Source organism: Triticum urartu, chromosome 4 (genome assembly GCF_003073215.2).
Source record: "Triticum urartu cultivar G1812 chromosome 4, Tu2.1, whole genome shotgun sequence".
Taxonomy (NCBI): domain Eukaryota; kingdom Viridiplantae; phylum Streptophyta; class Magnoliopsida; order Poales; family Poaceae; genus Triticum; species Triticum urartu.
In genome coordinates this window covers 384574236-384646324 of record NC_053025.1, presented here as the reverse complement: position 1 = coordinate 384646324, position 72089 = coordinate 384574236, and the positions used below count along the sequence as shown (strand labels likewise).

At 47.5% G+C, this 72089-nt stretch overlaps 2 protein-coding genes, 1 non-coding gene and 1 pseudogene across 3 annotated transcripts; all 4 read left to right on the top strand.

Moving 5' to 3' along the window:
* Positions 1–27994: 27994 nt before the first annotated feature.
* On the top strand, positions 27995–34389 carry LOC125551716 (Fanconi anemia group I protein-like). The gene is made up of 13 exons (XM_048715013.1): positions 27995–28865; positions 29062–29143; positions 29238–29429; positions 29555–29619; positions 29697–29856; positions 29935–30180; positions 30276–30392; positions 30521–30712; positions 30790–30871; positions 30964–31904; positions 32661–33171; positions 33250–33440; positions 33538–34389. The coding sequence occupies exons 1-13, from the start codon at positions 28108–28110 to the stop codon at positions 34135–34137; spliced, it is 4137 nt and encodes a 1378-aa protein (XP_048570970.1). The 5' UTR covers positions 27995–28107; the 3' UTR covers positions 34138–34389.
* A 255-nt stretch (positions 34390–34644) lies between these two features.
* LOC125551715 (60S ribosomal protein L18-3-like) lies at positions 34645–45634 on the top strand. Its single transcript, XM_048715012.1, has 5 exons — positions 34645–34801; positions 34890–34979; positions 35083–35211; positions 35310–35492; positions 45261–45634. Exons 1-5 carry the CDS (start codon positions 34799–34801, stop codon positions 45417–45419), a joined length of 564 nt encoding a protein of 187 aa, XP_048570969.1. The 5' UTR covers positions 34645–34798; the 3' UTR covers positions 45420–45634.
* Positions 44097–44175, top strand: LOC125555181 (annotated as a pseudogene).
* LOC125555068 lies at positions 44246–44338 on the top strand. The gene has a single exon (XR_007304519.1). It is a non-coding gene; the product is annotated as a small nucleolar RNA Z223 (small nucleolar RNA).
* Positions 45635–72089: the final 26455 nt, after the last annotated feature.

Sequence of the window (72089 nt, the reverse complement as noted above, 5' to 3'; positions counted from 1 at the left end):
CTACCAATCTATCCCCCTAGGAGCATGCGCGTAATACTTTGCTTTGATAACTTGTAGATTTTTGCAATAAGTATATGACTTCTTTATGACTAATGTTGATTCCATGGATCATACGCACTCTCACCCTTCCACCATTGCTAGCCTCTCTAATACCGCGCACCTTTCGCCGGTATCATACACCCACCATATACCTTCCTCAAAACAGCCACCATACCTACCTATCATGGCATTTCCGTAGCCATCCCAAGATATATTGCCATGCAACTTACCACTATTCCGTTTATTATGACATGCTCCATCATTGTCATATTGCTTCGCATGATCATGTAGTTGACATTGTATTTGTGGCAAAGCCACCATTCATAATTATTTCATACATGTCACTCTTGATTCATTGCATATCCCGGTACACTGCCGGAGGCATTCACATAGAGTCATATTTTGTTCTAAGTATTGAGTTGTAATTGTTGAGTTGTAAGTAAATAAAAAAGTGTGATGATCATCATTTTTAGAGCATTGTCCCAAGTGAGGAAAGGATGATAGAGACTATGATTCCCCCACAAGTCGGGATGAGACTCCGGACTAAAAAAAGAGGCCATAAAAAAAGGAGAAAAGGCCCAAGTAAAAAAATGAGAGAAAAATAGAGAAGGGACAATGCTACTATCCTTTTACCACACTTGTGCTTCAAAGTAGCACCAAGATCTTCATAGAAAGTGTCCTATGTTATCACTTTCATATACTAGTGGGAATTTTTCATTATAGAACTTGGCTTGTATATTCCAATGATGGGCTTCCTTAAAATGCCCTAGGTCTTCATGAGCAAGCGAGTTGGATGCACACCCACTTAGTTCTTTTTGTTGAGCTTTCATATACTTATAGCTCTAGTGCATCCGTTGCATGGCAATCCCTACTCACTCACATTGATATCTATTAATGGGCATCTCCATAGCCCGATGATACGCCTAGTTGATGTGAGACTATCTCCCCCCTTTTTTGTCTTCTCCACAACCACCATTCTATTCCACCTATAGTGCTATGTCCATGGCTCACGCTCATGTATTGCGCGAAGATTGAAAAAGTTTGAGAACACCAAAAGTATGAAACAATTGCTTGGCTTGTCATTGGGGTTGTGCATGATTTAAATACTCTGTGTGGTGAAGATGGAGCATAGCCAGACTATATGATTCTATAGGGATAACTTCCTTTGGCCATGTTATTTTGAAGAGACATAATTTCTTAGTTAGTATGCTTGAAGTATTATTATTTCTAGGTCAATATTGAACTTTTGTCTTGAATCTTTCGGATCTGAATATTCATACCACAATTAAGAAGAATTACATTGAAATAATGCCAAGTAGCATTCCACATCAAAAATTCTGTTTTTATCATTTACAACTCGAGGACGAACAGGAATTAAGCTTGGGGATGATTGATACGTCTCCAACGTATCTATAATTTTTTATTGTTCCATGCTATATTATATCTTGTTTTGGACATTATTGGGCTTTATTATACACTTTTATATTATTTTTGGGACTAACCTATTAACCGGAGGCCCAGCCCGGAATTGTTGTTTTTTGCCTATTTCAGAGTTTCGCAGAAAAAGAATATCAAACGGAGTCCAAATGGAATGAAACCTTCGGGAATGTGATTTTTGGAACAAACGTGATCCAGAGGACTTGGACCCTATGTCAAGACATCAACCAGGAAGGCACGAGGTAGGGGCGTGCCTACCCCCCCCCTAGGTGCGCCCTCCACCCTCGTGGGGCCCATGTTGCTCCACCGACGTACTCCTTCCTCCTATATATACCTACATACCCCCAAACTACCAGATATGGAGCCAAAACCCTAATTCCACCGCCGTAACTTTCTGTATCCACGAGATCCCATCTTGGGGCCTTTTCCGGAGCTCCGCCGGAGGGGGTATCGATCACGGAGGGCTTCTACATCAACACCATAGCCTCTCCGATGAAGTGTGAGTAGTTTACTTCAGACCTTCGGGTCCATAGTTATTAGCTAGATGGCTTCTTCTCTCTTTTTGGATCTCAATACAAAGTTCTCCCCCTCTCTTGTGGAGATCTATTCGATGTAATCTTCTTTTGCAGTGTGTTTGTTGAGACCGATGAATTGTGGGTTTATGATCAAGTTTATCTATGAACAATATTTGAATATTCTCTGAATTCTTTTATGCATGATTGGTTATCTTTGCAAGTCTCTTCGAATTATCAGTTTGGTTTGGCCTACTAGATTGATCTTTCTTGGAATGGGAGAAGTGCTTAGCTTTGGGTTCAATCTTGCGGTGTCCTTTCCCAGTGACACTAGGGGCAGCAAGGCACGTATTGTATTGTTTCCATCGAGGATAACAAGATGGGGTTTATATCATATTGCATGAGTTTATCCCTCTACATCATGTCATCTTGCTTAAAGCGTTACTCTATTCTCTTGAACTAAATACTCTAGATGCATGCTGGATAGCGGTCGATGTGTGGAGTAATAGTAGTAGGTGCAGGCAGGAGTCGGTCTACTTGTCTTGGACGTGATGCCTATATACATGATCATACCTACATATTCTCATAACTATGCTCAATTCTGTCAATTACTCAACAGTAATTTGTTCACCCACCGTAATACTTATGCTCTCGAGAGAAGCCACTAGTGAAACCTATGGCCCCCGGGTCTATTTTCCATCATATTAATCTTCCAATACTTAGTTATTTCCTTTGCCATTTATTTTACTTGCATCTTTATTTCTCTTTATCATAAAAATACTAAAAATATTATCTTATCATATCTATCAGCTCTCACTTTCGTAGGTGACCGTGAAGGGATTGACAACCCCTTTATCGCGTTGGTTGCGAGGAGTTTATTTGTTAGTGTAGGTGCGAGGGACTCGTGCGTGGCCTCCTACTGGATTGATACCTTGGTTCTCAAAAACTGAGGGAAATACTTACACTGCTCTGTTGCATCACCCTTTCCTCTTCAAGGGAAAACCAACGCAGTGCTCAAGAGGTAGCAGGGTGCCTCGCAAAGAACAGGAAAAACGCTCACGAGGGCACCTGTCCAGTCCCCTCGCTAGGCATGCGAGGGAGAGCACGGACCAAAACAAAGATCCAAGGAAGAACAGAGGAAAAGGAGATCGAACCAAGAGGACAAGAAAAATCAGAATGCAAACTTCCATTAAGAAAAAGGGGGAAAGCCAACTACAGAAAGCAAATGAAAAGCCGCGTCCGGCACCTAGTCTAGTCTTCTCACCAGCGCAGAGCTAAGTGCTGCCACTAGGACGTGGGAGGGAGCCCCCGAGGCCCGAGGACGGCACTCCTGAGACTCCGGGGCGTGTACAGCAACACACATTATTACGTGAGAGTGTCACGAGCGGAGACCTTCGCATGCACGGGGCCTTGCTTCATGGGTAGAACTTCCGGAGGTGCTGGATGTTCTAGGCGTTCCGGATGGGGATCCCGTCCTGCGTCTCCAGGCGCGCGGCGCTAGGCCTGGAGACACGGGCGATCCTAAACGAGCCCTCCCACATGGGCGAGAGGTTGTGCAGCCCTTCCCTTGAGTGCACCCGCCTCAGGACGAGATCACCCACCTTGAGCGTCCTGGAGCGGACGCTGCAATAGTGGTACCGTCGCAGCGCCTGCTGGTACCTTGCCGCTCGGAGCGAGGCTTCATGGTTGTGTTCCTCCCCCAGCACAAGTTCCATCCTCCGCATGGCGTCCTGCTGCGTCTCATCAAACGCCAGGACCTGTGCGGAGCAATGCTTGACCTTGTGAGGGAGAACCGCTTCTGCTCCGTAGACGAGGAAGAGCGAGGTCTCTCCTGTTGGCTTGGTATCGGTGGTGCGGATGGACCACAGTACAGACTGGAGCTCGTCGTGCCAGCCCTTGCCACAGGCCTCAAGCTTCTTCTTGAAGGTCCTGGTCTTAAGGCCTCTGAGGACCTCCGCGTTGGCGCGTTCGGCTTGGCCATTGCTCCTGGGGTGTGTCAATGAAGCGTAGCAGATCTGCGTTCCAAGGTTAGCACAGTATGCCTTGAAAAGATTGCTAGTGAACTACGAGCCGTTGTCGGTGATTATACGATTAGGGACCCCGAACCGACTCATGAGACCCTTGATGAACTTGACCGCAGATCCGGCCTAGATGGTGCGGACGGCTTCTACCTCCGCCCATTTGGTGAACTTGTCAATGGCGACATAGAGGTAGTGGTAGCCCCCAGGCGCTCGAGGGAATGGGCCTAAGATATCCACACCCTAGACTGCGAACGGCTACGAGAGCGGGATGGTCTGGAGGCCCTGAGCTGGCTGATGAATCTGCTTGGTGTGGAATTGGCAGGCCTCGCAGGACTTCACCAGCTCGGTTGCGTCACTGAGTGCCATAGGCCAGTAGAACCTGCTGCGGAACGCCTTGCCGACAAGGGTTCGTGATGACGAGTGGTGCCCACAGTCTCCGCCGTGTATGTCATCCAGCAGCTCGTTCCCCTGTTCCTTGGAGATGCATCATAAGGAAACATCATTTGGCCGCTTCCTGTATAACTCACCGTCATGGATGCAGTATGTCGTAGCCTGTCGGGCCACGCGCTCCGCGTCCTCCTCCTTCTCCAGTAGCGTCCCTTGCATCAGGTATTCCTTGAGCTCCTTGGTCCAGCTCCCTTCCTGAGGCTCGAGTGCCAGGAGTAGGCGCGCTCCCGAGGTCGGGCCGCAGGCCGGGGCTCCCGGGGCTGGTAGTTGGGGGAGCTCCTCTTGAGGCGGCACCGGCCGCGAAAGTGGAGGTGCTGCCGACGGCTTGAAGAGCCTCTCTTCAAAGACACCAGGCTCTTGGGGTTGTCGCTTGGACGCCCTTTTGGCGATGTCATCAGCCTCCTTGTTGGTTCGCGGGGCACGTGCTGCAACTCTAGACCCAGGAAATGCTTTTCCATTTTGCGTACCTCCATGAGGTATGCCTCCATGTGCTCATCCTTCGGCTCGTGTACCTTGTTGGAGAAGTTGACGAGGAGCTGCGAGTCGCCCCTGATGGTGAGGCGCTTCACCCCTAGGGCCACCGCGGCCTTGAGGCCAATGTGAGACCTTCGTACTCCATGATGTTGTTGGAGACCTTCTCGCCCTACTGGAAGCAGAGCTGCACGTCATAGTAGAGCTTGTCCTGAGTAGGAGAGATGAGCACTGCTCCAGCCCCTGCGCCCTGGCGTGCGAATGCGCCATCAAAATACATGATCCAGCCATCTGGTGCTTCACTTCCTGGCGAGAGGGACCGGTCCTCGCCTGCTTCAAACACCGGGGCTTCAGTCCATTCTGTCACGAAGTCGGTGAGCGTGGCCCCCTTGATGACCCTAGTTGTGCTGAACTCCAGCTGGAATGCTTGCAGCTCGATGTTCCATTCGGCGACTCTTCCAGCAGCGTTGGGGCTCCTGAGTACCCTCTCCAGCGGGTAGGCTGAGATGACCTTCATTGGGTGACCTTGGAAGTAGTGCTGCAGCTTACACGAGGCCACCAGAAGCATGAGCAGGAGCTTCTGAGGCATGGGGTACCGTGCCCTTGCATCCTGCAGTACCGTGCTGGCAAAATATACTGGGTGCTCGACGAGGGTGGGAACGTCGAGGGAGCTTGTGCCTGCCGGCAGTTGGGGCGTCTCCTGAGATGACGGGACCTCAAGAGCCTGATCGCCTGTTGGGACCTCTGCCGGCTCGCGAACGCCGCCTTGCTGGGCCTGGTCACTCGTCGGCATTGCTACAGCCCTTGCGGTGCCCTCTGGGTCTTATATCGCCTCGGCTGGTGGTGCGGCGCGGCACGGCAGCCCCTTGGCCTGACGCCCTTCCCGAACCACCACTAGGGCTGCGCTAGCGGAGTAGGGGGTGGAGTCAACAATCTGATCAATGCGCGGGAGCGGGAATGGGTCTTGGGGACAAGCCTTGTTAAGGTTGGTGAAGTGAACACACATGTGCTCCTTCCCGCCTTTCTTCGGTACGACGACGGGCTTCGCCATCCACTCGGGGTACCGAACCTCGCAAATGACACCCGCTGCCTCCAGCTTGCGGGTTTCCTCGATGATGAAGGACTGCTCCTCCATGGATTGTCGCCGCGCCTTCTGCTTCATAGGGCGCACATTGGGGCACACCCTCAAGTGATGCTCGATCACCCCTCTTGGGACCCATACTAGCTGCTTGGGTTCCCAGGCGAACACATCCTTGTTCGCGCGCAAGAACCTCACCAGTGCCTCCTCTTGATTTTGGTCGAGGTTGGTATTGGGGAACGTAGTAATTTCAAAATTTTCCTACGCACAAGCAAGATCATGGTGATGCATAGCAACGAGAGGGGAGAGTGTTGTCTACGTACCCTCGTAGACCGAAGCGGAAGCGTTGACGCAACGTAGAGGAAGTAGTCGTACGTCTTCCCGATCCGACCGATCCAAGCACCGTTACTCCGGCACCTCCGAGTTCTTGCACACGTTCAGCTCGATGACGATCCCCGGGCTCCGATCCAGCAAAGCGTCTGGGAGGAGTTCCGTCAGCACGACGGCGTGGTGACGATCTTGATGTTCTACCGTCGCAGGGCTTCGCCTAAGCACCGCTACAATATGACCGAGGTGGAATATGGTGGAGGGGGGCACCGCACACGGCTAAGGAACGATCACGAAGATCAACTTCTGTCTCTCTGGGGTGCCCCTGCCTCCGTATATAAAGGACTAAAGGGGGGTGCGGCCGGCCTAGGAGAGGCGCGCCAGGAGAGTCCTACTCCCTCTGGGAGTAGGATTCCCCCCCCCCCCAATCCTAGTTGGAATAGGATTCGCGGAGGGGGGAAAAGAGAGAGAGAGAGAGGCCGGCCCCCTCTCCTTGTCCTATTCGGACCAAGGGAGGGGAGGAGCGCGCGGCCCATGTTGGGCTGCCTCTTCTCTTTTCCACTAAGGCCCACTATGGCCCATATAGCTCCCGGGGGGTTCCGGTAACCTCCCGGTACTCCGGTAAAATCCCGATTTCACCCGGAACACTTCCGATATCCAAACATAGGCCTCCAATATATCAATCTTTATGTCTCGACCATTTCGAGACTCCTCGTCATGTCCGTGATCACATCCGGGACTCCGAACAAACTTCGGTACATCAAAATGCAAAAACTCATAATATAACTGTCATCGTAACCTTAAGCGTGCGGACCCTACGGGTTCGAGAACAATGTAGACATGACCAAGACATGTCTCCAGTCAATAACCAATAGCGGGACCTGGATGCCCATATTGGCTCCTACATATTCTACGAAGATCTTTATCGGTCAGACCGCATAACAACATACGTTGTTCCCTTTGTCATCGGTATGTTACTTGCCTGATATTCGATCGTCGGTATACCAATACCTAGTTCAATCTCGTTACCGGCAAGTCTCTTTACTCGTTCTGTAATACATCATCCCACAACTAACTCATTAGTTGCAATGCTTGCAAGGCTTAAGTGATATGCATTACCGAGAGGGCCCAGAGATACCTCTCCGACAATCGGAGTGACAAATCCCAATCTTGAAATACGCCAACCCAACATGTACCTTTGGAGACACCTGTAGAGCTCCTTTATAATCACCCAGTTATGTTGTGATGTTTGGTAGCGCACAAAGTGTTCCTCCGGCAAACGGGAGTTGCATAATCTCATAGTTATAGGAACATGTATAAGTCATGAAGAAAGCAATAGCAACATACTAAACGATCGGGTGCTAAGCTAATGGAATGGGTCATGTCAATCAGATCATTCAACTAATGATGTGATCCCGTTAATCAAATAACAACTCTTTGTCTATGGTTAGGAAACATAACCATCTTTGATTAACGAGCTAGTCAAGTAGAGGCATACTAGTGACACTCTGTTTGTCTATGTATTCACACATGTATTATGTTTCCAGTTAATACAATTCTAGCATGAATAATAAACATTTATCATGATATAAGGAAATAAATAATAACTTTATTATTGCCTCTAGGGCATATTTCCTTCAGTTGGCCTATGGTGAAGGTGGCTCCTGAGGACCCATCTTCCTCGACCGGCACCTGCTTGGTTTCGGCCCGATCTTGAGTGAACAACTGCTTCTTCTTTGCTAGTGCGGCCTCCTTAGCCCCTGGGGTGGCCTCGTTGGCCGGTCGTGCCACCGCGGCAGTTTTGAGGGCGCACTTGAGCGCCGCTAGAGCCTCCTTAGTATCTTCAACTACGGTGAGGACGTCCTTACTCCCGGGCATCTTCATGAGATTGTAGGCCGGATGGGTCGCCGCCATGAACTGAGCCAGAGCCGGGTATCCGAGGATGGCGTTGTACGGGAGGCTGATGCAGGCAATGTCGAAGTTGATCAGCTCGGTGCGGTAGTTATCACGGGTGCCGAAGGTCACAGGAAGGCGGATTTTCCCCAAGGGGCTGGTGGAGCCACCGCTGACCCCGGAGAAGGGCTTGCTGGGTCTGAGCCGTTGGAGTGGTACATGAAGAAGGCTGAAAGCCTCCATAGAGAGCACGTTGAGACCGGCACCACCGTCGATGAGGGTCTTGGTGATAGCTACGCTGCAGATGGTGGGCGTGCACATCATTGGGAGCATGCCCGAGCCGACAGTGGTGGCGGGGTGATCCCCCATGTCAAAGGTAAGGTCGGCCTTGGGCACGCCCAACCCGGGGGAGCTCCTTGCCGCGCAGAGGCGGCGCTAATCTGGCGAATGAACGGCTTGGTGTGACGGTCCGAGGGTAGTACTTGCGAGCCGCCGAGGAGGGCCGCGACGGCGAGGGGCGCCGGTGCCGCGAAGCGCGCGACGAAGAGACCGCGCAGCTCCTCCCAGGAGGTCACCGAAGATCCTGGCAAGCTGAGCAGCCAGGCGCGTGCCATGCCGGCCAGGGCCAAGGGGAACCAATTGGCCATGACCTGGTCGTCGCCTCCAGCTTTGAGGACGGCCTTCTCATACGCCTCCAGGAAGGCCGCCAGATCTGCCGCGCCATTGTAGCGGGGTGGCATCTCTGGCTTGAACTTGCGCGGCCACTGCACCTGCCGTAGGGTGTGGGTAAAGGCACGGACGCCCGCGGCGCACCCGCAGGCACCCGCCGACCTAACCAGAGGGGTGGCGTCTGCCATGGAGCTGGACGAAGCAAGCGGAGAGGCGGAGCTTCGGCGCACCCCCTACCTGGCGCGCCAAATGTCGGATTTCGGGTTCCGGCAAAACCCTTGAGGTTCGAACACTGGGGTGCGCACGAAGATCTCTCCTCCCTCTAGCTCATGCCCTCACCACAATTTCAAGGCTTGGCGCGTCGAACTCGCAGAACAAAGGGACACCGGATTTATACTGGTTCGGGCCACCGACGTGGTGTAATACCCTACTCCAGTGTGGTGTGGTGGATTGCCTCTTGGGCTGAGGGTGAAAAGTTACAAGGGAAGAACAGCCTCCTGAGGAGAGGTGCTCTTGTGCTTGGCGAGTTTGTGTGCTTGCCTTGGTGGAATGGATCCGGTCCAAGATGATATGCCTCCCTACGATGGTGGCTAGTCCTATATATAGAGGCCCGGGTCCTCTTCCCAAATATTAGGCGGGAAGGGATCCCACAACGGCCAATTTGAAGGGGGACAGCTAGTACAAGCTATCCTGACAAAAGACGGTCTTCGCCTGCCAAAGGATCTGGTGATGACACTGTCCTGGGCTCCACGGTGACCTCCATCCTGTCGTCTTGCTGGTCTTGGTCTCGTTGCACCGATATGGAAACCTTTGCTTGACGCCTCGGGACTCCACGCTTGCGCTTGCCTCTTTAGCACCAAAGAGGAAACGAGGACACTGCATGCGCTGGCGCTCGCCTGGTCCTGGTCGTCATGGCTTGCATCACAGGAACCTCGCGAGGAGCCCCTTGCCTTGATCTCTCCGACCCTCGTGAGTCAGCCTGGTGAGGCCGCCCCCGAGGAGGTCTTGCGTCGTCCACCTCGCGAGGGTCCTGAGTGTTTTGCCGATGAAGATGGGCCGTACGGGGCCGCTGACAGAGCCACGCCGTGGGCCGCAGGCAGGCAAGTCTGGGGACCCCCGTTCCCAGGACGCCGACAATATGCACCGTTGCTACAGTTCATCGTGTTGAGACACCACATGATGATCGGGTGTGATAGAATCTACGTTCACATACAACGAGTGCAAGATAGTTTTGCACATGCTGAATACTTGCGTTAAACTTGACGAGCCTAGCATGTATAGACATGGCTTCGGAACACTGGAGATTGAAAGGTCGAATGTGAATCATATAGTAGATATGATCAACATAGTGATGTTCACCATTGATGACTACCCCATCTCACATGATGATCGGACATGGGTTAGTTGATTTGGATCGCATATCACTTAGATGACTTGAGGGATGTCTATTTAAGTGGGGGTTCTTAAGTAATTTGATTAACTAAACTTAATTTATTATGAACTTAGTCCTAATAGGATTTGCATATCTATGTTGTAGATCAATGGCCCGTTCTACCGTTCCCCTGAATTTTAATGCGTTCCTAGAGAAAACTAAGTTGAAATATGATGGTATAAACTACACGGACTGGGTCTGTAACTTGAGGATTATCCTCATTGCTGCATAGAAGAATCATGTCCTTGATGCATCGCTAGGTGAAAGGCCTGATGCAGGAGCAGATGCTGATGTTTTGAACGTTTGGCAAGCTCGATGTTATGACTACTCAATAGTTCAGTGTGCCATGCTTTACGGCTTAGAACCAGGACTTCAAAGGCGTTTTGAACGTCATGGATCATATGAGATGTTCCAGGAGTTGAAGTTAATATTTCAAACAAATGCCCGGGTTGAGAGATATGAAGTCTCCAACAAGTTCTATAGTTGCAAGATGGAGGAGAATAGTTCTGTTGGTGAACACATACTCAAAATGTCTGGGTATCACAATCACTTAACTCGGCCGGGAGTTAATCTTCCAGTTGATAGTGTTATTGATAGAGTTCTTCAATCTCTGCCACCAAGCTACAAAGGCTTCATGATGATCTATAATATGCAAGGGATGGACAAGACAATTCCCGAGCTCTTCGCAATGCTCAAGGCTACGGAGGTAGAAATCAAGAAGGAGCATCAAGTGTTGATGGTTAAAAAGACCGCTAGTTTCAAGAAAAGGGCAAGGGAAAGAAGGGGAACTTCAAGAAGAATGGCAAGCAAGTTGCCACTCCCGAGAAGAAGCCCAAAGCTAGACCCAAGCCTGAAACTGAGTGCTTATACTGCAAAGGGACTGGTCATTGGAAGCGGAACTGCCCCAAGTATTTGGCGGATAAGAAGGATGGCAAAGTGAACAAAGGGTATATTTGATATACATGTTATTGATGTGTACCTTACTAATGCTCGTAGTAGTGCCTAGGTATTTGATATTGGTTCGGTTGCTCATATATGTAACTCGAAACAGGAGCTATGGATTAAATGAAGATTGGCTAAGGATGAGGTGACGATGTGCGTCGGGAATGGTTCCAAGGTCGATGTGATCGCCGTCGGCATGCTACCTCTACTTCTAATACTTCTACCTTCGGGATTAGTTTTAGACCTAAATAATTGTTATTTGGTGCCAGCGTTGAGCATGAACATTATATCTGGACTTGTTTAGTGTGAGATAGTTATTCATTTAAATCAGAGAATAATGGTTGCTCTATTTATATGAGTAATATCGTTTATGGTCATGCACCCTTGAAGAGTGGTCTATTTTTGTTGAATCTCGATTTTAGTGATACACATATTCATAATATTGATGCCAAAAGATGCAAAGTTGATAATGATAGTGCAACATATTTGTGGCACTGTCGTTTAGGTCATATTGGTGTAAAGCGCATGAAGAAACTCCATGCAGATGGGCTTTCGGAATCACTTGATTATGAATCATTTGATACTTGCGAACCATGCCTCGTGGGCAAGATGACTAAAACTCCGTTCTCCAGAACAATGGAGTGAGCCAATGACTTATTGGAAATAATACATATCGATGTATTGGGTCTAATGAGTGTTGAGGCACGCGGCGGGTATCGTTATTTTCTAACCTTCACAGATGATTTGAGCAGATATGGGTATATCTACTTAATGAAACACAAGTCTGAAACATTTGAAAAGTTCAAAGAATTTCAGAGTGAAGTGGAGAATCATCGTAATAAGAAAATAAAGTTTCTACGATTTGATCGCGAAGGTTTGAGTTACGAGTTTGGCCTTCATTTAAAACAATGTGGAATAGTTTCACAACTCACGCCACCTGGAACACTACAGCATAATGGTGTGTCCGAACGTCATAATCGTACTTTATTAGATATGCTGCGATCTATGATGTCTCTTACCGATTTACCACTATCGTTTTGGGGTTATGCATTAGAGACAGGTGCATTCACATTGAATAGGGCACCGTATAAATCCTTTGAGACGACACCATATGAACTGTGGTTTGGCCAGAAACCTAAGCTATCGTTTCTTAAAGTTTGGGGTTGCGACACTTATGTCAAAAGGCTTCAGCCTGATAAGCTCGAACCCAAATCAGAGAAGTGCGTCTTCATAGGATACCCTAAGGAAACAATTGGGTACACCTTCTACCACAAATCTGAAGGCAAGATCTTTGTTGCCAAGAATGGAACCTTTCTAGAGAAGGAGTTTCTCTCGAAAGAAGTGAGTGGGAGGAAAGTAGAACTTGATGAGGTAATCGTACCTTCTCTCGAATTGGCAAGTAGCACATCATAGAAATATGTTCCCGTGATGCCTACACCAACTAGAGAGTAAGAAAATGATAATGATCATGAAACTTCAGGCGAAGTTGCTACTAAACCTCGTAGGCCGACCAGAGCATGATCCGCACCAGAGTGGTATGGTAATCATGTTCTGGAAGTCATGTTATTAGACCAAGGCGAACCTATAAACTATGAAGAAGCTATGATGAGCCCAGATTCTGACAATTGGCTTGAGGCCATGAAATCTGAGATAGGATTCATGTATGAGAAGAAAGTATGGACTTTGGTGGACTTTCCCAATGATCGGCAAGCCATAGAGAATAAATGGATCTTCAAGAAGAAGACTGCCGTTGATGGTAATGTTACTGTCTACAAAGCTCGACTTGTCGCAAAAGGTTTTTGACAAGTTCAAGGGGTTGACTACGACGAGACTTTCTCACCCGTAGCGATGCTTAAGTCCGTCCGAATCATGTTAGCAATTGCTGCATTTTATGATTATGAAATATGGCTAATGGACGTCAAAACTGCATTCCTTATTGGATTTCTTAAAGAAGAGTTGTATATGATGCAACTAGAAGGTTTTGTCGATCCTAAAGGTGCTAACAAAGTGTGTAAGCTCCAGCGATCCATCTATGGACTGGTGCAAGCATCTCAGAGTTGGAATATACACTTTGATGAGGTGATCAAAGCATATGGTTTTATACAGACTTTTGGTGAAGTCTGTATTTACAAGAAAGTGAGTGCTATCTCTATAGCATTTCTAATATTATATGTAGATGACATATTGTTGATTGGAGATGATATAGAATTTCTAGATAGCATAAAAGGATATTTGAATAATAGTTTTTCAATGAAAGACCTCGGTGAAGCTGCTTATATATTGGGCATCAAGATCTATAGAGATAGATCAAGACACTTAATAGGACTTTCACAAAGCACATACCGTGACAAAGTTTTGAAGAAGTTCAAAATGGATCAGTCAAAGAAAGGGTTCTTGCCTGTGTTACAAGGTGTGAAGTTGAGTTAAACTCAAAGCCCGACAACTGTAGAAGATAAAGAGAAAATGAAAATCATTCCCTATGCCTCAGCCGTAGGTTCTATCATGTATGCAATGTTGTGTACCAAACCTGATGTGTGCCTTGCCATAAGTCTGGCAGGGAGGTACCAATGTAATCCAGGAGTGGATCACTGGACATCGGTCAAGAACATCCTAAAGTACCTGAAAAGGACCAAGGATATGTTTCTCATTTATGGAGGTGACAAAGAGCTCGTCGTAAATGGTTATGTCGATGCTAGCTTTGACACTGATCCCGATGACTCTAAGTCACAATCCGGATACGTATTTATATTGAATGGTCGAGCTGTCAGTTGGTGCAGTTCCAAGCAAAGCGTGGTGGCGGGATCTACGTGTGAAGCGGAGTACATAGCTGCTTCAGAAGCAGCAAATGAAGGAGTTCATATCCGATCTGGGTGTAATACCTAGTGCATCGGGTCCAATGAAAATCTTTTGTGACAATACTGGAGCAATTGCCTTGGCAAAGGAATCCAAATTTCACAAGATAACCAAACACATCAAGAGAGGCTTCAAATCCATTCGTAAAGAAGTCAAGGAGGGAGACATAGAAATTTGCAAGATACATACGGATCTGAATATAGCAAAACCGTTGATTAAGCCTCTTTTGCGAGCGAAACATGATCAGCACCAAGACTCCATGGGTGTTAGATTTATTACAATGTAATCTAGATTACTAACTCTAGTGAAAGTGGGAGACTGAAGGAAATATGCCCTAGATGCAATAATAAAATTGTTATTTTGTATTTCCTTATTCATGATAAAGGTTTATTATTAATGCTAGAATTGTATTGACCAGAAACCTTGATACATGTGTGAATACATAAACAAACACCATGTCCCTAGTGAGCCTCTACTAGACTAGCTCATTGATCAAAGATGGTTAAGATTTCCTAAGCATGGACATGAGTTTTCATTTTATAATGGGATCACATCATTAGGAGAATGATGTGATGGACAAGACCCATCGGTTAGCTTAGCATTATGATCGTTCAGTTTTATAGCTATTGCTTTCTTCATGTCAAATACATATTCCTTCGACTATGAGATTATGCGACTCCCGGATACCGGAGGAATGCCTTGTGTGCTATCAAACATCACAAGTAACTGGGTGATCATAAAGATGCTCTACTGGTATCTCCAAAGGTGTTTGTTGAGTTGGCATAGATCGAGATTAGGATTGGTCACTCCGAGTATCAGAGAGGTATCTCTGGGCCCTCTCAGTAATACACATCATAAGCTTGCAAGAAAACGACTAAGGAGTTGGTCATAAGGTGATGTATTACGGAACGAGTAAAGAGACTTGCCGGTAACGAGATTGAACTAGGTATGAAGATACCGACGATCGAATCTCGGGCAAGTAACATACCGATGGACAAAGGGAATTACGTATGTTGTCATAATGGTTCGACCGATAAGATCTTCGTAGAATATGTAGGAGCCAAGCATCCAGGTTCCGCTATTGGTTATTGGCCGGAGAGGTGTCTAAGTCATGTCTACATAGTTCTCAAACCCGTAGGGTCCGCATGCTTAACATTCGATGACGATATAGTATTATATGAGTTATGTGATTTGGTGAACGAATGTTGTTCAGAGTCCTGGATGAGATCACGGACATGAAAAGGAGTCTTGAAATGTTCTAGAGGTAAAGATTTATATATAGGACGATGGTATTTGGACACCAGAAGTGTTTCGGGGGGTATCGGGTACTTATCGGGTCACCGGAAGGGGTTCCGGGCACCCCCGGCAAAAGATATGGGCCTTATGGGCCAAGAGGGGAAACACACCAGCCACAAGGGGCTGGTGCGCCCCCCATATGGGCCAGACTAGGAGGAGAAGGAAAGAGGGGAAGGGAAAGGAAAGAGTGGAATAGGATTCCCCCTTCCTTCCCTCTCCCCCCCTCTTTCCTTCCCCCTCCGACAAATATGGCAGGGGGGCGCGGCTTGGGAGGAGCCCAAGTAGGATTCGGTCCCACACACTAGACAATTGCCTAGCCATGTGCGGCGCCCCCCTCCATCATTTACACCCTCGGTCATATTTTCGTACTGCTTAGGCAAAACCCTGCGAGGATCACTTCACCATCACCGTCACCATGCCGTCATGCTAACGGAACTCGTCTACTACCTTGATGTCTTGCTGGATCATGAAGGCGAGGGACGTCACCGAGATGAACGTGTGCAGAATGCGGAGGTGCGTTCAGTACTTGATTGGTCTAAGCACGAAGAAGTTCGACTACATCAACCGTGTTGAGAAACGCTTCTGCGTACGGTCTACGAGGGTACGTAGGCACACTTTCCCCTCATTGCTATGCATCTCCATGGATAGATCATTGCGTGTGCATAGAATTTTTTTGTTTCCATGCAACAATTCCCATCAGTGGCATCTGAGCCAGGTCTATGCGTAGATGATATGCACGAGTAGAATACAAAGAGTTGTGGGTGGTGATAGTCATACTGCTTACCACCAACGTCTTATTTTGATTCGGCGGTATTGTGGGATGAAGCGGCCCGAACCAACCTTACATATCCATGCACATGAGACCGGTTCCACCGACAGACATGCAACTAGTTTTGCATAAAGGTGGCTGGCGGGTGTCTGTTTCTCCTACTTTAGCAACATGGGACAATAACAGACCGCATTATGGGTTGTAAACGGGCTAGAGTTCGAATCATCCGTTCATGGGCCGACCATAACGGGCCATCGTTAATCGGCCCTATTTGATGATGTTATGAAAACGGCCCAACGGATTAACGGGCCACAAACGGGCCGACTTTAACCACAGGCTGAATTTGGCCCACAACCGGAATATGCGAGTAACGGACCATGAGTAATCGAATGTTGCAAATCAACCCAAGAATAAATGGGCCCTGAGAATGCTGAAAGATAACACGGGATGGAAACGGTCCAATGGAATAATGGGCCTTTAATGGGTATAAAGTGATACACTATTCATTACGGGCCAGTTTCACCACGGGCCGTTAATGGGCTAAGAGTTACAAAGGGCTTCATATGGACCGAAAGACGTCATGGGCCATACATGGGCCAGAAGTTACAACGGGCCGGAATCATATTGGACGGCCCAGATGACGCTACTTGGCCTAATTCGTATAGGCCATAATGGGTCGTGAGTTAGCGGGCTGTAAATGGGCTATATGCGAATAGGCCGTTAACACACTTTTCGTGGGCCGGTCCGCTACCTTTTGACTAAGACAAATGGGCCGGCCTTTTCACCAGAATGGGCCTCTGTTGGGCCGTGCCACGTGTCGACGTATCATAGGTGCCTCATGTCCAATGAGTGGATGACATCTGTCCCAACACTGAGCCAACACGTGGATCCTCCGGCCAATGAGAATTTTACAGGTGGAAATCCCCATTGGTTGGGGCTGTTAACGGGTTATAAGATTCAAACCGGAACCCAATAGCTTAACGGCGACCCATTACGGTGGATGCCACGTGTCGGTTACCCTTGACGAAAACACTTCTATGACGTGTCATTTATCGTCATGGAAGTGGACACTTCCGTAATGATAATTTTGGTATTGTCATGGAACACTTCTACAACAACACATGTATGACTATCTTAATTCTGTCATAAAATCGTCATGGATGTACATGCATGACAGAAAACGTGACCTACCGTGACAAACATGTATCATCACGGAAGTGTATTTTTTTGTAGTGAAAGGAAGGGAGGAGGGAGGGAGTGGGTAGCCATTGTACTATGTCGTTTACGTGCTCCAACTTGGATGCCTTTTCTGTCCCTCGTTCCCCGCTTGAGTAGTCATGACAGACTTGCTAGCTCTGGTCTTGGTGTGTGATGCGCCTCAAACATGTACTAATTTATGAAGTATTCATACTTTATTTAAGTTTCTGGCATAATATTTATTTGATTAGTGCGAGAGGCCAATTCTTGTTTTCTATTGTTTTGTGTTTTTAGGTCAAAAACACGGAGCCGGGATGACATGATTTTTGTTAATTATTTATTGAATAAAAGAGTCCCATAGCTAGAAGACGGGAGCCACGAGGGCCCCACACGTCCAGCCACTGCGACCATCCCCTGGCCACGTGAGGGGATCGCGTTGGAGGCCCCTATGTCAGTTGATTACCTTCTTTGCCGCAAGAAAGATACTATAATAAAAAAACTCCAAATTTTAGTCTGGTCAGAGTTATGGATCTCCATCTATAAAAGAAATGATGCTCGGGCAGAAAATAGTACTGAAAACAAGACAAATAAGAGAGATCTGGTCTAGGGGAGATTCCATCTTTTCTCAAAGGGCCAAGGAAGAAGAAGAAGAAGGAGGGCCCCTTCCCCTTCTCCTCCGGTAGTGCCAGAGCGCTGCCAGGGACATCTCTGTCATACCATCACCAACAACTATCTCTTCGTTCTCATGGTGATGTGTGAATAGTTCATCCTCGGGCTAAGGGTATGTACTAGTAGCCATGTGTTTGATCTCTCTCTCCCATGTTCCTGAAAGATTACGATCTTGATTGTATCATGAACTTGGTTGATATAGTTGGATCATATGATGCTCCCCCCCTCAATTTTTTGTGATGAATTGTGTCTTGCTCCTTGAATTTTATGATGCTTTCCCCTCTATAACTCATAGCCAGGAGTGAAACTGTTCAGACCGTGTGTGGTAAGGTCACCACTAGTGAGAAGTGGTGACACCACCTTATGCAGGTTACAACCAAACAACGTGTGATATGTGCGCCTAAGGCAATGCAGCCAACCAAAAGGTGGGTCAAATTTAGTTCCCTCAGAGCCTGGGAGTAAACCTCCAAGTGGGGATTTCCCCGCTCACATGGTATCCCCGTCAAAACCATGGAGAATATCATGTTGCTGTTTGGGTCGAATCTTGGAGGAAGGAGAAGGAGGATTGGAGGCATATGACAGAGGGTTTTCGCTAGACGGAGGCGACGGAGAATCAGGCGCACGCGTCGTGGGTTTCCTCCCCGACCCCTCTTGACGTGGAAAACTGCCCCATGGAAACGACGCAGATCGGGATCCATAATCCTGGTGAGCGAGCGACCAAATGCTCCCGTGGTTTTCCATGGTCCGACTTGCCCTGTGGGTTGTACGCCCCGGTTTTGGACGGGGATCCCTGAGGCAAATTTGACAATTTTGACCTCTGGACGAAATCAATTCACAGAATGAACTGCCCGTGAAACTATTTCACTCCCCTGACCCTTTTGTGTAGCGCCCGCCACGCAGGCGCCACACCCTACGGTGTAACACCCAGCTCGGGGGCGTTGCACGCCAGTCCACCGTGGCAGCCCCTGGGCCCGCACCCAGCAGTGCAGCGCCTCCGAGCTAGGCGCCACACATGTAATGTGCAGCGCCTAGTCGTCGGGCGCTGCACTGTGACTTAGATAGGGGCTGGGCCCCCCCCCCCCCCCCCCCCCCCCCCCCCCCCCCACCCCCCCCCTTTGCCCCCTCTCCCACTCTCTCCCCCTCTCAAATCCTCTCCCAAATCTTGCAAATTTGAAGAATTTGTCCGTGGATTTCGAAATCAAACCCTCCCTCAAGGTAATCTTCTCCGATCCCCTTGTTTTGATCCAAGTAATGTTATCTAATTGCTCATTTGTTGCTAGTTTGGGGAAACCCTAGTTTTGTTCGGATCTAGAGATTTGCATGGAGATGTGAGATCTTTGTTTGCCATTTTCCTATGATTAGGCTTTGTTAGTATGTTAGGGTTATTCTTATGGGTGTTCTTATGTTGGTGCTAGGGTTATGGTTAGGGTTAGGGTTATTGTTAGGGTTATGGTTAGGGTTGTTGTTTGATATATATTTTAGGGTTTGTATTCCGTGTTAATCCTTAAATTAGTACTCATGGAAGCAATGTTATGTTGTGTTGTTTGAATGCTTATAGGGATGGGAAGAACATGTGTGTTTGTTCATCATGGGGACAAAGACGCCTTCTTGAAAGGCAATATTGAACCGGACCCAGATGAGCTTGACATGGTGTTTGATAGTAGTCCTAGCTATGCAGAGCTCTTGCAACAAGTGAGGAAAGATTTGAATTGGATGGGCCCTAGTGATATCGTTGAGTTGGAGGGAAGGCATAATGTAGGTTTTGGAATGTACATCCGTTGGAAGACAATGCGTGTCAACTCGGAGCAACGTTGGGTTGCATACAAGGAAACGGTGGCCGAATCACTTGACAAGGCTCTTGAGTTATTTGCAACGAAGAAGGTTGATTCAAGTTTGCATTTGGACTTGAACCGGAAACCCTCCCCTTTGGTTGCTAGTAGCCCCCCACCCTTGAAGCGAGATGAAATTGTTGAACCTCTTTTGACCCAAGAAGTGAGGCCAACATTGAGCCCGTTTACAAACAACCAAGATGAAGCTTTGCAAGAGGACAATAATGAGTATGCGAACGATGACAATGAAGTTGATCTCCATGACAACAATGTGGGTGATCTCAACAAATATCATTTGCAAGAGACAAAGGACCATTCCATCCCTTTTTCCCATGCATATGCATCGGATTCAGATGACGAAGGTCCCGATGAACAAGTTGATGAGGAGGGGTTCACAGTGAAGGAGGCGGAGCTTTCGAGAAGGTATTCGGTCGGGATCACAAGACACCATTGTTCACGGATGTTAGTCTCGCGGATGAAGCCGTTGTGGATGGTGGCAAATCTATATCTCTTGGGGTTAGGCCAAGCTCTCACCGTGATTTGGGAGACGACAAGAACCGGATTGCTAAAGGGTCTAAGTTCGAAACCTTCTTGGAATTGAAGATGTGGATCGACAACTACTCGGTTACGCATTATCGTCCACACAAGGTGGTGCACTCGGACGTCAATGTGCGCTACACGGTTGCATGTGCATGTGAAGATGAAATATGTCTGTGGATTGTGCATGCAAAACCATGGAAAGGAGGTCCCACTTGGCACGTAGTGAGTTGTGTGCCAACTCACATGTGCCGAGGCAAAAGGGTGGATGGCAAGATTGTGTCCCAAGACCACAGACAACTCACGTCTAAGTTCATCGCTTACAGGCTCTCGAACTCAATATCCACACTTCCAACAATGAGCGTCCAACATGTCATTGACCTTGTGAAAGCCATCTTTCATTACAAGGTGAAGTGCGGCAAGGCATGGAAGGCGAAGCAAGCCGCATTTAAGATGTTGTATGGTACTTGGGAGGAAGCATACAACCGAATCCCTAGGTTGTTGTTAGCCATGGCCGCCACAAACCCGGGCATGGTTCATGTGGTCGAGCCTCATGGGCACCAAACAACGGTTCATGAAGGAAGGAAAGTCCGAGTATTTGGTCGTGCATTTTGGCTGTTCAAGCAATGCGTGAGGGCTTTCGAACACTGTAGGCCGGTCATCACCATTGATGGCACGTTCTTGACCGGACAATACAAGGACACCTTGTTGGTTGCGATAGCAAGTGATGCCAGTAATCGGGTGTTGCCATTGGCATTTGCTTTGGTTGAGGTGGAGAACAATGACAACTGGGAGTGGTTTTTGCGTCTTTTGAGGACGAAGGTGTTACCCGCTCAAAGGGAAATTTGTGTCATATCGGATCGGCATCCAAGAATTCTTAATGCGGTGGAGATTGACATTCCCAGGCATGCTCCGTTGCACCATCGATGGTGCATGAGGCACTTTTGTTCGAACTTCTATAGGGCATATGGCCTTAAGGAGTTGGCCGATGATCTTCAAGATTGTTGTCTCGCTTTCTCCGAGAAGCGGTTTGCCACTTTGTTGAACAAATTGCTCGCACACAAAAAACTTGATCCCTGGGGTCAAGACTTTATCAATAGGCACATTCAACACCGGAACAAGTGGGCACGTGATTTTGATGAAGATGGCCGGAGATACGGTCAAATGACAAGCAATATGGCCGAATGCTTAAATAGGGTGCTCAAAGGTGCACGTGGATTACCCGTGACGGCAATAGTTCAATACACATTTGACAAGATGAATGCATACTTTCTAAAGTACTCGATGGAAACTGATGCACAGATAGCGGGTGAGAACCCACGCAAGTACAAGTACAAGTTCCCACCCAAGGTTGATGAATGGTTAGAATTTCAATCACGGAAGGCGGACTCAGAAGAAGCTATATTATATGACAACGAAGAGTGGAAGTACGAAGTGAAAGAGCCAGGAGGAACCACAAACAATGGCCGGCAACATGGAGGTCGGGCTTTCAAGGTGTCGTTAACACAATGTGATTGCTCTTGCGGGAGGCCATTGTTGCTTCATCTCCCATGCTCACACTTGTATACCGCTGGTCGCGTTAGAAATGTGGACATCAATCACCCATGCACCGTGAGGGAGTTGGAGTTCTCAATCATGACGGTCAAGAAAACATGGGCTCCCTGCTTTCACCCATACTTTGACCAATCACAATGGCCGGAGTACCATGGAGTTCAACTATGGCCGGATCCGGAGTTGAAGGTTGTTAAACGGGATAGACGTAAGACAAAGCGTCTTAGAGGCGACATGGATGGATGGGGCCATGGTGGCCGCCGTGAAGCGGGAAACAACCAATTCCAAGAGCCTCGTGAGAGCTCCCGTTGTGGGGAATGCAAAGGTCATTCCACAACAAAAGAAAATGTACGAAACCAAGGAAAAGGTCTAAGAAAAATGATGCAAGCACTAGCCAACAAGGAGCTACACAAGGGAGCCAACCAAGTGGTATCCAACAAGTGCCAAGCCAACCAAGAGGTAGCCAACAAGTGCGAAGGCAACAACGTGGTAGCCAACAAGTGCCAAGGCAACCAAGTGGGAGCCAACAAGTGCCAAGGCAACTAAGTGGGAGCCAACCTAGTGGTAGCCAACAAGTGCCAAGGCAACCAAATGGGAGCCAACCTAGTGGTAGCCAACAAATGCCAAGCCAACCAAGTGGTAGCCAACAAGTGCCAAGCCAACCAAGTGTTAGCCAAAGAGGATCTGGGTGACAAAGAGGTCGGCAACTAGGACTTACAAGAGGCCGTGGTGGTGGTAGTCTAGGCCGTGGTGGTGGTAGAGCTCGTGGTGGTGGTGTTGCCTGTGGTGATGGTCTTGGCCGTGGTGATGGTCTTGGCCTTGGTGATGGACTTGGCCATGGTGATGGACAAGGGCAAGGTCGTTGCAGAGGAAAGTTTGGATACCTCGATGGACCATTTTCGTATGTTGCTCACTAACTATAATGTTTCATATGTTATTATTTTTCATATGTTCTTGTTTTACATGTGCTTCCATTTGTTCTTATTGTCTTTACTAACCATTATGTTTCACTCATTGTAGGTATGGCGGCTTCACAACCCAACAAATCAACAATGAAGGAGGATGGTGAAGATGAGATGGCGGGATGGTGGGAGAAGGCTGCGAAGAAGCTTAGAGAGGAGGATGTAGCCAAGCTAAAGAAGAAGAAGGAAGAGGAGCTTGAGGAGAAGAGGAAGGCAAAATAGAGAGCGTCAAATGCGATGCGCGCTAGGGAGCAAGCGTTGGTGAGGAAATGTGAGGAGGCACAGAAGAAGCATCAAAAGGATTTTGAAGAAGGAACCATGAAGCTTTGGGCAATTGCAGCTGAAAAAAAGAGAGGGGGAATCAGATATTCATGGAGAGGGTGGTTAAGGAGGCCCACCTCATAAGAAAAGGGAGGATGAAGAGGAAGAAGAGAGGAGGAGGAGGAGGAAGAAGAAGAAGAAGAAGGGAAAGGGGCCTTGCTCTATGCAATAGAGCTATGTCATCTTCAACTTGCTTGTGGACGATGATCGTGTTATCCTCTAAACTATGCTCTTCGATTTGGTTGTGAACTACTATGTGTCATTAACTACTATCTCTCCTCCTCGATTTGGTTGTGAACTACTATGTGTCGTGAAGTACTATGTATTATGAACTAGTATGTGTCGTGAAGTACTCTGTGCATATGTTTTCTTCACAGTTCTTCGCTTGCTATGTATCAATCCTACTTCACATCATCGGAATATGTGTGCATATGCCAAAAAATTCGCTAAGTACAAGTGCAACGCCTAGCTCCAGGGCGTTGCACTGCTCAGTGTGACGCCTAGTTCTGAGGCGTTGCACTCCTGGGATGAGCTAAACAGAGAGCAAACAAAACGTTTGCAAGTTACAGCTGCTGCAGCGCCTAGCCTGGAGGCGCCACACTGAGTAGTGCAACGCCCTTGTAAACACTTTGTTTGCTCTCTGTTTAGCTCATCCAAGGCGTGCAACGCCTCAGAGCTAGGCGTCACACTGTACAGTGCATCGCCTAGCTCTGAGGCATTACACTCCTAGGATGAGCTAAACAAAGAGCAAACAAAACGTTTGCAAGTTACAGCTGCTGCTGCGCCTAGCCTGGAGGCGCCACACTGAGCAGTGCAATGCCCTGGAGCTAGGCATTGCACTACTTAGTGTGGCACCTCCAGGCTAGGCGTTGCACGGTTGTAACTTGCAAACTGGGTCATTTTCAGGCACAGTTCAACATTTCCTAGAATAAGCAGTCAGGATCTTTAAGTTCAACATTTCAGTCACAGTTGAACATTATTAAGACAACAAGTTCAACATTGCTAAGATAAACAATGACTTCAAGTTCAACATAGAGCTACCACCACTCCAAGTTCAACATAACTAAGACATACAAGAGGATCAAGTCCAACATAGAGCTACCACCACTCCAAGTTCACCGACATAACAAGTTCCACATTACTACAAGCTACCACCACTTCAAGTTCAACATTACAAATAGAGGACGATGACTAGTTCCTTGAGCACTTTTTGGTTGCTCCCCCCTCTTGCTAGCTAACTTCTTCACCTTCCTAGGAAGAGGAACCCGCTCCCGCTCTGGCTCTGGTTCCTCCACGTCATCCACATCGTCATCCAAATAGACATCCAAAGCCGCCATCTGCGAGGTGCCGACCATCCTTTTGCCTCTTTGGGTGAAGTCTTCAGGTGTGTACTTGTTGATTCTCGTCCTAGGCTTTAACCTGTATGCAGACCTAACCTGGTACGTCCCCAAGGTCATATCATCAGCAACCTATGCATCAACAAAAGATATGGAAAGACAATGTGTGAGGATATAGTTAGCAATGCATCAACAATTGGATATCTATGCTCATGCCATACCTCTTGGGTGACCACACCCACATCCTCATCCTCCAAATGATCACCATGGCCCTTCCCCGAAGCGGGATCTGATGGTGTCGCCGACCTAGACCGTTCTGGTGATACATACTCGGGGTCACGACAACCGAAAAGGATTGATAGACGCCTTAACTTTTGGCCCTGGCACTGCAACATGTACAAGTGAATGAGACATCGAACGTAGCAACACATGTTAAGTGCTAGTTTGAAGGAGATGTGAACCTTGATGAATGCTCGAAGTGCACCTTCCCCATCGCTTTCGCCAGCCGGGGTTGTTTCAAGAATAGTCTCGGTCTCATCAGCTGCTTTCTTGATCTGGGCACGCTATGAACAGAAACGGTATTAACGTGTTAGGCAAGCGAAGATGTGAATAGTGTGAATGAAAAGCAAAGAGGGCAAATACCATAAAGTTCATCATTGGAGCTGAAGGGATCATTGAGTTGCCTTTCCTGACTAATGCGTTGTACTGGTGCTGCGCTACCTCATCAAAAACGGTGGGTTCTTCCAAAATCTCCTCAGCATACGCCGGCTTGCATACCTCCACACGGGTACTTGCAAGAAACCATGTGAGATAGTTGTTGAACGCGATCGGGCAGTGCTCACGAAGCGGGGCTCGTTTTCCAGCCCTAGCTTGCTCCACACTAAGCGCGAACTGTACGACATAGTTCCCGTGATGCTTGTCCCAATTCTTGATCTTCCGCTGCCTTTTCCTATCCAACCTGCAAGTTAGAAACAGAATATTAGCACCATCGAAACCGCCGAGAAGCTGCTAAGTGCTCAAGGTTAATTATATTTTACGCGTGTAGCAACTTGTCCGTGTCCTCCCACTCCGATGGGTGTGCCTAGAACAAACCAAACTTATGGCGCACTCGATGTGGGAGGTGAAGCTCAACCGCCCAATTGCATATGAGTGGGCACCGCATACGCCAGAGATCCCTATCCCTAGTGCACATCGGATTCAGTCTGAACTCTATAGGGTTACCAAAACTGTCTCCTGTTCCATACGGCTCCCATACCACCTGCAAAATGGGATAGAATGCAAAATTGATATCGACTTACAATAGAAGCATCATAATCACTTATGCAATGTCGATTCACCTGCTTAGGCGTGATCGCGTCAAGCTCACTCTAGTACAACTTGTACATGACCGAGGGATCATCCGTCGTCTCATTTAACACATCCCACTTGTAAGCCCAACTGGGGAGCCATAGTGGGTTGCTTTTGTTGTCCCAATCCTCGTACTTCACGGTCTTCGGGCGTCCAACCGGCAAACGCTCCCAGCTCCATATGGAAAGTGCGAGCAAACAACCACCAATACCTCCAAATGACCTACAACAGGCTTCGTCCAACTGCACATAAAAGAGAGCATGGTTAAATTAAGAGCAAGATCGCATTTATAATGTAGCAATGAAGTGAAAAAGAAACAACTTCATACCTGTCTATACAAGTAAGCCAGTGTTGCCGAACTCCAACTCCAATTGCTATCAAAGACGGTCAACACCTTCAGCCACATCCATGGAGCATTCTTGCCTGTGCCATCAGCATACATAGTCCTGGATATCACGTACCACATATAGACACGAGCATATGTCTTGACCGTGTCCTCATTAGCTTCCTAAGGGCAAGTACCAAAGTGCTCAGTAATCCATGTGAAAGGAGCACCGACTGCGACTCTTTCCTTCTTCTTGTCTTCTGTTGCTGGTTCCCGAGGCTCCGGAGGAACCATACCGATAAGGGCATTCATTTGCGCGCGCCACCCATCAGAATCAATGCTCATACATAGAGGATTCCCATTGATAGGAAGACCGGTGATCATAGCAATATCCTGAAGCGTTACGGTCATCTCCCTGGTCCGAAGATGGAAACTGTGTGTCTCCGGCCTCCAATGATCAATAAGCGCGGTGAGTGCTGGAGCATTGTTGGGTGGCGTCGACCGTCTGACCATCTGAATGAAAGGGAGAAGTCCTGTCTCCCTTACATACGGTGTGTATCGCTCATCATAGCGCATCCACCCAAGGGTGACCCCGTGAGAACGAAGCTTCAGAGGTGCAAGCTCCTACAAACAAACAAATCATAACATTACATATGGAGCATTTGTGTTTGAAATAAACACGAAATTCATAAAACCGGCCACTTTCATTATTACCCGCTGCTCCACCACCATAGCATACGACCGGTGTTGTTTGTTCCAGTGATTATCGAGAAGCCAAACCATCCTAACAATTTTAAAAGAAAATTTTCTTATCAACACGATTATCTTTTGAATACAAATAAACTAAAGTACGCCTAGTACATACAAAATTCAAAGCATATGTATCCAAAGCATTCTTGTCAACACAAATATAATTTCAACACAAATAAACTAAACTAGGCCTACTTCATGCAAGATTTAATACAAATCTCTTTTCCATATAAAATAACATGTCAACCTATGTATCCAAACCATTTTTTTTTAATAAAATATACTAAACTAGGGTTGCTAAATTAGGTATCTAATACATGCAAGATTCTAATACATGCAACATTCTAATCTAACAAGGGTTCCCCAAATCTAATACATGCAAGATTCAAATAAGGGTTCCCCAAATCTTCAAAATATCATACATTCTATGGATAGAAAGAAAGGGATCGGAGGAGAGTACCTTCTAGAATGGATTGGTGAAGGAATCCACGGACCAAATCGTTAGATCTGAAGAATTTGGAAGAGGGGATTGAGAGGGGGGAGGAGAGGGCCGCCGCCGCGGCTATGCTGTTTCTGTAACTGTAACTAGTGGTGCAATGGGGTGGGGGGAGGGGGAGGAGAGGGCCGCCGCGGTGAATAAGTCACAATGCAGTGCCCGAGCGCTAGGCGTTGCATATGTGCGGCGCCTAGCTCGGAGGCGCTGCACTGCTGGGTGCGGGTCCAGGGGCTGCCACGGTGGACTGGCGTGCAACGCCGTTGAATTGGACGTTGCACCGTAGGGTGTGGCGCCTGCATGACGGACGCTACACAAAAAGATGAGAAGAGTGAAATAGTTTCACGGGCAGTTCATTATGTGAATTACGGGTAGTTTATTATGTGAATTGATTTCGTCAACAGATCAAAACTGTGAAATTTGCCGATCAGGATAACGTCGAACCAAACAAGCCCTAAAGGTGCAGGAAGGCGAGCGTGCAGAAACACACACACAAAAGAAAAAAGAAAAACCTTCTCGTGTCACGGAAGGCGAGCGAAAACCCCACCCGCTTCCCGCCCGAACCCCCAAACTCCCCGCCGGCAGCCACGCCTTTGGACGGTGATGTCGGCGGCCGCCGTCGATGGCCCTCCCTCGTCGCAGCAACCCCCACGGTCCAGCGTGGAACCTGTCCTCCAACTCGCCTCCCGCGACCCCTCAGCCGCGGTTCCCCTCCTACCCGCTCTCCCGCCAGACGCCCTCGCCGACCTCCTCTGCTCCCTCTCCGCCGCCTCCCCCCCGAACCACCTCTCCCTCCTCCCAGCCCTGCTCTCCCTCTCCCCAAACCCCTCGGCCGCCTCCGCTGCCTTCTCCTCCCTCCTCAACGCGCCCAGCTGGCCGTCTCCGACCCTCCTCGCCGTCGCCTCCCTCCTGCGCGACCTCCCCGTGTCATTCCGATCCCGCGTTCCCGACTGCCTATCTAAGGTTCTCTCCCTCCTCCCCGGCGCCGATGTCCAGGACCTCCCCGCACTCGCCTATCAGCTCCTCCTCCTCGCCTCCAAACCGGTCCACCCCCGGCTCGTCCTCGCCGGCCTCCTCCGCTTCTTCGGCGGCCGCCACGGCGCCCGTGTGCGCGCCCTGCCGTCCATCGCACGGCAGGTCGAGGGCACCGTGCTGATGCACGTCGCCTTTGCGGTTAAGCAGGACCCTGCACTGGCAAGGGAGGTGGTAGCCGCCGTCAAGGCCAATGCCACGGGTGTGCTCAACGCATTCGCCGTGGCGGTACTGCTGTCCGTGGCACGCGTGCGGAGGTTCAACGACGGTGCTGTGGCCGTGCTCCGGGACGCTGCCACTACATCACGCCGGGATTATCGGATGTCGAGGTGAGGGCATTGTTGTCTAATTGGGATGTATTTAGCGTACACATTTGTTGTGAGATGTACTCCCTCCGTTCCAAAATAGATGACCCAACTTTAGTACAAAGTTAGTACAAAGTTGAGTCATCTATTTTGGAACGGAGGGAGTATTTAGCATCGATATTTGTTCTGATTGGCTGGTTTCGTGACCAATGTCTTATAGGCGCTGCAAGTGGTTGCCAGATGGCCTCAAAGAGGAAAGTGTAGAGGCTGCTCATTGTGTTGAGAAGGCACTACTGAAAGCAGTGAGGAATTTGTATTTTGAATCTGTGATGATCAGAATACTCTACCTTGGATTCTTAGTTCTCTTTGGGATTGTAAATTGGGCCTAATATGCAGGTCGCTGAGAGCATTGGTGGGAGGGAGCATGTCGTTCCAAGCATTGTTCAGGTAGGTTTTCTCCTGTTAGAAGCCTCAAACGGTGATCCAGGGGAGGAAGATGGTCCAGACGAAGGGGTTATGAGCACTGAAGAAATAGGTGTTAATATGCTCAAGTCGTTGTTTGAGACCCACGAAATGGCACGCACTGAGGTATGATCAAGGCGGTCTGATCTTTTTGTTGGGGAGTCAATTATGATTAGCTGCTTGATTCGTTTAATATGACATAGCATGTTTCCATTGGCTTACTTTTTTCCCATTGGTTTACTTGAGGTCAGATAATTGAACAATGCAAGTTCCGGATCCTCTCAGCAAAGCCCCAGCAAAGTGCACCAGTCCTTCGGTAACAGAAGCTCGAAAACCCGTTAAAAGCTTGCGGAGTATACTTTCTATTTTAGTAAATTCTGTCTTTTTCTACAGTTTGCTTGGATGCTTAGTTCGGAGTCATCCGTTTCCAATGCTAGAATACGTTGCACACCTGAAGGAGTTGCTGGACTATTTTGCCTTCATGAATGACAAGATATCGACGGGTCTGATCAATTGCATCTTGCCACTCACTAAGTTCAGCCGTGATCTCAAGGTCTGTGACCTTCACAGTATTCCATGCTTTTGTCGTTGTAAACCGGGGTATGATGATTGTGGTGGAATCAATTTTCAGGATTACATAATATTGGTAGTAAGGAAGGCCATGTTCAAGCGGGAGGATGCTGTCCGTATTGCCGCTACAAATGCTATAGTTGAGCTGATTGTAACAGAGAGCGAGTACAGGAAAAATGAGGCTAATCCTTTTCAAGACTCATCAAGTCAACCGAGCTCTAGCCAGCAACCTGAAATACATAGAGAGGTTGGTGTGGAACTCTTTCAAGAATTAAGTGGATTGCTTCGCAGATGTCTTTCCCAGCAGGTATCTTACAGATATACTGTGCTACTTATTTGTTCTATCCTTCATCTATAGCAATGCAGATATTAGTTCCTGACATAGCTACTCTGCTATTACAGGCTAGAGTCAAAATGGTTTTGTACGAGGGTCTCATTCGAATTGTTACCTCCGATCCAGATGTTGCAGACTATGTCCTTGATTTCCTGTGGCCTCACTTCCTAAACTATTACATAGAGGTAAAACTACCAAAGAGATTCTTGTATCCACTTCTGTCCACTTGATACTGTAGATTCACTCAAGTACATTTTTTTCGCAAGCCAAATAAAGTTTTTCTTATGGGATGCTGTTGCCTAAATTGCTTCAGAATGCTGAATGCCCCCTTAAAATGGATTCATGTTTTAAAGTTGAGAATGCCAAAGTATGTATGGTGGAACCTTTGGATTGCCTACTGTCATGTGTCTCGTGCATTCTTCGAGCTCAACAAAATAGTAAATGTCACCGACCACGTGATGCATATTGGAAGTGTTTTGGTTTTGCTCCTTCCCAGGATAATGAGGTTTGGTCTTTGCTCATTTTGAAATCCTTAACTAATTGGTTTAAGCATAATGTATTCCAAATCTATGCTACTGTCAGGTTGGAAGATCCTCATCAAGGGACTTGTTCATGAAAGGATTATCAAATATCCAGAAGTATTTGAGGAAATGCCTCACAGAAGGTTTGTGATAAAGGCATCCCGTTGGTGCTTAACCCTATTATTTTAAATGACACATATTTTCATGCTTACAGTTTGCTGTTGATTTATAACAGATCAACGAGGACAGACCCAAGAAGCTGGTTCTGCTTCTTCATCTTTGGAGATAGTCCAGTGTCATAACGTTTTTATGCCTGGAATCGTTGAGGTTTTTGTTGATTTTGCTTCTTCAAAACTAGCTGAAGCTGCTGATGAACCGAAGGAGAAGTTAGAAAAAGAAATACTGGAGCTCGTTGATGCTCACAGTGGCTTTGAGAGGAAAACAAGCAAGAGCAGGGAGAAAGTTGCACGAAGAAGAGGGGATTCAAGAAGTGCTACAGATAGGCAGACTAATGAACCTAATGAAAATTCAAACGCTTCTTTGCTGAAATTACATGAAAAGAGGGGGAAATTTATGAATTCAAGTTTGTATGAGCTTGTAGTGATGTGTGCCAAACAGTGCCATGCTGATAAATATGATAAAGGCAGCCAGCGTCCTAGCCAATCTAAATTGAATCAGAGCTCCAATCTATTATCCTTCGTACTGAAAGCCTGTCTTGAGATGTTCAGATCACTTACAGCTAAGGCAAGTGATCTGGCCATTGGAAATCTAAGAAGAACGCGGTATGAAGATGTAAAAAACTTAGCGCAGCCAATTGTGAAGCTCATATGGTGGCTTATGTTAGATTCAGAGCAAGAGAATGGTGGATTCAAGAAGAACACAACCCAAGGGAAGAAAACAGTTGAAAACAAAAAGGATCAGTTATATCTGGCATTGACATGCTTTAAAGAACTTTTTAAACTAAGTGTATCAGAAGACCGTTCTAGTGACATTACTGATCTTCTGATATCTTCGGCTCCTTCAAATATAGAGGATATGATGGAAGCTGACCAGCTTCTTGACAATGACACTACTGTGACTGAGAATCCAGCAAAAAGAGGCGCTCATGTGTTTCTGAACATATTGAAGATGTTATATGCTAGAGCCCTTTCCCAATCCCTTTCACGTGAATCCGAGGTAAGCCTAATGGTAATCTGAGTAGGACAGCAACATATGATGGATTGTGTTTCTACTGTATTACATTATTATAACTCTGATGCCCAGTTGCACCTATTTAGCATAATAAGCATAATGCACAGTAGATGCTTCTGCTTCTGCACCGTTCATTTCGTTGGAAATATTTGCACATGCTCCTTGTTGGCCTGCTTATGTTATTTTGGGTGGAAGTTGTGCCACAGTTCAGTTCTACTCCCTCCATTCCAAAATAATTGAAGTTATACATTTGTCGTAAGTCAAACTTGCTTAAGTTTGACTAACTCTATCGAAAAATGTGCTAAGATTTACAACACCAACACATAGTATAAAAATATATTTCATAAAGATTCTCATGAGACTAATTTGATGTTCTAGATTTAATATATTTTATGTAGACTTGGTCAAACTTAAACAAGTTTGCCTTAGGACAAACCTAGAACTTAAATTATTTTGGAATGGAGGTAGTAGATGATATAGATTAGTTGACATTTCATATTCTAGATAACTTATCCGTCCAAACTTGCTGTTCTCAGTCTTTGAGTGATTTTGTTTTCTTTGTTTTAGGTATGTGCGGGTATGTCATGCCAGATACCATGTTATGTGTTAATAAATAACTATCCACAAAATAATCCTCATTGAAGATACAAGTGAATAATTTGATCTTAATGGTTTGCTTTGGTAGATAATCTAAAGTTCTCTCACAAATGGAAAAACTAAAGTTCATGTTCATTTCTGCAGGCTGTATCTGAACTGATTTTTGGCATATCAAGGAAACTGCATCCTGATCAGAGGCATCTTGTGGGACATTGGGCTGCAGGCTTATGTCGAAAGAATACTGTCCAAAGCCCAACCACCGCACAAGAGATGGTAAAACTCGCTGTCCATCTTATGACAACTCCAGATGACATGATTCTTGTGCATGAGATGACAACAGAGTTGAAGAAATTAATAGCCTCCGGAGACGAGGACTCTGTAGATTCTTCCGAGGCATTTCTCATTGTCAATTGTAAAACAAAAAATTCACTTGTTGCTGTCTTCCTTCACATGGTTGAGTCATCTCTTATGGAACTGGAATGGGGTCTTGGTAAGCTTAAGGCAATGCTGACATTAGGTTACGGCTCTTCTAATGTCGACGAGGATCAGCCAGCAGATGAAAGGACGCAAAGAATGTTTCTGGAGGAAGCACTCTACTCCAGATCAACATCAGTAGTTCATGTTCTTTCGTCTTTCACACATATGAGCCTTAAGGGTAGGTTGAAAAAGTATCATAAAACGCCTATATTGTTACATTCCTCTATTCAGTCTGATTTTACCTTTGCACACTCAGATTCTCAGGCAGAGCAGTTTCTGAAACTGACTGCAAAGTTCTACAAGCTCTTGGCTCACATCTCAAAGTCTCAGATTGCACCTAAGGGCTACAAGCAGTTCATACCAGGTCTCAAATTTCAGAAAATGGCGGAAGTAACTTGCAGGATGCTTACTGCTCCACTTTACAATTTTGTCTTTACACTTCAAGAGGTCTCTGGCACTATAAATACACTGTTCACGCTTATGGCTCCTATCACCTCATTTTAATAGTTTCTTGTTTTCTCGTTTGCTTTATTGTGTGTTACAGAGTGAGCAACCACACAAAAAAGGAACCCTCGCGAAGATTAAAAGGGAGAGCAAATGCATTCCTGATCTTATTTTCCAGGTTGAGGATTATGAGAAGTACCTAATTCAGTTAAGCAAGCTCACAAAGGTGAACCTTCTGAGGCATGCCAAGCGTAGCGTAGCAAGAGATTTTCGGATACAACCAAAGGAGAAAGCTGCAGAAGAAGAACGTGAAGGGGATTCTCCTCCAGCGAGTGCCGCATCACCTGAGAGTGACCCTGAGGAGGATGCAAAAGAAGGTCCAGATGTTCGTGCTGATGAAAACCTGCAGGCCAGTGCACAACATGATGACACCGTCCAAGATTCTGAATCCGATGGAGAAGAGGAGGAAGTATTAGTACACATGAAGAGAGCCAATGCAAACCAAATTGTCCAAGATTCTGAATCCGATGGAGAAGAGGAGGAAGTATTAGCATGCAGCAAGAGAGCTAAGACAAACCAGATGGTCCAAGATTCTGAGTCTGATGGAGAAGAGGAGGAAATGTTAGCACGGAGGAAGAGAGCCAAGACAAACCAAATCATCCAAGATTCTGAATCTGATGAAGATGCTGAAGGCGAGTGAATTTTTTGTAGGCAGCAATCAGAAAGCATAAGTCATAGTTGTAGGAAATATAGATCAATATTCATAGATAGTTTTGAACAGTTTCTGTTGGTTAACCTGTTGATTTTAGACAATATATAAGATGTAATCGCAATCATTGTGCTCTTGCTCTTGGTTACATTTTTCTCGTGAATTTTAACACGAACCACATTTCTTCTGGAGCGAGATATACTACTGTACTATGCTGGCAATCTTTGATGACTGAATTTTGTCCTTCCTGTCTTACTGTACTTCACTCACTGTCAAGAAGAGCCTCCTGTATTGAAACAACTTGACGTATATTGGCTGTTGACGGGGCAGCATATTGTCGAGTGCAGTGATCCATGTCTAGCACCCTATCAGGAGATAGCTGATGTTTTATTTTTCAAAAAATGGCGGTAGCTGATGTTTCTGGTGGGCAAAGCATAGTCTGCAGTTGCGCACACTCGGCAACATCTGAATCTGATCCAAGGCTCCAAGCCACCGGACCGGACCCAACACAACACGGGGTTCCCGACCTGGTGCTGGTGCGCACAAACCCATTCGAGTCAGACTCCACCGCCGAGCCTATATATGCCTCACTCTTTCGGCTCGCCCGCAAAACCCTAGAACCCACCCCTACGCCGCCGCCGCCGCCGCCGCCATGGTAACATACCTCCCGGCCTGCCTTGTCGACGCTGATCTATGTAACCGTGGGCACGATCTGACCCATCTCCTGTGCTCTCTCGTGGCAGGGTATCGACCTCGTCGCCGGCGGCCGTAACAAGAGGACCAAGCGCACCGCGCCAAAGTCGGACGATGTCTACCTCAAGCTTCTGGTGAAGGTAAGCCACACGTTCACCTCGATCCGGTGGAGTCCTCCCCATTTCCTGCCGAATTTCGGAATTTATTTTGAGCAGCGTCTCATCCCGATCCGTGTGCGTGCAGCTCTACCGCTTCCTGGTGAGGAGGACCAAGAGCCAGTTCAATGCCGTGATCCTGAAGCGCCTCTTCATGAGCAAGACCAACCGCCCGCCGCTCTCGCTTTGTCGCCTCGTCAAGTTCATGGACGGCAAGGTCTCTGTTCGTTTGCTTTGGTGTTTATTGATGCGTGATTAGGTTCTTTTCGTTACCTCTGCATGACCCTGTTCGGCTTTGCGATTCTGGGAGTGCAGGATAACCAAATCGCTGTGGTCGTGGGCACCATAACAGATGACAAGAGAGTTTACGAGGTGCCGGCGATCAAGGTGGCAGCGCTCAGGTTCACTGAGACGGCAAGGGCCCGCATTGTGAATTCCGGTGGAGAATGCCTCACCTTTGACCAGCTGGCCCTTCGTGCTCCTCTTGGCCAGAACACGGTAATTTCTGCTGCCCACTTATGTTCTCATCCTCACTCGTCACTAAGTTTGTCTACATACGACCATTGCTATGGATTACAATGTTTTCTATACTTCTAACCGGTGATCCACAGGGAATATGTTTGTTACTAGACTTCTTTTTGTTGTTGCATGCCCTTGTCGGACCGTACTATTTCAGATCCTGTTACATAATCAGATTTAATGTTGCGAAATTTAAACTCAACTTGCCATCTCAGCCATATAAAATATCAGTTTTGCTAAAGCACATCTAGATGTGCCATAAGTATTGCACATCTAAATCATACTCCCTCCGTCCCAAAATTCTTGTCTTAGATTTGTCTAAATACGGATGTATCAAGTCACGTTTTAGTATTAGATACATCCGTATCTAGACGAATCTAAGACAAGAATTTTAAGACGGAGGGAGTATGTCATTGATCTTACATTGAGATTCGTGTGAATTTTTTTTCTCTTTTTTCTTTTTCTCTTTATGCTTGATTCACTCATTTAGATGTGCAATAACTAGAGCACATCTAGATGTGCCCTAGACACACCCATAAAATATCTTATGGTTCTAGTACTTTTTATATTAAATTACCAAAAAAGGCTTTCGCCCCGCTTTATAAATAAAGCAACCACCAAGCACAGAATATCAAGGTCACAACAACAACACACCACACACACTCACACAAAGCCACCGCGGGCATGGTCCAACACACACACTCAGACAAAGAGACCCAAGTTTCGTTGTGGGCACAACACAACAAGCCCAACACAAGCACACGACGAGACAACAGAGAAACGGCCAGGCGGTGGCTATGGCGATGGCGAGAAGACGATGATCTAATCCGGTTTCGGAGGTGGTGGGGGAAGCGGTGGAGCCATCCGGAGAGCCATCGTGCGAAGCTGGGTGATGATGGAGGTGATGGCATCTCTCTCCTTGGGCGGCTAAGCGGCCGCCAAAGCTGCAAGTAAGCAGACCATTTGAACAAAGCGTCAGTAGCACGACGAAGAGGGATGCGCTGAATCACAAGTTTATTCCTAACAGTCCACAACGTCTAGGCCAGCACCCCAATGGACAGCCACCTAATGTGGCGCACTGCGGGTGGGATCGCCTGGAGGTCGGCGAAGAGAGCGGGGAAGTTGTTGTGGTCCCAGCTTCCACCCACTATCTCGCGGAAACAGCTCCATAGGAACTGTGCGGACACGCAGGTGAAGAAGATATGATTCGAATCCTCTTCCGGCCCGCAGAGCGGGCATCGCCCATCACCTGGGCCATTGCGCTTCAGGACCTTGACGCCAGACGGGAGGCGGCCACGGATCCATTGCCACAAGAAGATCCTAATCTTCAGGGGGGGGCGAATCTCCCAAATGAAGGTGAGCGCCTCATGCCCAGGCGAGGGAGCAATGGCCTGGTACAGGGACTTGGTGGAGAATTGTCCAGAAGGCTCTAGACGCCATCTGGAGCTGTCATCCTCGGTCGTAAGATCAGGCGCGTGCAATGCAATGCAGTCAAGCAGCTCCTGCCAGTTGGCGGTCTCAGCCGGACCAAAGGGCCTCCGGAACGCGAGCTGCCCTAAGTCAATAAGGGCTGCCGTGACAGATATCTGAGGGGCCACCACAATGGAGAATAGGTCGGGAAAGCGGGCCGCAAGGGGCAAGTCGCCAGACCATTTGTCGAACCAGAACAGGGTGGCGGTGCCTGATCCGACCTCTATCGAGGTCCCAATCTTGTGGATTGGGAGGAGCTGGATGACGGATTGCCAGAACTGGGATCCCCCAGACCGCTGGCAGAAAGCGAGAGGCTGGCCTCAGAGGTATTTTTGCTGAATGATGTGAAGCCACATGCCACCATCTCCGTTGGCAATCCGCCAAAGCCACCGAGTTAGGAGGGCAGTGTTCATGCGTTTGGAAGACATGATCCCGAGTCCGCCCTGGTCGCGAGGCTTGCAGATTTCTGACCACCTAACCATGTGGTACTTCTGCTTGTCGCCCTCACCGGCCCAGAAGAAACGGCCCTGAACAGTGGCGATCTCGTGATGAAGCGTCTCCGGAAGGTTGTAGAAGCTCATGATGAACAAGAGCAGGCTGGAGAGGGACGAGTTGATGAGCACCGTACATGCTGCTTTGGAGAGCCAACGACCTTGCCAAGGCTCGATACGGTGCTGAAGCTTCCCCACCGTGGGGCGCAGGTCTGCCACCGTGAGCCTAGAATCACTAATGCGTATCCCCAGATAAGTCGTGGGGAAGCTCCCAAGTTGGCAGTTAAGCCGATCCGCAATACTCTGGCGCTCGTCTTGGGAGTACCCCAAGACCATCACCTCGCTCTTGTCGAAGTTGACCTTGAGGCCAGACATCTGTTGGAAGCACAACAGAAGGAACTTGAGGTTCGAAATATCACTCTCCGATCCTTCCACCATGATGATGGTGTCATCCGCATATTGGAGAAGGGAGACCCCGTGCTCCCCAACAAGATGCGGGACTATCCCCTTTATGCGGCCCGCCGCCTTGGCCTTATCCAAGATGGCGGCCAGAGCATCGACAACCATGTTGAACAGGAACAGGGAGAAGGGGTTGCCCTGGCAGGAAGAAAGGGCCGATCTCCCCATTAATGTTCACCGCGGTCTGGCCTGAGGAAACCATCTGCATCACCCTAGTCACCCACCGATCATCGAAGCCCTTTTGGAGGAGACATTCCCGAAGGAAAGACCAGCTAACCGTGTCATACGCCTTGTGGAAGTCTAGTTTCAGGAAGACTGCCTTGAGGTGTTTGGAGTGAACCTCATGGAGTGCTTCATGAAACACTAGGACTCCGTCAAGGATATAATGACCCTGGATGAAGGTCGATTGATCCGGGTGAGTGATCCGGTCGGCGATAGGGGCCACCCTAATGGCGTACCCCTTTGCGAGGATGCGGAAGATGACGTTAATCATCGTAATCGGGCGGAATTGGCTGATCTTTGAGGCCCCCGCCACTTTGGGGATGAGGGGGATTACACCAAAATTGAGCCGGGCGAGGTCGATGGACCCGACCAAGAACTCGTCAAATAGGGCCATCACCTCAGGTTTGATCACCTCCCAGAAGGTCTGGAAGAACTTCACTGGGAGCCCATCTGGTCCAGGAGCCGAGGATGGATTCATGCCCTTAATAGCCGCCCAAATTTCAGCCTCAGAAAACGATGCCGTAAGGGCCTTGTTGTCCGCTGGCGAAACGCAACTGTGGGCAGGCCAAATATCTTGCGCCAGGGCAAGACCTCCCCGTGGGGAAGCAGAGAATAGGTCTTTGTAGAAGTCGTCTACATGAGCCTAGATGTCCTCGGGACTCTGCAAGAGGGACTCTCCGTCCCAAAGAAGAGGGATGGTGTTCCGGCGTCAACGGCCGTTCGCAATGGCATGGAAGTAGGCGGTATTGGCGTCCCCTTTTAAGGACCCAATCCTGAGTACCCCGTAGACGCCAGTAGGCCTCCTCGTCTGAGTAGATGACCGTGAGCTGGTCTTCCGAATCATATCTAAGCATCCACTTGTCAGCTGAGAGGCCAGTGGTGTCAGCCCGCAGGTCGAGCGCTTGGATGTCATGAAGGAGAGCGTTTTTACGCTCCCGGATGTCGCGGCCGACGTTTGCGCCCCAGCCCTTCATGAATTGCTGTGATCGCTTGGCACAGAAGTGCCAGTTGTCGACGGCCGAAAGGGATCGATGGGGGGCCTCACGCGCCTCGCGCCATCGCGCGCCCACTGTGGCAGAAAACCCAGGCTGCCGCAACCAGAAGGTCTCGAAACGAAATCGGGGCGGAAGGGGAGGACACTCATTCTCCGAAGAGAGGAGAAGGGGGGCGTGATCTGAGCCAATCCGCGTAATTGCCCGAAGCGATGCTAGGGGGCAATGAATGTCCCACTCAGGGGAAGCGAAGATCCTGTCAAGAACGGAGCGAGTTGGCTCAACTTGTCGGTTTGTCCAAGTGAACCTGGCCCTGACACGATTGAGCTCGCGAAGCCCCATGTCTGCAATGCAGTTATTGAACATCTGCACCCGCGGGAAATTCACCAAATTATTGCTCTTGTCTTCTTCCGAACGAATGAGGTTGAAATCACCTCCCACCACTACCAGGAGCTGAGCGGCTGCTACCTTCCTACGGAGCTCACCGAGGAAGGCCTTCGATCGGTGGTGGTTGGCCGGCCCATAGACCGTAATAATTTCCCATTTGAAGTTCAGTGCCCGCTCAAAGATCTCCATGCTCACGAAGAACTCACCCCGCTCCATGCTCCCTACCTTAAAGGTGGCATCCTTTACCCCTAGGAGGATGCCACCTGAGTGGCCCGCACTCCCACTAGAAGGGAGCCAGTGCCAAGTAAATAGGTCGGACCTCAAGTGCTCGAGCTCCGACAGAGAGAATTCCTTACGCATGGTTTCTTGAATGGCCACAATGTCGATTTGCTCAGTTCGCATGTATTCGATTAGTTGGCGGCGTCGGCCATCTTGACTGAAACCGCGGATGTTCCAGAAGAGGGTCCGCATCACTCATCCATCGGGGGCTGCTTGACCCGAAGACATGAGAGGCGCGGAGAGCAGCGGTGCGAGAGCGAGTGCGGTCGCGGATCTCAACTGGGGCGGCCGCCATGCGAGGCGAAGGGTTCGGGGCCGTCCCCGAAGGAGAGGGTACTCGTGCACGGGCCTCGACGAGGCGACCATCTAGGATTTCCCCTGCATGGTTAGCCTCAAACTGAACTGCGGGGGGGGGGGGGGGGCTCTCCCCGAAACACAATTGCCGAGTCCGCTGCCACCTTTGCGAGGTGGCCAAGCAGAGCCGACTCCAAAGCCGAAAAGGAACGAGTAGCGGATGAGGCAGGAATGTGCGGTGTACCTGGCTCGAGGTTCTGGGCAGCGGCCCGGAGCTCTGCCTGCTCGGGGATAGGCAGAGTAGGGCTACCCACCGGTCTGGCCGCCTCGATCCGAGCACTGCATCGAGAGGTCACCGGAGACGAGGTCGACCTGGCCCGCCTGGAGTAGGCCGCGGTCTGGGAGGGTGGAGGGGGGCGGCCACCGGGGTGGTCACCACCACCTGCAGCCCCACGGCGGCGGAGTCCGGAAGCACCAGAGGCGGACCAGGATGAGCAAGGCAGAGAGGCCCATCGGGTGCCCGGGGAGTCAGGTCGGCGTCGGAATGTCGGACCTCCGCCCCCTGGTGCGGCCTGGAAGCTGCCGCAGGCAGCGGGGGGGGGGGGGGGTGGCGCCAACCCCAGGGCGGTATCCCCAGCGGAAGGGCCCGAGGGAGGCGGGTCCAGAGCCGCCACGACCGCCCCCGGGAGCTCCTCCAAAGGCGCGGGAAGCATGGGCGCGGCCGAGCTGGGCGGGTTCGGGACGGCCCTGGCGGAGAGGGCGGTGAAGACATCGAGGGGCGGACCGTCGGGTGAGCGAGGCGATGAAGCTGGGAAGATCTGGAGGCTGGCGTCCGAAGCGTCGAGACCGTCGTCGGGGGACGGAAGAGCGGCTGAGGAGTGGGAGCGTCTGGTCCCACCGCCACTCCTAGCAGCAGGCGCGGGAGGCTGGGCGTGAGGAGGACTGTCCTCGGAGTCATCGGCGTCCTCCTTCGAACCGGAGCCGCGTCCGTGGTGGGGGTCTTGGTCGCTGCGGCGATCCCCCGCACCATCCCTGTCCGGCCTGGCCCCCAAGAAGCTGTCGTCGGGGATGCGGGGGCGGCCAATGTGGTTGGGCGGCTCGGGGGAGATGTGGAGGTCAAAACCCTGATCATTGAAGAACACCCGGATCGTGGCGCGGAGCTTGGATGAGTCGAGGCATTTGACCTTGACGCGAACCTCCTCTTTGTGGAGGGACAACTCGTCCACCACCACCACCTTGCCGAGGATGTGGGACATGCTCCGAATGACCCGCTTAGATCGAGCGATGTCGGGTAGGCCACCGATGAGGATCCAAGCCGTGTCCAAGACAGCCACTGCCAGGGGGTCCCGCACCGGCACAGAGATGTCCACCACTAGCTTGTAGAGAGCTAGAGTAATGTCTCCGCTGCGGGTGTTGTAGCCATGGCTAACAGCGTCGGGGAACACGACCGAGAACTGGCCTCCAGGCAGCATGGTGACCTGCCAATCCCAGGAGCAGTGGTAGAGATGGTTGAGCTCGGCCTCTATCATCTCTGTCGAAGCGACCCCATCCTTCACAGTGACAATCACCAAGAGCGATGGTGAGGGGGAGGGGATGTCAGGCACCTCGACGTGGAAGAAGCCGAGGCCCTCAATCCCATGCCCGTACATCACCAACTCCTCCGCCACCGGGCGGTTGGGGCAAAGGATCGCCGGGTGGTCAGGATCCGAGCAGAGGTAGCAGCCCTGGGGCTGAGTACATGCCACCTGGGAGAGGCCGCAGTTGAAGCACTTGACAAGGCTGGAGATGCGGTCATCAAGGAGAAGCGCGGTCGTGGTAGATGTCGACGGGTCATGAGTAGAGCCAATGGTCGGGGCCGCGACATTGGGACGCCCCAAGCCCCGCTTCTTCCGGCCGGCCCCGGCCAGCGCCATTGCGCGAGGGGGGGGGAGCTCGGTTCCCCACGCAGGGGCTGGTAACGGCGAGACTGGCCAGAGGGGGGTAGAGGGCCTTGCGAGGCAGCGGGCTGGATGTGGTCAGGGGACCGGGGCCAACCACTGCGCGCCGGAGATCGGCTGGACTCCCGCCTGCGCACCGGGGAGGGCGAGCGGCGGTGCTGGTCGCGCCACTCAGCGGCAGGAGGGGGCAACCGGGACCGGCCACGGTGGTCCGACCGGTCGGGCGAGCGGCGAGGGGGGGACCGGCGATCTCCGTGGCCGGAGAGCTGCCGGCGGAGGCCGGCCTCGTGCCAGAGAGCGTCGGGGGAGGGGCGGGAGGGGTCGCGTCGGTCGTCCATGCGGGAGTCGTCGGGCCGACGCTCGTCAGCGCGGCGCTTGGGGCGTGGGGCCGCATCGTTCCAGTCTCTGGGCATGCCGGCGGAGGGCGACGACGGGGAGGGGTGGCGGACGGCGCTGGCGGCGGGAGGGGGCGAGATGGGATGCCGGGGGAATCCAACCGGCGGCCAAATAGGCCGGCCTGGCCCAGGACCGCGCCAAAGTGGGCTGGCCCGTAGGCGAAGCCGCACCAGGGGGTGGCCCAGTGCCAAGCCCAGAAGCCTCGAGGCCCACAGCGGCGCGGCCCAGCCTGCGAGGCGGGGCGGCAGCACCTAGGGTTTCCCCCGATGCTGCCGGCATCAGCGAAGGGGCAACGGGGAGCCAAGGGCGTCGCAGGGACTGGCTGGGGGAGAACCGGAGCGACGAGGAGCCGAATGCCGCGATGAACGGGCGGAAGGGGGATCGACGGGCGACCACCGATGAGGCAGCCGGGGTGGCGGACGGCGCTGGCGGCGGGAGGGGATGGGGCGCGGGTTAGGGTTAGAGCAGGGGCGGGAGGGGGCGAGATGGGATGCCGGGGGAATCCAACCGGCGGCCAAATAGGCCGGCCTGGCCCAGGACCGTGCCAAAGTGGGCTGGCCCGTAGGCGAAGCCGCACCAGGGGTGGCCCAGCGCCAAGCCCAGAAGCCTCGAGGCCCACAGCGGCGCGGCCCAGCCTGTGAGGCGGGGCGGCAGCACCTAGGGTTTCCCTCGATGCTGCGGCCACTGCCGCGGCCGGCGCCGGCGCCGGCGCCAGCGAAGGGGCAACGGGGAGCCAAGGGCGTCGCAGGGACCGGCTGGGGGAGAACCGGAGCGACGAGGAGCCGAACACCGTGATGAACGGGCGGAAGGGGGATCGACGGGCGACCACCGACGAGGCAGACGGTGGGCCGGACGGCGGGCGCGGCGGGGCGCTGGGCACGGCCCAGGTCGGACCGCCCCGCGACGCCCCACGCCGGAGCACGGCGGCGGCGAGCGGTCCTGGACCCAAGGGCGTCCCTTTTTCGCGGGGTCGGCAGGAGGGGGAGCGGGGGCGGGGCCGGCGAGCCGAAGGGGGAGATGGACAGCCGGCGGGTCTCGCTGGACGATGGGGCGGCCGGCAGCGGCGTCATCATCCTCCGCCACATCGGCCCAGCGCAGCGGCGCCACCACCACGGCAGGGGCGGCGACGGCCTGGGGGAGCAGGGGGCGCGCGGACCCAACCAGAGGAGCAGGAGCGACGGGGGGCTGCGCAGCAGCGCCGGCGGCCGGGGCGAGGCCGGCCAGAGGCGCGAGTGTCAGATCCGAGGCCGCGGGCGGCGCGTCGCCATCCTACATCAGACCGATGGATTTAGCTCGCCAAACGAAATGGTGAGCGCCAATTTATATTAAATTCATTCAGTCTAGCTTGATCCTGCGAAGGTGGAAGTACCTGTATCACCATGGTGCTACTATCTTGCAAGTAGGAGATAGACTGATGTGCCCAGAAATAGTTTTAATCGCTATGACTCCAGTAGGCAATATGATTGTTTCTTGAGTACAGTTTGTTTCCCTTCTGAGCATATTGGTGTCCCCAGGCTTCTCAGATCACAATCCTGAAGAAACCCCCAATTTCTGTGCTTAGATCTACTATCCCATTTGGTGTTGCAGGTCATGTCACTGTGATTGAGTGGTCATGCATCTCTTGTCCATGTAGTAACAAAATTTGCATTGGAATGATGGCAGTGACCACACCTGCGCTTCTGTTAATCTGTGAAGCACAAGAGAAAACAGTGGTTGAATTTCTTCAAATGAACTAATACATTCATTATTACTCTTCCTTCATTTTATTCTTTAAGATTTATTATCTTTGTATGTTCTCTGGTTTACTGCAGCAGTGATGATACAAACCTTCAGCTTGCATGCCAGTTCTGCTTCTGAGAATTCATGACTGAGAAAGCTGAGATAGATCTGAGCCTTGAACCAGCACATCTTTCTAGGATCATTAATGATTTTGACACTTGCATTAGTTATGTTCTTCTTGGGAACCTTACTCTGGACCAAGGAGGTTTAGCTGGTGCATAAATCTATATGGTTGTCTTACCAGCCCATCACATTATTATGATTGCTTTGGCGCCAAATGATCTAACCGAAATTCTGCTCTTTTGCTTCTTCTGGTGTCCTTCAGTCAAATGTTCTAACAACACTAGCTCTCTCCTTTTTCTAAATGAATGATGTAGTTTCAATATTTGAATATTTGCTGTGTTCTTGGAAGAACATCATACGATGCATAGTCTAGTGGTACATGCTGTATGCAGTGTGGACCAATACTCTGCTTATTGGTTGATCCCACTAATGGCATCATGATTTTGTTATATGAATGTTTTTTGCTTGCTTAAGTGGTGGGCAGTTTATACTTGAGTATGGACTATGGTAATACTTGAAAATGCATGCACCTGCATATTATGCTACGCTCAATCTGTTGACAAATACTGCTTATTCTCCAGTGCTCTGAATATCGTGATTCTATCGTAGAAATGTTTTCGTGCATTGCATTTTGCATTTTCAGCTATTGATGCAATAAAAACCTACACTTTAGGCATGATTTATTTTAGTGCACATTTTTTTGGGTTGTGATGTTTCAGCCTTGATGTTTGGATGCTAGTCTAGTATCGTCTCCCACTTTTTTGCGACCATGTATTGCCCCTATTATGTGTAGTGTTCATGTCTGTACACTGTTGTGCTGTAAAAATTCCTTCATAATGTTGTTCCTGTTCTTCAAGATATTGCGCTTCTAAATATGCAAATATATGTCATTGCATACCGGCATTGCAACTGGCCCATTACTCTGTGCTGTTGGTTGTGTACCAAGCAAATCATCACAAATTACAATCGTCTTAACAGGTTCTCCTGAGGGGCCCTAAGAACGCCCGTGAGGCAGTGAGGCACTTCGGTAAGGCTCCTGGTGTGCCGCACAGCCATACCAAGCCTTATGTCCGCTCGAAGGGAAGGAAGTTTGAGAAGGCAAGAGGAAGGAGGAACAGCAGAGGCTTCAAGGTCTAGGTTGTTGCTTGTTCATGTGCTACACAGCTCTTGTTTGAGTCTGAGTTATGTTATTATTAAGTGCTAGGATCATCTAAATTTTGTTCGAACGTCATGCACTGTGTAAGAAATTTACATCTGTTTTACCTGATACTGTACTGTTTAACCTCTCTCAACTGGAAATCTTTCAAGTATCTGATCCTCTTGAATGAAGTATGATGGATTGTTTGGCTGCCTGCCGCCCTGTGTCGATTAGGCAGTGGGCTAGAGCCTAGAGCCACGTTCTGCATACGTGGTGTTTGGTTGGCAGCACATGAGGCTAAAAGGCAGGCTTTTGGTTGCTCGTGGCCTCTCAACAGGCGGTACCAAATCAAGGTCGCGTCCCAGTCCTATTCCCTCCGTTCCTTCATGTAAGGTGCATTACCTTATTTTCCACATGGAGACCAAGACACATAATTATAGACATGTTATGGCGAAATTACCCTTATTAAATTTGTTAGTTAGTGGCAAGTAAATCAGTTAGTCCATAAAAATAAGAGATACACCTTACATAAAGTATATCTCTCTTGATCCCTATAAGGAGAGATACATGCAATCGACCTAAAGATATTTTCCTTATTTTGCTATAAGAAGAGATACAGACAATCAAGAGAGATATATTTCCTTTTTTCTAAAGGATAACAAGGGAATCATGAGGAATTAGAAGAAGGCCACTACTCTGCGCCGGTGCACCGGCCGAAAGTTTCGGCCGGTCTGGCTAGATCTATCCGATCTACGTGCACAACCGTCAGATCTCTTCCTCGTCCTCTCCCGCATCCATCGTCAACCTCCTGCACGGGGAAAAGGTTGAGGAAGGAGAGCACCGCCCCGCACCCGACAGCAAGCCGCCACCGGCCTTCCCGCGTTGTGCTTGCAACCTTGCGCCGCCGTTCACATCCCTCATCGCCAGCCGTCGTGTCCCTGGCAGCTCCTCGCCACGGCAGGTCGCCGCTCCGACATCACGTCTATGTAGCACCAGCCAACAACGGTTGCACCTCGCCGCCCCCTCATGGTTGCAACACTAGGTCCGCGCCCGGACGCCCTCGCCAACCCTCGCCGCCGGGTGCATGTTGCTCGCAGCGCCGTCATCTCCCTGGTCACCACTTCCATCTGTCACCATCGAAGCAAAAAAACTCACCGATGGAAGCTTTGCAGGTTGCCGGTTGCAACAAAATCAGAGCCACGATGGTCGTTGATGCAAAATCAAAAAACGCTTCCAGCAAACGTGAACGCCTGTTCCAGCTTTTGTTTTTGACGGTTGCAACATTTTACGGCGTCGCCGGCGAGGGTGTAAGAGCTCCGGTGGTCGGTTGAAGCAAAATCAAAAAAATGCTTCCAGCAAATGTGAACACCCGTTCCAGCTTTTGTTTTTGCCGGTTGCAACATTTTACACTTGGACATCTTGTTGTAGCAAAAGTCAGGCGCCATCGTCGCCGGCCACGCTCCGCCGTCGCTCGGTTGCAACAAAATCGAGCGCCAGTGGTAGCTTCCTCGATACCAGTTGCAGCAAAAACGTAGCATCACCGCCGGTGGGGGAACGGGGGCAAGGTAGGGAGGGAGGGAGCTGGACGGAGTGCGGGGAGGCGGCGGTGGAGGCACGCGGCTTGGCAGCAGGGAATGGAGGGGGAGCTCGCGGCATTGAGGTGGAAAGAGGAGATGTTGGATCAGGGAGGTGGGAGGACGGTTACATGGGCCCATGAAAAAAGAGGCATGGCCCTATGCGGTCGCGCTGGGCGCGTGACGAGGCGTGCGACCGACCCAAGCTTCGGCCAGCGCACCGTCTTGAAACGTTTCCCTTAGAAGAAATGCACCTTAGATTGTGGAATTATGAGTAGCTACTAAGCAAATGACAATTTGTCATGACATGCCAGGTACTAACAAATGATAACCCTTATATGAATCAAGGGCGGAAGTTTGTCAATGATGATGGGAAGAAAAGAGATTATTGAAAACATTAAAGAAACGTCATGCTGCAATTGGATATCCTCCGGATGGTCTTAAAACATTAGTCCTTCTATGTGTCAACATAAATTCATATGGAGCCAGATGCCAAATAAGTTGATCATAAGTGGTAAGGAATGACATACTAAAACTTCTGGAACAAGTATAATTTATCCTATAACTAATAATAGATAAGTCTTACATTGTGGTCCTAAGAAATGTTGCATTATTCCTCTGACAAAATCATACAAAGAGTTGTAACTGGTTATATGATGATTATGATTTTAGAAAATTGAAAAAGACTACTAGAAAAGATTATTATCCTTTGCCTTTTATTGATCAAATGTTAGAAAGATTATCTAAGCATACACTTTTTTTGTTTCCTAAATGGATATTCTAGTTTATCTCAAAAAAAACATGTCTCTCCTCAGAAGAAAACTACTTTTACTTGTCCCTTTAAAACTTTTTCTTATAGATGTATGCCATTTGGTTTATGCAATGCATCTGCTACTTTTCAAAGATGTATGACTGCCATATTTTTTGAATTCTGTGAAAATCTTATTCAAGTCTTCATGGATGATTTCTCCATCTATGAAACTTCTTTTGATGAATGTTTGAACAATCTTGATAAAGTTTTGCCTCTTGAACTAGAACATAAAGCTTATTGGGCGATGAAAGAACTTAATTATGATTTTAAACTTGCTACCGAAAAGAGGATATTTGATATGAGTTCTTTAGATGAATGTGATGGGATTCATTGCAAGGTAAACAAATTTTTTCCTACGAGAGAAAGAATAAACCCAAGATCCAATCTACTAGATGCTAGCAACGAGTGGGAAAAGGTCTACAAACCCTTGTAGAACACACCCGTTTAATAATCCAAAGATCGTGGGTGATGTAGTCATACTTTCGTCGGATCAATTCGATGTAGCACCACACGAATGGTGCCTCTGAATTGTACACGTGCAGCTTGATGTCGTATGCTCCTTTTTCATCCAGCAAGCGAGGGGAAGAGGTGGATGAGATTGATATCGGCAGCAGATGGCATGGTGGCAGAAGTATGATGGAAATCCGGCAGAGCTTCGCTAAGAACTGCACGGATGAGAGACGTATGGAACGAGAGGGAGGTGGCCAGCAACAGGGATGTTAGATCCTGCGGCTAGCCCCTCCCTCCTCTATTTATATGCGTGTGGGGAGGAGGCTTGGCCCCCTCCTCCAAGCGTCTAGGGTCTGGGCACCAAAGGGGGAAGAAAATCTACTTCTTCCTTCCCCACCGATCGTGATCCCTCTGTTTTAGGGATCTTGATCTTATCACTACTGCAGGAATGCTTAGTATGCTGGGCACCAAATGGCCAGCAGTGGCGGGCCAGGCTCCTAGGGGCGCCCGCCACTGACCTTCTGCCACTGCTATGATGCCATCAGTGACGGGTGGGCGCCCGCAACTGTTAGAGTCCACCGGTGGCGGGAAGTGCTACCTGCCCGTCATTGGTTTATGTTATTAGTTATGGCGGGCTGTACCTGTCGCCCACCACAGCTACATCCCTCCAGCCATTCTAGCACCCAATACAAATAACCACATTACAGCATACAACTAACCACATTACAACATACAACTAACGTAAGCGATTATACACATTACATTTAACATAGCAATAATCTAAACTTCATATAAATAGATGTACGCATTAGTGTACAACAACTCATGTCACATCATTAATACAACAACACATACATACAAGACCTCATGATAACAACAATACCATAATGACAATGAGCTGGATAAAGATAATCAAATTCTTTACTCGTCCACTTGTCCACACGGTCTTGCATACTTCATAGTTGATTTTCTTACGAACGTAATTGACATAATGATCCTCAAATTCTATGTGGACGTAGTTAGCATAATGATCCTCAAGTTCTTTTTTAGTCTTATATCCTTTGTAGCTGCTGTTTTTGTATCTGTCCACTTGCTCCTTGCATATCTCCCATGAATCATAAATTCCAGGATTCCTCCCGATGTACACCACATACCAGTTCCACTTCATCTACGTAAATAAATAAAGAAGCCAACAAGTCAATTTCATAGTTATGCAATCACATAGAGTAAAGTCACATCATAATCTTCATAGCATTATAGACGATACAAATCACCACGTTGCACAGTTCATTAGTAGTTCAAAAGCAAAAGTTTAGCTCCACCATTCGCCTCAATCATATAGATCACATGAAAGCTATGCACTAGTTGTTCAGCTCCATCATGAGCTATCCCCGCCTTCCGTCATCTTCGTGATCTCGTCTTGGGTGGTCCTCGCAGCTTCGATGGCTACTCGAGCACTCTCCGCACCTTCTTGCGCACTCTCAGCGGCTGCTCTAGCGCTCACGGAATATGCCTGAGCACTCTTGGTGGCTGCTCGAGCACTCTCGACATGGGCGAGCACAATCTCGGTGTACTGAGCCATCCTCGTGACAATGTCTACGGCAGTAGGAATCCTGTCTATGGGTGTAATGAGGCGTGTTGGCTTCTTCATCTAAATCGCATTAAACAATTTGTCATTCAGATATAACATTTAGAAAAAAACAACATGATCGTATTGAGTGTCAGAAATTAAGTGAAACGGAACTTAATCCATGCTTCGCAAAAATATTGGCACTCACTATGAAAACTACATCTATATGTAGTCTTTTTGTATAGCACACACAATCAATTTTAACACACGCAATCACTTATGAAGATTCAATGATACATCATACAACAAATTTAGCTACACTAATAAAATGTTGCACTAGATTTTTATCACTATTTTGTACATTTTAAATACACTAATAAAAAGAGAGAGAAACCATACCACAAGTAACCGTTGATAGAGAGGAAGGAGGTGTGCTCACGGGGCCAGAGTCGGAAGGGTGGTTGTATGAGGCGAAGGTCGATGGCGGAGGCGTCGACGGACGGTGAGTTCGACAGAGACGAGCACGGCTTGGATGCAGAGGAAAGCACGAGCGACGGTCACGGGGAAGTAGTTCGAGGTAGCGTTGCATGGCGACGCCGACGAACTTCGAGGCAGGGACGGAGGCACGGGTGACGGGGAAGATTGGCTCCTTGGTCCCGTTTGAGGCGGCGGACCGAGACCTCGTCGGTGGCGACGGAGGACGCCATGACATTGGCGGAGGCGAGAGAGGAGGGGAGAAAGGGTTTGGGTGTAGAATGAGATTCAAGTGGCATGGGGGAGGGTAGGTAATGTCTAGTAGAGCAGCGACGGGCGCGAGTAGTAGCCCACCACCCAAGTATAAGCGTGGGAGGTGGCAACGTGACCAAATATAGTTGTGGCGGGCGACTGCTGTGGCGGGTAATCTTCGCCGCCCTCCACAACTACTCACCTAGTACTGGCGAGTGTGCTTTAGGACTCGCCACTACTTTCTTTCATAATTAACCGTGGCGGGTGCCACACCCCACCTGCCACTATTTGGGGTTCACCTATAAGCTCTTTCCCAGTAGTGTATCCCTTCGGGATTTGATCCTATTCCTTTTAAAGAGGATTTTGGTGCGCATGGACCAGAGATGTGGTGCCTTGTCCCACTACCCATGTCCATTTGGGTCTCTCCACGCAGGTGGGTCCCACTTTGAAACCTTCTAGAACCTTCCTGGTATAATACCGCAAAATCCCGAACTTTTTCGGTAACCCTGAAAATACTTTCCATATATGTTTTCTTTGTCCCCAGACCATTACGAAGCTCCTCATGATGTCTGGGATCCCATCCAAGACTCTGAATCAAAATTCGTTAACACCATCTTATTATCTCATCAAACCCTAGCGACATCGAACGTTAAGTGTGTGACCCTACGGGTTCAAGAATATGTGGACATGATGAAGACTCCTCTCTGATCAATAACCAATAGTGGGACCATGGATGCCCATAGTGGTTCCCACATATTCCAGGAATATATTTCATCGGTTGAACCACCATGTCAAGGATTCAAATAATCCCGTATACAATTCCCTTTGTCTTGTGATATGTTACTTGCTCGAGATTTGATCGTCGATATCACCATACCCAGTTCAATATCGTTACCAGCAAGTTCTCTTTACTCGTTCCCTAATATAGTACCCCCGTGACCAAACACATTAGTCACATGCTTGCAAGCTACTTATGTTGTTGTATTACCGAGAGGACCCAGAGATATCTCTCCATCACATAGAGTGACAAATCCCAATCTTGAACCATGCAACCCAACTAGTACCTTCAAAGATACATTAAGAGCACCCTTATGATCACCCAGTTGCAAAGTGACGATTGATGCCCACAAAGCATTCCTCCGGTACTAGGGAGCGACATGATCCCATGGTGTAAGGAAGAAAGTTGTAGCAATTTAAACTCAGTGACACGGTTAGATGCTAAGCTTATGATTGGGTCTATCCATCACATCATTCTCCTAATGACATGACCTTGTTATTAAATGACAACTCATTTCCATGGTTAGGAAACCTTAACCATCTTTAACCAACGATCTAGTCTAGTAGAGGCTTACGAGGGACACAATATTTGTTTATGTATCCACACATGTATTTGATTTTCCGGTTAATAAAATTATAGCATGGAGAATAAACACTTATCAAGAACAAAGAAATATGATAATAATAACTTTATTATTTCCTCTAGGGAATAGTTCCAATAGCCTCCCACTTGCACTAGAGTCAATAATCTAGTTTACATTGTTACAAATCTAATACCTATGGAGGTCTGGTGCTGATCATGTTTTGTTCATGGAAGAGGTTTAGCTAACTAGTCTACAACATTCAGACCCGTATGAACTTTGCAAATCTCTGTCACTTTCCTTGACGTAGTCATGGATGGAGTTAATGTGGCATTTGATATGCTTGGTTTTCTTGTGAGACCTTGCCTCCTTGGGAATGGCTATGGCACCGTGTTGTCACAATAGATAGCCATGGGATCTAATGCACTAGGAACCACACCTAGTTCATATATGAATTCCTTCATCTAAACTCCTTCCTGCGCCGCTTCCAAAGCAGCTACATATTCCGCTTCAGTTGAAGATGCGGCTACAATGCTCTTCTTGGAGCTACACCAGTTGACTGCTCCACTATTCAAAATAAATACATATCCTGATTGAGATTTTGAGTCATCCAAATTAGTGTCAAAGCTAGCATCGACGTAACCCTTTACGATGAGCTCTTCGTTACCTCCATAAACGAGAAACATTTCCTTAGTCCTCTTTAGGATATTTTTTTACTGTTGTCCAGTGTTCCACTCATGTATCACTTTGGTACCTACCAGTCAAACTAATGACAAGGCACACATCAGGTCTAGTACACAACATGACATACATGATAGAGCCTATGGTTGAGGCATATGGGACGACTTTCATCCTTTCTCTTTCTTCTATCGTAGTTGGACACTGAATCTTACTCAACTTCTTAGCTTACAACATGGGCAAGAACCCCTTCTTTGACTGGTCCATTTTGAACTTCTTAAATACATTGTCAAGGTATGTACTTTGTGAAAGTCCTATCATGCTTCTTGATCTATCTCTATAGATCTTGATGCCCAATATGTAGGCTGCTTCACCGAGGTCTTTCGTTGAGAAACTCTTATTCAAATAACCCTTTATGCTTTCAAGAAGTTCTACAACATTTCCAATCAATAATATGTTATCCACATACAATATTAGAAATGCTATAGAGCTTCCACTGACTTTCTTGTAAATACAAGCTTCTCCATAAGTTTGGATAAATCCAAACCCTTTGATCACCTTATCAGAGCAAAGATTCCAAATTTGGGATGCTTGCCTCAGTCCATAAATGGATCGCTGAAGTTTGCATACCATATTAGCATCCTTAAGATTGACAAAACCTTTGGGTTGCATCATATACAACTCTTACTTAATGTAGCCATTGAGGAACACAATGTTGACATCCATCTGCAGAAATTCATAATAAAAAATGCAGCAATTGCTAACATAATCCTAACAGACTTTAGTATTGCTATGGGTGATAAAGTCTCATCATAGTCAACCCCTTGAACTTGCTCAAAACCTTCTGTAACAAGTCGTGATTTATAGACGGTGACATTACCATCAACGTCTATTTTCTTCTTAAAGATCCATTTGTTCTCAATGGACTTCCGGTCATCGGGTAAGTCCACCAAAGTCCATACTTGGTTTTCATACATGGATCCTCTTTCGGATTTCATGGCCATCCCTCTAGCCATTTTTCGGAGTCCGGGCTCATCATCACTTCCTCATAGTCTGTAGGTTCATCGTTGTCTAACAACATGACGTCCATGATAGGACTACAATACAATTCAGGAGCACTACATTGATACGTCTCCAATGTATCTATAAATTTTTATTGTTACATGCTATTATATTATCAATCTTGGATACTTTATATGCATTTTTATGCTATTTTATATCATTTTTGGGAACTAACCTATTAACCCACTGCCTAGTGCCATTGTTGTGTTTTTGCTTGTTTTTAGTTTTCCAGAAAATCGTACCAAACGGGGTCCAAATGCTACGAAACATTTTGATGATTTTTTTCTAGAAAAAAGAGACCCTAGAAGCTTCGGGAGGAGACTAGACGTGAAGCGAGGAAATGACAAGGCAACTAGGCGCACCGAGGGGGTAGGGCACGCCCTGTTACCTTGTGGGCCCCACGTGGCTTCGTCTGACCTATTTCCACTTCTATAAATTCTCAAATATTGAGAAACCAACAGAGAGCCACCCGGAACACTTTTTCTGCTGCTGCAACCTTTTGTTCTTCCGCGATCCCATCTGGAGGCCTTTTCTCGTACTGTGCCGAAGGAGGAATCGATCACGGAGGGCCTCTACATCAACCTTCTCGCCCTTCTGGTGATGCGTGAGTAGTTCATCATAGATGAACGGGTCCATAGCTAAACTAGACAACTTCTTCTCTGTCTTTGATCTTCAATATAATGTTCTCCTCGATATTCTTGCAGTTCTATCCGATGTAATCTTCTTTTGCGGTTTGTTTGTTGGGATATGATGAATTGCGGGTTTATGATCAGATTATTCATTGAAAGTAATTGAGTCTTTTCTAAAATTTATTATGCATGATTATGATAGCTTTGTATCTCTCTCCGATCTATCCGTTTGGTTTGGCCAACTAGATTGATTTATCTTCAATGGGAGAGGTGATTGTAATGGGTTCAATCTTGCGGTGTCCTCACCTCGTGATAGAAGGGCTAGCGAGGCATGTATTTGTATTGTTTCCATTAAGGGTAAAACAACGAGGTTTATTCATATTGCTTGATTTTACTTTGTCTACATCATGTGATCTTGCTTAAGGCGTTACTCTGTTTGTCATGAACTTAATACCATAGATGCACGCTGGATAGCAGTCGTCTGGTAGAGTAATAGTAGTAGATACAGGCATGAGTCGGTCTACTTGTCATGGACGTGATCCCTATATGTGTGATCATTGGTCATTGCCATGAATAACATCATAACTATGTGCTTTTCTATCAATTGCCCAACAGTAATTTGTTTACCCACCGTATGCTACTTTTTTGAGAGAGAGAGGCCTCTAGTGAAAACTATGGCCCCCGGGACTACTTTAATCATATTATAAAAACTAAAAATACCTTGCTGCAATTTTACTCTTTTTGTTTTACTTTCCTTTTTATCTATCTATCACTATCAGAATTTATCCTTGCAAGTAATGAGTTCAAGGGGATCGACAACCCTCTTGCTTGCCTTGGTGTGCAAGTATTTGCTTCTGTGTGTGTAGGTTCTGAAGACAAGAATTTGCGTGGTTCTCCTATTGGTTAGATAACCTTGGTTCTCATCGAGGGAAATAATTATCTCTATTGTACTACTCAACCTTCCCTCTTCGGGGAAAATCCCAACGCAGCTTACAAGTAGCAGAAAGAATTTCTGGCGTCGTTGCCACTATGTCTCAACAAAACACTAAGTTGTGTGACTCTTCAAATACTAATAATAATGATTTTATTAGTACTCCAATTGCTCCTCCCGCCACTAGTGCGGAGCCGTATGATATTAATGATGCATTGCTAAATCTTGTTATGAAAGAATAATTTTTTGGAAATCCTAATGAAGATGTTGCATCCCATCTTAGTACCTTCATTGAATTATGTGATATGCAAAAGAAAAAAGATGTGGATAATGATATTATTAATTTGAAATTATTTCCTTTCTCGCTAAGAGATTGTGCTAAAGCTTGGTTTTCATCCTTGCCTCACAATAGTATTGATTCATCGGATAAGTGTAAGGATGTTGTTATTGCCAAGTATTTTGCTCCCGCTAAGATTATTTCTCTCAGAAATTAAATTACGAACTTTAAGCAACTTGAGCATGAACATATTGCACAATCTTGGGAAAGAATGAAATTAATAATTAGAAATTGTCCCACTCATGGTTTAAGCTTATGGATGATAATACAAAACTTTTATGCGGGACTAAACTTTGTGTCGAGAAATCGTCCAGACTCTGCTGCAGGTGGTACTTTTATGGAAATCACATTGGTAGAAGCTACAAAACTACTTGATAATATAATGACAAATTATTCTCAATGGCACACCAAACGAGCTCCAACTGGTAAGAAGGTAAACTCTATCGAAGAAATTGCTACTTTTAGTGATAAAATGGATGCTCTTATGAAAATGCTTGCTAGTAAAATTTCTCATGTTGATCCCAATGATGTGCCACTATCTACTTTTATTGAGAAAAATAATGAGGCTATTGATGTGAATTTTGTCTCTAGAAATAATTCAACAACAATGCTTATAGAGGTAATTTTAATCCTAGACCGTATCCCAGTAATTCCTCTAATAATTATGGTAATTCCTATGGAAATTCTTACAACAATAATAATAATGATAATAATAATAAGATACCTACTGATCTTGAGAACCACATTAAAGAATTTATTAGTTCTCAAAAGATTTTCGTTGCTATGGTAGAAGAAAAACTACATAAAGTTGATGATATGGCTAGAAACATGGATAGAATTGCTCATGATGTGGACACCCTTAAAACTAATTTTTTTGCCACCTAAGCATGATATTAATGAGTCAATAAACACTGGTACATCGAGCTGCTATACAAATAGTTTTTAACCCCTTTCCGCGATGGAGTTCTAAACCATCGCCTTGCCTGTGTGTGCGATAGGGGGGGTGCTTCCCACACGACCCAGAAACCGTCGGGGATAGGGAGCCATGATGCAGACGCATTGCCAAATGTAATCGTATGCGATGCAACAACATATCACACACACCACATTCTGGCACACGTGTGGGATTGGTGATCAAACATTTATAATTACGTAGTGAAACCAAACGGTGTTTCATATTGGACAATTTGCAAAATAGTACCTAAGGCACACGGGCCATCATCGGAATTGTGTGCGATATGTGCCCCATCGCACACGAGTATTCTGTGGCAATCGTCTGCCATGCATGACACCATTACACATGTTTCCTGAACAATTACCGTGTGCAATATGTGCTATCACAAATGGTCCAGGAGCCCCTTCACACACATACAAGTGCTACAAATCATGTGCGATTTGTTGTGTATCACCGACGGTTGCGGTATGAGTGACATGTGCTTTCCATTCTGGATCGCACATGTTTCCTGAACAATTTATGAGTGAGATTGCATTTTGCATTGGGCATGGTTTACTATAAGCTCCCGTGTGCGATAATGTGCTATCACAAACAGTCCAGGAGCCCCTACGGACACATAGAAGTGCTGCAAATTGTCTGCAATTTGTTGTGTATCACCGACGATCTGCTATGATTGACGTGTGCTTTCTGTTCTGGATTGCACACACTCATTTAGTTGAACCATGTGCGCATCAATGGCCAGGTTAAAGCAAAAATATCGCATTTGAGTCGCCATGCAAAAAGAAAATTCAACACAATATGCAATTGAACAAATAGTGTCCATAGAAAGAACATTCATCAGAATTCACAACAATGTGCAATTGAACAAATGGTAGCTAAATTCCAATGATTTTCCGACATATGGAGTACATAATTAATCATCATACTGTACGAAATACCTAGACCTCATGACATGGAAAACAACGCATCCATGCGTATATGTTTAACGGCTAACTCTTACTCATTGTTTCAGGAGAAGCCATGCTGAAATCTTCATTATCACCAATGGGCTTGATGTAGTGATTCAAGAAGAAGTTGTTGATAAATGTCCTAACCATCAGCAATTCATCAGCGGGGAGCGGTTCAGGGGTCATCGGTTCAAAGATGAGTTGCATGATTTTTAAGATCAGAATGTGCCATATGAGTGGAGTAGAAGATATTAATTAAGATAGACTTACTGGTACTAATCCGCAAGTATCTTCACGACAATCAGCAGATTTGCAGATGGAGATCATGTGTCTGCAAACATAGTATCCACAAAGGTTGGTCCCTGCTTGTTGCTGAGGACACTTGAATTTTTTGTACAGAAATAGTCATGTATTTTCCTTGTTAGGAACAACATAACCGGTGTAAGATATTTTTTGTTTGGAAAGAAATATAAAGAGGTTTATTTAGAAGCCTAAACATTTGACTAGCGTAAGAAAAGTTATTTGCAAACTATTGGATGCATTTTCCGAAAATAACGGATTTCGGTGTCTTACCGGAGAAATGATCTCGTGCTGCAGAGGTAGTTCCCTCTTGAATAGGTTGCCTAGTTTAGTGTTGCACAATGCTAACACACTCCAAATGAAGATGGAATTTCACATACTCAATTCTTGAACCAGATATGAATGCAAATTGAACATCATAGAATTCAATACGTATCCATGAATTCTAAGATTAAGAAAACCATGAACTTATGAACTATGTCAAAATATGAAAGACAATCAATGTATGCATGGTTGTTTATTTGACTTACCCTTCATGATATGGCCAGAGAAATAATTCTGCATGGGATGTGTTTTCGAAGATTCTGGCGACCTTGTTAATGGCCCACTCCCATTCATCCTTATCACATAATAATGTGCCATTTGCTAATGCAGGGTCTATGAAATACACACGCTGCCTTTTTCTTCTGTGCATGATCAATCCCCTGAGAGGAATACAATACAATTAGCTTTGTATCATTTAGAACCTTGTATGAAGAAGTTGATCAGAGTTTGTGAAGTACTTACAAAATCAAGCATTTAACAAGAGTGGCATCGAGCACGTTGAAGTTGAAGAAGAGATGTAAGTCCTCGACATGCACACTGATGAAACTCAGATCATGATAGAAATTATCTCCGTCGTAGTGGAATAGCAGAACCCCATGACCTTTTGACTTTGATCCATGCAATATTTATGTACCATGCGATAACTGGAACTACACTCCTCAAAGTATCCGACAACAAGAAATGGCTGGTCATGGACGTAATTACGTGCTTGAAGTACACCTGCTTTATTTTTAGCAAGCATGTATTGAGTTCTTTATTGTCCATGATGTTAGAAACAATATTACTCTCCGATTCCAACAACTTGCTGATAATTTGGTTCTGGGCGATAAGTGCTTCAAATAAGAGGCTACCATTCTCATTCCTCCTCGGTCTCGAGGCCTGCTTCCTGGGGGGTGCAGCCTGTTTGCCTGCTTCCTGGGCTATAGGAGTAGGTCTAGATGGTTGAAAGGTGGATTGTCGAGCAGCGGACTGCTGAGCAGATGGTTTAGCTATGCCGGACTGCTGAGCTGGCAGTGCTGCTATGACAGCTTGCTGGGTTGTAGGAGCAGAGGCATCGGACTGCTGACCAGGTATTGAAGCTATTTCAGGTTTCTGCACAGGTGGTGCCAACTTGTCGGTGTGCTAAGGAGGCTCTGCCAGCATGTTGGTTTGCTGAGCAGGCAGTGCCGACGCATCGGTATGCTGAGCACGCGGATACAAACCAACGGACTGATGAGTAGTCGGTTCTGGACCTCCGGACTTCTTAGCAAGGGGAGCATGCTTAGTCCGTTCCACCAGGTTGGCATGCTGAGCATGCGGTGCCGCTGAGTCTCCCCCTACTGCTTCGGTGGCCGGCATCTGGACCAGTGGTGAATCTTCAGCAGTTGTAGGCCTTGACACTGACTGCTCAGGGGCGGGCGAGGACATGGCCTGTACATCACAAAGTCGAGCGGGATGATCCTAGGTTGATGCATCAGCCGTCGAATTATGAGTATTAGGTTCCTTGGGGGGAGCACGCGAGAGCTGCTACGGCAATGAGAGAGTCACTGGTTGAAGGGCGACATTGGTTGCTCTTGGCGGGGCTTGAGGGATCTCATCCTTGAAGTCTATTTCCTTTCGTGGCCACCGGATATGATGTAACACTGTTTATCCCAAGGTCATCTTCTCATCAAAGTCCCCTAGGGCATTCTTTAGAGCAAATTCATTGAATCTAGGCTTTACTTCAATCACGTAGCAGTTCACGCAGCCTGACCTCAATGGCATATTGTCCAACAAGAGGTCCCCTTCCAAGAAGGGGGGTAAACCCAGGCTGTTGCACATTTTAACGTACCTTCATAATGTGTAAGCACACCCCTCCGTCCGTCTTTCATTCCAAACAAATCAGATATAGCATCATCATGCGCAGCTACAGTCTCAGTGTCACTGGCGCCAGCTGATGCACAACTACTCTTGTGCGGTGTTGTCGCGCAATAGACAACATCCTCCATGCCCGCCTCCCCCCATCTGCTGGCTATCTGTCAGTGTTAGAGTCTTCTACATCATAAGTGACTCCTCAATTTCCTTTTGAAGCCCCAGATACATGTCCCTCCTCAACCTTTCATATAATTGATTCTTCTTCAGTTCACTCGCTTTTTTCAGGCTGAGCCTCTCTTCTTTGCTGAGTGTGAAAGCACTCTTGTGCAGGGCATTGACACCTATACCCCTTGCATAGCCACGGGCTATTTTGTTTCCGGAGCATCGGACAGAATGTCACATGGCCCTGAGTGCAAAACCTTCCAGGGATCTTGGAATCCTTTAACATCATGTGATACAGTTCTTCGTCATGTGAGTTTTCAAAGTAATAAGTTTCGGATGTACCCAGTGAAGGAAATATGCCCTAGAGGCAATAATAAAGTTATTATTTATTTCCTTATTTCATGATAAATGTTTATTATTCATGCTAGAATTGTATTAACCGGAAACATAATACATGTGTGAATACATAGACAAACAGAGTGTCACTAGTATGCCTCTACTTGACTAGCTCGTTAGTCAAAGATGGTTATGTTTCCTAACCATAGACATGAGTTGTCATTTGATAAACGAGATCACATCATTAGGAGAATGATGTGATTGACTTGACCCATTCCGTTAGCTTAGCACTTGATCGTTTTAGTTACTGCTATTGCTTTCTTCATGACTTATACATGTTCCTATGACTATGAGATTATGCAACTCCGGATTACCGGAGGAACACTTTGTGTGACGCCCCTGATTCAATCGTACACTAATCATACACGCAAACGTGTACGATCAAGATCAGGGACTCACGGGAAGATATCACAACACAACTCTAAAAATAAAATAAGTCATACAAGCATCATATTACAAGCCAGGGGCCTTGAGGGCTCGAATACAAGAGCTCGATATAGACGAGTCAGCGGAAGCAACAATATCTGAGTACATACATAAGTTAAACAAGTTTGCCTTTAGAAGGCTAGCACAAACTAGGGATATAGATCGAAAGAGGCACATGCCTCCTGCCTAGGATCCTCCTGAACTACTCCTGGTTGTCGTCAGCGGCCTGCACGTAGTAGTAGGCACCTCCAGTGTAGCAGGAGTCATCATCGACGGTGGCGTCTGGCTCCTGGACTCTATCGTCTGGTCGCAACAATCGGGTATCGAAAGGGGAAAAAGGGGGGAGCAAAGCAACCGTGAGTACTCATCCAAAGTACTCGCAAGCAAGGAGCTACACTACATATGTATGCATTGGTATCAAATGGAAAAAGGGTAGCATATGCGGACTGAACTGCAGAATGCCAGAATAAGAGGGGGATAGCTAGTCCTGTCGAAGACTACGCTTCTGGCAGCCTCCATCTTGCAGCAGAAGAAGAGAGTAGATGGTAAGTTAACCAAGTATCATCGCATAGCATAATCCTACCCGACGATCCTCCCCTCGTCGCCCTGTGAGAGAGATCACCGGGTTGTATCTGGCACTTGGAAGGGTGTATTTTATTAAGTATCCGGTTCTAGTTGTCATAAGGTCAAGGTACAAGTCCGGGCCGCCCTTTTACCGAGGGACGCGGCTATTTGAATAGATAAACTTCCCTGCAGGTGTGCACCACATTTCCCAACACGCTCGATCCCCTTTGGCCGGACACACTTTCCTGGGTCATACCCGGCCTCAGAAGATCAACATGTCGCAGCCCTACCTAGGCACAACAGAGAGGTCAGCACGCCGGTCTAAATCCTATGGCGCAGGGGTCTGGGCCCGTTGCCCATTGCACACCTGCACATTGCGAACGCGGCCGGTGAGTAGACCTAGCCTCCCTTATACAAGAGCAGGCATTCCAGCTCAACCCGGCGCGCGCCGCCCAGTCGCTGACGTCAAGAAGGCTTCGGCTGATACCATGACGTCGAGTGCCCATAACTGTTCCCGCATAGTTGGTTAGTGCGTATAGGCCAATGGACAGACTCAAATCAAATACCCAGATCTCATTAAGAGTGTTATTTTGAAATAACCGCGGACGCCGACCAGGGCCAGGCCCACCTCTCTCCTAGGTGGTCTCAACCTACCCTGTCGCTCCGCCACAAAGATCCACTCAGAGGGCCGTCGGGACAAACGTCCTTTCGGACCAATCCATGAATCACTCGCGGGTACTCTTCGAGCCGACCCATCTTTAGTCACCACAAGTATCATATAATATGTATAATTATATACCTGTGATCACCTCCCGAGTGATCATGGCCCGATATTATATCATGGCAGACAGACAGGAATGTAGGGCCACTGATGATAAACTAGAATCCTATAATAAGCATTTAGGATTGCAGGTAAGGTATCAGTAACTGTAGCAACAATGACAGGCTATGCATTGGGATATGATTAACGGAAAGCAGTAACATGCTACACTACTCTAATGCAAGCAGTAGAGAGAAGAATAGGCGATATTTGGTGATCAAGGGGGGGAGGGCTTGCCTGATTGCTCTGGCAAGAAGGAGGGGTCGTCAAAAACGTAGTCGATCGGGGCACCAGCAGCGGCGTTAGTATCTGTAGGATCGAAAGTATGTCTAGAGGGGGGGTGATTAGACTACTTGACCAAATAAAAACTTGACCTTTTCCCAATTTTAGTTCTTGGCAGATTTTAGCTATTTTAGGACAAGTCAAGCAATCATCACACAATTCAAGCAAGCATGCAAAGAGTATATTGGAAGCGGAAAGTAAAGCATGCAACTTGCAAGAATATAAAGGGAAGGGTTTGGAGAATTCAAACGCTATTGGAGACACGGATGTTTTTCCCGTGGTTCGGATAGGTGGTGCTATCCTACATCCACGTTGATGGAGACTTCAACCCACGAAGGGTAAAGGTTGCGCAAGTCCACACAGGGCTCCACCCAAGGGCAACGGTTGCGCGAGTCCACGAAGGGCTCCACCCACGAAGGGTCCACGAAGAAGCAACCACCCACAAAGGGTCCACGAAGAAGCAACCTTGTCTATCCCACCATGGCCATCGCCCACGAAGGACTTGCCTCACTAGCGGTAGATCTTCACGAAGTAGGCGATCTCCTTGCCCTTACAAACTCCTTGGTTCAACTCCACAATCTTGTCGGAGGCTCCCAAGTGACACCTAGCCAATCTAGGAGACACCACTCTCCAAGAAGTAACAAATGGTGTGTAGGTAATGAACTCCTTGCTCTTGTGCTTCAAATGATAGTCTCCCCAACACTCAACTCTCTCTCTCATAGGATTTGGATTTGGTGGAAAGAAGATTTGAGTGGAAAGCAACTTGGGAAGGCTAGAGATCAAGATTCATATGGTAGGAATGGGATGTCTTGATCTCAACACATGAGTAGGTGGTTCTCTCTCAGAACAAATGAGTTGGAATGATGTGTGTGTTCTGATGGCTCTCTCACTGAATGAGAAAGAGGTGGAGGGGTATATATAGCCTCCACGCAAAATCCAACCGTTACACAGTTTTCCAATCTCGGTGGGACCGAATCATAAAACTCGGTCGGACCGAAAATGTAAACCTAGTGACCGTTAGGAATTTCGGTGGGACTGACATGCAACTCGGTAGGACCGATTCGGTTAGGGTTTGGGCATAACGTAATCTCGGTGAGACCGATTACACAAACTTGGTGAGACCGAGTCTGGTAATTAGCTAACCAGAGAGTTGGTCAGGCAAACTCGGTGGGACCGATTTGCTCTTTCGATGGGACCGAGTGGAACTCGGTGAGACCGAAAAGTTACAAACGGGAAACACTGAGTTTACATTGCAATCTCGGTGGGACCGATTCGCTCTTTCGGTGGGACAGAAAAGTTACGAAAGGGAAACAGAGAGTTTGCAACCCCATCTCGGTGGGACCGAGATCCTTATCGGTAGAACCGAAATGCTAGGGTTTGGCAGTGGCTAATGACAATTGAAACTCGGTGGCGCCGGATAGGAAGAATCGGTAGGACCGAGTTTGGCCTAGAGTTTAGGTCATATGTGGATATGGGAAAGTAGTTGAGGATTTTGGAGCATATCATTAAGCACATGAAGCAAGAGGCTCATTAAGCAACACCTCATCCCTCCTTAATAGTATTGGCTTTTCCTATGGACTCAATGTGATCTTGGATCACTAAAATATGAAATGAAGAGTCTTGAGCTTTTGAGCTTGAGCCAATCCTTTGTCCTTAGCATTTTGAGGGTTCCACTTTCACATCCATGCCATGCCAATCATTGAGCTTTCCTGAAATAATCATCTTGGAATAGCATTAGCTCAATGAGCTATATGTTGTTATGAATTACCAAAACCACCTAGGGATAGTTGCACTTTCAATCTCCCCCTTTTTGGTAATTGATGACAACATATAGATCAAAGCTTCGACAAATGATAATAAGCATGAAATATATCGTCGCTTTGAGAAGTATGTGATAAGTAAGAGCTCCCCCTAAATTTGTGCATATTTAAAATTTGCTTTGGACTGCAAATGCACAAAGAGTTAGAATCATGGGTTACTCTTCCATGTCACATACATCTTGGTGGAGCGCTCAAAATGATAAGATTGAAATACATGCACTCATCACCAAGAATAGTGAATGATCACAAACGATAGATAGAATGATAATATTTAAGCAAGCATTAAGCAAACATTAAGTGTAGCTTATGATCAAACACATGATCATCGATGTCTCACAAACATAAGGACGTAGTATCTCACACACAAAAGCAAACAAAGTTTGAAGAAACCACCAAAAAAAAAGAGAGAAAAGCACACTCTCTCTCTCGAAGCCTATGATCTATACATCTTCTCCCCCTTTGGCAACAAGTTACCAAAAAGTTCCTAGAAAATGCATAGCACTAGATCGACGCTCAGGCTTGATCTTAAGGTGGTGGTGGAGTCCGGATCACTCCAAGGACGAAGGCTTCTGTAGATGTTGAAGTAGTCGCTGGAGTTGGAGCTGAGGTAGACGCTGGAGCTGAGGCTGTAGCTGGTGCTGAAGTAGTAGCTCTGGTGTCAGCAACTGGCAGTGCAGACGACCTTGGACCTCGTGGCACCCTCGCAAACGCATGAGTCGTGGTCCTGCCTCTCCTCTCATTCATGTCCTCCTGGAGCTGCTCCACTGCAGACTGAACTTCTGTTACCTTGATGTCCAAGTCATAGAACCTCTGTTCCATGATCCTCTCTAAACTCGCCTGGTTCTGAGTCAGGGTGGCTAGACTCTGCTCAATCCGCAGGGTGGACGCAATCAAGTAACCAAGCTGCTCTTGTTTGGTCTTCAAGAAGTATTCAGATGCCTCTGCTTGAGTAGGCATCCTGGCAGCTTTTTCCTTCTTCGCCTTCTCCTTCTTTGCATATGCTTGTGCAGACGATGGCTCATTCTCTGTCATCACAACTTCATTGTTCTCAAAATCTGGGCGGATGGGCAGGTGTTCCTTATCCAACAAATATATGCCCGTGCCCATCTTGGAGTTGATGAGCTCCTGAATCTGAGGGGCATATCCACAGCTCCTCTTCTGATCTGCAGCTGTCCTCTTAATGGTTTCCACAATGAGACTCATGACCTTGAATTTCTGAGGCACGTCAAAGACATGAAGCAAGTTGATCGCGTGACCTCTGATCATCTTGTGATCTCCAGACTTAGGCAACAGAGTGTGCCTTAGTATCCAATTGATAGTAGGCAATCCTGAGAGCAGATAATGCATTGAGCCAAACTTGAATGTGTCAAGAGCTTCATTGGGAATTTCCTTGTACATGTTGGACATGGAGTTATGGTCCATCTTCTTCTTGGCATAGATATCCAAGTCCTCATCTTGCTCTTCTGGGGCATTGATGATCTGTGCCCACTCCGCCACTGTAGATTGGTACCTTGTACCCTCTGACATCCATGTAATCCTCCCATCTGGATAAAAGTGAGCTGTGGAGTAGAACTGCATGATGAGTTCCTCGTTCCACTTTGTGAGCTTCTGCCCAACAAAGTCCTCTACTCCACACGCTCTGAAGCTGTCCTGAACTCCTGGGTAGTATTCTTCATTCTCCTTAATGTAGGTCCAGTCGACCCATATCATGTCACAAACGATTGGCTTCTTGTCAAGCAAAACAGTCTCATAAAAATCTTGTTGCTCCTTGGTGTGAAATCTATAATCCACGGCAGTCCTTCTCCTAGAAGCATACGGATCTGCTTCTCTCCACTTTCTCAGCCCTGAGTCTCTCCTGAGCTTCATGTCCTCAGCCACAGGATGAGCATCGTTGTGGTCTGGGATCTTGGGCTTGAGCTTCCGGAGGACACTCTCTTCCTCTTCTTCAGTAGCTTCAGGCACTGGGGCCTTGTTCTTTTCTGCGCCAGGTATACTCCTTGTGTTTCTCTTTGGTGCTGTCTTAGGCTTAGATGCAGCCTTGGGTGCTTCCTTGGGCTTGGATGCAGCTGTTCCTGCCCTTATGGCATCTCCCATAAGTTTGGCTGCCTTGGGCGCTGGTGCAGCTGCCTCTTCTTCCTCCTCCTCTTCTACCATGATGGAGGCTCTCCCAAGCACTTTGGCTACAGTCTTCTTCACCCTCTCTTTCCTCTTTTTGCCCTCAGCAGCAACGGGCTCAATGGGAGCAGGCTTCTCAGTGGAGGCTCTAGCCTTTGACATGGGCTGCCTGCCTGCTGGCCTCTTGATTTTCAGGCCTGGCTTTGAGCCTTGAGCTGGCTCAACTCTCTTGGAAGTGGCCTCCTCCTCTGCCACATAGTCTTCATCCTCAGAATCAGACGTTCTCTTCTTCCTCTGACGTGTGGCAGCCTTAGGCAGATTGCTGGGTGTGCTCCTGCTGCCATCATCAGAAGAACTTGAGGGGCTAGTGCCCTCACTCATCACAACTTGCTGCTCAGACACATTCTGACTGTCACTTTGAACAGACATGTTGCAAACTGACTGCTGATCCCGTGAATAGATTATGGATAAGATAGAGTGGATGAGCATCACAAAAAAACAGAGATTTTTGCAAAAGAATAATTCAAAAACTTAGTTTTAGTTTTCCACAGAAAGCATCTCGGATCTACCAATTTTCAAACTCGGTGACACCGAAGCAGTTTTGGCACCAGAACTGGTGAACTCGGTCAGACCGAGTCATAGTTCGGTGGCACCGAGACTGCTAGGGTTTCACAGAATTCCAAAATCGGTCGCACCGATAAGTTATTCTCGGTTAGACCGAGTTTCACCTGTGCAATGGCAAAAGCCAGATCGGTGGGACCGAGTTTTTCAACTCGGTGGGTCCGAGATGGTTTCGGCGGAAACCTAACCCTAAAATTTTCGAATTAAGCCTAATCTACGAGTTCATTGACTGGATAGGAGTGTTTCAATCGTGGCAAGAATCATGATGATCACAATGTGCTAGGAATCGGATTAAGGAATAGCACAAGGATCAAGTCCATACCCTAGTTTGGCGGGGACTTGCTACGGCGGCAACGGCGGGGCAGAAATTCGTTGACGGCGGCGGAGACCAGCGACAGGAGGCTGCTGGCGGCGAGAAGACGATCCGGAGACCATGAAGGCAGAGCAGGCTATCGCGTGGGCGAGGAGGTTTCGGAGAAATTTCCAAAATTCTGCCCGTCACTATATATAGCCCGACCCTGTCGGTGTGACCGAGTGGAACAACTCGGTGGCACCGAGATGCAAAACTGTGTGCAGTTATTGCAACTCGGTGTGACCGAAAAGTTCAAATCGGTTGCACCGAGATCGAAAACCTAGATCAACTTAATGAACTCGGTAGGACCAAAAATGGAGTATCGGTCAGACCGAGATTCATAAAGAGGTTTTGGAAGTTTAAGTCTATGACGAATCGGGGACTCCGAGCGCTCCTCACATAGAGTGGTTCGAATCTGACTTGATCAAATTTTGTGATGCAGCATGAATAGAGTTTGAGACGAGAACAACATAGATAGCTAGAGGAGGTTCTTAGGCATTCTTGTCCATCCACTTGGCAAAAAGAAATAAAACCGAACAATCAAAGCAACAAGTGGATGTCCTCGAATGAGTAAAATATGCAATCAACATGCTCACACAATAAGATGGCAAATGAAATATGTGACAAAGCATGCACAACCAATTCTAGCATCTATCAAGCAATTTGCAATGACTAGGTCATCTATATATGAGTATATTGACTTAGGATTCAAGTGAGAACACTTGATCGTAGGTCATACTCATCGTTTAGGCTCAAGTGGGGTTACCACTTTTACATAAAGCATTGTTTTGTTCACATCTTTAGAGTTGCTTTAGCTCAAGTCTTAGAGTAAAGCTCCCCCTAGATGTGATATCCCCCCTAAGAGGGATGAACTAACCTTGGGTTTTGTCGATGATGACTTCATGTAGATATTGAAGATGTGGATGCTCAATGTTGATGTAGATCTCTTGGAGCTATCCATTTGAGTGAATTGCACTTTCAATACCTACATGGGTTAGTCCCACAAGGAACAAACAAGGATATCCATAGACATAGAGTGATGCACACAAAAGATGATGTCCATGAAAACTTTTAGGTTACCTTGTCCCTTGTCTTACCAACAAGAGGGTTTGTGACTCCTTGAACTAGTGCAAGATGTGGAAGTTGATTGCACTTGTTTTTGCCAAAATGATAAGAGTGAAGTATGTTGGCGGAGTCACCCTCAAGAACTCTCTAGTTCTTCTTCTTTTGGATCCACATCATCTTGATGGGAATCCTTGGAGTTGTAGTCGTACTTGATGAAGTGGAACTTGAAGTAGTCTTGGGAATCCACTTGACTAAGGTCTTTGGAGCTTCTTCAAATGCATCAATTTCCTCTTGAAGCTTGTCCTTGCCTTTTTGCTCGTAGTCTTGTGGTGGAAGATCATCTTGAGCTTGTGTCCCCTTGAAAGAAGTATACTTCTCTTGTTGAGGGACAAACTTCGTCTTGGGGTATTGATCTTCTTCCCATTCAACTCCATTGGCATTGAACTTTCGTTCAAAACCAACACCTTGATTCTTCCGGTGCATTCCTTGCTTGCGCACAATTTCCTCGAATTGCTTACGCCCGGCAAGGCTTTTGTACACTCCTTTCTCTATAATTCCCTTCAATAAGCTATTTTCTTGCTCAAGTGTAACTTGGCTAAGAGAATCATTAGTGGAATCAAGAGAACTACTAGAAGCAACAATATTGGATTTTGCATGATCATTGTTACTACTAGAGGAAGAATCTTTCTTGTTAGATTTGACTTGAGGCATGTAAGTGGATAGGAGTAAACGCTTGGCAATGTAAGAAGAACTTTTCTTGCGGAGATCATCATTGATTGCCTTTAAGAACTCATGTTCTTGCTCAAGATTGAGCTTTTCAAAGCGTAGCTTCTCACGAGCCCTTAAAAGTTCTCGATGATCTTCGAAGATAGTGTCATGAGCTAACTTAAGAGTTTTTAGTTCTTTAGTTAGAGCCTCAATCTTCTCCTTATCATTGTCATTCGTTTTATCTTGATTAGCATGATTAATTGGTCTTTCATCATAGTATTCATCACTAGAGTTGTCACCAATCAAATCATCACCTAACAAGTCATCTTCATCACTATTGAAATCAACATACTCGGGGTGTGTTACCTTAGGACCTTTGGCCATGAAGCATCTTCCAATTCCTTCATTTGGTGAGTCAAATATGTCGTAGGAGTTGGTTGACACAAGTGCTAGACCGGCAACACCTTCATCTTGAGTATCTTCGGAGTCGGAGTGATAACTTCTCTCGGAGTGGCTGTTGGAGTCGGAGCCGGATACCCATTCACCAACATGAGCTTGATGTCTTCGTCTTGTGTAGCTCCTTGATGATTTTTCCTTCCTTTCCGAATCCTTGCTTCTCCGTGAGTATCTTCATTCATAACGATCATCTCTACTCCTTCTCTCTCTTGGTGGTGATCCTTTGCTTCTTCTTCTTGGAGACTCTTCTCTTCTCTTGTAGGGAGCCGTACACTCGTTGGAATAGTGTCCGGGTCTTCCACAATTGTAACAGTTTCGCTCTCTACTAGAAGATCTTTTATCATTGTAGGACCTTGATTTGGAGCTTCTATCTTTGCTTCTATTCTTGTAGAACTTGTTGAAGTTCTTCACCATTAAGCTCAATTCTTCATTGAAGTCTTGTTTCTCACTTGATGATGTAGGGGCTTCACATGAGGCTTTGTAGGCACCACTTGATTTGTTGTGAAGTTCCTCTTTATCCTTAAGTGACATCTCATGAGCAACAATTCTTCCAATCACCTCCGTTGGCTTGAGATCTTTGTAATTGGGCATCATTTGGATCAATGTGCACACGGTATCATATTTTCCATCCAAGGCTCTTAGGATCTTCTTGATGATGAATTTATCGGTCATCTCTTCACTTCCTAAGCCGGCAATCTCATTTGTGATGAGAGCAAGCCTAGAGTACATTTCAGCAACACCTTCACCATCCTTCATCTTGAACTTGTCAAGTTGGCTTTGAAGCACATCCAACTTGGATTCCTTGACGGAGTCGGTACCTTCGTGCATATCAATCAAAGTGTCCCAAATTTCCTTTGCATTCTCAAGGCGGCTGATTTTGTTGAATTCTTCGGGGCACAATCCGTTGAAGAGAATATCACAAGCTTGAGCATTGTATTGCAACATCTTCAACTCATCCGCGGTAGCTTCACGGTTTGGTTCTCTCCCGTCAAAGAAGTCACCTTGCAAACCAACACACACAATAGCCCAAACGGCGGGGTTATGTCCAAGAATATGCATTTTCATTTTATGCTTCCAACTAGCAAAATTAGTACCATCAAAGTAAGGACCTCTACGGTGATAATTTCCCTCGCTAGACGCCATACTCTCCTAGGTTGTGAAACCAAGGCTATGACCACCAAAAGCTATGGAGATCAAGCAAGTGGAGACCAAAGCTCTGATACCACTTGTAGGATCGAAAGTATGTCTAGAGGGGGGGTGATTAGACTACTTGACCAAATAAAAACTTGACCTTTTCCCAATTTTAGTTCTTGGCAGATTTTAGCTATTTTAGGACAAGTCAAGCAATCATCACACAATTCAAGCAAGCATGCAAAGAGTATATTGGCAGCGGAAAGTAAAGCATGCAACTTGCAAGAATATAAAGGGAAGGGTTTGGAGAATTCAAACGCTATTGGAGACACGGATGTTTTTCCCATGGTTCGGATAGGTGGTGCTATCCTACATCCACGTTGATGGAGACTTCAACCCACGAAGGGTAACGGTTGCGCGAGTCCACACGGGCTCCACCCAAGGGCAACGGTTGCGCGAGTCCACGAAGGCTCCACCCACGAAGGGTCCACGAAGAAGCACCACCCACAAAGGGTCCACGAAGAAGCAACCTTGTCTATCCCACCATGGCCATCGCCCACGAAGGACTTGCCTCACTAGCGGTAGATCTTACGAAGTAGGCGATCTCCTTGCCCTTACAAACTCCTTGGTTCAACTCCACAATCTTGTCGGAGGCTCCCAAGTGACACCTAGCCAATCTAGGAGACACCACTCTCCAAGAAGTAACAAATGGTGTGTAGGTAATGAACTCCTTTCTCTTGTGCTTCAAATGATAGTCTCCCCAACACTCAACTCTCTCTCATAGGATTTGGATTTGGTGGAAAGAAGATTTGAGTGGAAAGCAACTTGGGAAGGCTAGAGATCAAGATTCATATGGTAGGAATGGAATGTCTTGATCTCAACACATGAGTAGGTGGTTCTCTCTCAGAACATATGAGTTGGAATGATGTGTGTGTTCTGATGGCTCTCTCACTGAATGAGAAAGAGGTGGAGGGGTATATATAGCCTCCACACAAAATCCAACCGTTACACAGTTTTCCAATCTCGGTGGGACCGAATCAATAAACTCGGTCGGACCGAAAATGTAAACCTAGTGACCGTTAGGAATTTCGGTGGGACTGACATGCAACTCGGTAGGACCGATTCGGTTAGGGTTTGGGCATAACGTAATCTCGGTGAGACCGATTTACACAAACTTGGTGAGACCGAGTCTGGTAATTAGCTAACCAGAGAGTTGGTCAGGCAAACTCGGTGGGACCGATTTGCTCTTTCGGTGGGACCGAGTGG

Bases quoted from the DNA above. Each gene is read 5' to 3' on its own strand.
- LOC125551716 (XM_048715013.1), top strand. From the start codon at position 28,108: ATGTCGGCGGCCGCCGTCGATGGCCCTCCCTCGTCGCAGCAACCCCCA. The intron at 29,430-29,554 runs GTATGATCAAGG...ACTTGAGGTCAG, and splicing joins ACGAAATGGCACGCACTGAG to ATAATTGAACAATGCAAGTT. The intron at 31,905-32,660 runs GTAAGCCTAATG...TCATTTCTGCAG, and splicing joins CCCTTTCACGTGAATCCGAG to GCTGTATCTGAACTGATTTT.
- LOC125551715 (XM_048715012.1), top strand. The intron at 34,980-35,082 runs GTAAGCCACACG...GTGTGCGTGCAG, and splicing joins ACCTCAAGCTTCTGGTGAAG to CTCTACCGCTTCCTGGTGAG. The intron at 35,212-35,309 runs GTCTCTGTTCGT...CTGGGAGTGCAG, and splicing joins TCAAGTTCATGGACGGCAAG to GATAACCAAATCGCTGTGGT.